Source organism: Abrus precatorius, unplaced genomic scaffold (assembly GCF_003935025.1).
Source record: "Abrus precatorius isolate BTA unplaced genomic scaffold, Abrus_2018 Scaffold8, whole genome shotgun sequence".
NCBI classification, from domain to species: domain Eukaryota; kingdom Viridiplantae; phylum Streptophyta; class Magnoliopsida; order Fabales; family Fabaceae; genus Abrus; species Abrus precatorius.
The window spans coordinates 11,549,995-11,622,083 of record NW_020874428.1 but is presented as its reverse complement, the minus strand read 5'-3'; the positions used below and the strand labels follow the sequence as shown (position 1 = coordinate 11,622,083).

The 72,089-nt window shown below is 32.1% G+C and overlaps 3 protein-coding genes across 4 annotated transcripts; all 3 read left to right on the top strand.

Annotated features, from left to right (window-relative positions):
* Window positions 1–12,849: 12,849 nt before the first annotated feature.
* On the top strand, window positions 12,850–39,127 carry LOC113846361 (Fanconi anemia group J protein homolog). 2 transcript variants are annotated; one of them, XM_027474522.1, is made up of 28 exons: window positions 12,850–13,225; window positions 13,298–13,382; window positions 13,597–13,672; window positions 14,176–14,240; window positions 14,366–14,410; window positions 14,502–14,602; window positions 14,702–14,843; window positions 15,073–15,134; window positions 15,213–15,286; window positions 15,378–15,448; window positions 15,749–15,836; window positions 15,907–15,979; window positions 16,073–16,168; window positions 27,009–27,117; window positions 27,844–27,937; window positions 28,029–28,112; window positions 28,192–28,237; window positions 28,307–28,348; window positions 28,597–28,793; window positions 29,850–29,894; window positions 30,150–30,178; window positions 30,277–30,398; window positions 30,531–30,578; window positions 31,546–31,670; window positions 31,763–32,046; window positions 37,454–38,318; window positions 38,473–38,544; window positions 38,836–39,127. In XM_027474522.1, the coding sequence occupies exons 1-28, from the start codon at window positions 12,895–12,897 to the stop codon at window positions 38,965–38,967; spliced, it is 3,603 nt and encodes a 1,200-aa protein (XP_027330323.1). In that variant the 5' UTR covers window positions 12,850–12,894; the 3' UTR covers window positions 38,968–39,127. The 2 variants fall into 2 exon arrangements, with proteins under 2 accessions (XP_027330323.1, XP_027330322.1); XM_027474521.1 differs by having other exon boundaries at window positions 28,192–28,348.
* Window positions 39,128–45,415: 6,288 nt separating this feature from the next.
* LOC113846802 (putative 12-oxophytodienoate reductase 11) lies at window positions 45,416–50,695 on the top strand. Its single transcript, XM_027475448.1, has 5 exons — window positions 45,416–45,564; window positions 45,701–45,841; window positions 45,974–46,104; window positions 49,676–49,852; window positions 49,943–50,695. Exons 1-5 carry the CDS (start codon window positions 45,452–45,454, stop codon window positions 50,536–50,538), a joined length of 1,158 nt encoding a protein of 385 aa, XP_027331249.1. The 5' UTR covers window positions 45,416–45,451; the 3' UTR covers window positions 50,539–50,695.
* Window positions 50,696–68,939: 18,244 nt separating this feature from the next.
* On the top strand, window positions 68,940–70,912 carry LOC113874224 (probable serine/threonine-protein kinase PBL21). The gene is made up of 4 exons (XM_027512452.1): window positions 68,940–69,134; window positions 69,223–69,418; window positions 69,516–69,907; window positions 70,718–70,912. The coding sequence occupies exons 1-4, from the start codon at window positions 68,940–68,942 to the stop codon at window positions 70,910–70,912; spliced, it is 978 nt and encodes a 325-aa protein (XP_027368253.1).
* The last annotated feature ends 1,177 nt before the right edge of the window (window positions 70,913–72,089 follow it).

The following is a 72,089-nucleotide window of genomic DNA, read 5'->3' as shown; positions in this document are numbered from 1 at the left end:
TTTAGCAACCCTTAAGTCACCATGATATACTTATTCTTCTCCATCTCCCACTAAATTGTTAAAGGTAAGCATAAATTTTGGTAACACATATGTGCTTAATAGCCCTAAAGTCTACCACACAATCATTCACATTAGCCATTAGCAAAAGGCTTGAGAAATAACCACATCTATAATGTCAAATCCTTCAATCAAATTTACATTTGGTTTCGGAGGATTATCACTTCTCTTCATGTGTGTGCATTGAGAAGCATGATGACCAGTTTTTCTACAAACAAAACAATTTTCTCCACCAATTTTGAAAGTAGGATTATTCACTTTTTGGGGCATAAGGTTTATTGTAATGAAACCTTTTGTTAGGTTTATTATCATACCTTTTCTTATTGGCTTGTATCATGTTTGCCTTTGATGCCAGTTCCTTTGCCCTTACAGCCTTGATTTCCTTTCTACTTATGTCCTCAATGATAACGTGAGTGATAAGTTCAAGACAACTGTTTATTTTTGTGCTTTAGTTGCAGCTTATAATCCTTCCAAGATTCTAGTAATTTTTCAATTAGTAATCCAACAACAAAATTTTCAGGCAACGTGATTTTCTCAGCTTCCATGTCTTTCAATAGCTTGTGGTATTCATTGATTTGAATTTTGATATATTCTTCATCATTCATCTTCCACTTATAATAGTGTTTAATGACAAACTTCTCTCTCTATGTCTTTCAATAGCTCATAAGGTTAGGTTACCATTAAAAGTTTTTATATTAATTTTTATATTGTGATTATAATTTTATATACAAATATATTATTTTTTAGAAGTCATATTAATATTTTCAACAACTACCAAACACTAGACAATATGAAAAGTTTTTACACCTTTCGATAGCCCAAAATGTATCATTTTCTATTTTTAGAAGAGTGCAATTTGAAGGGAGTTAAAAAATTAAATAATTAAACCTAAAGATACTTACACAATAATACTTAGAAAATAGCAAGTCCACAAATATGAAGTAATCTTAAATTTTTAAAGTGAGTACTAATGTGAATTTATGATTTTTTTTTTATTATCTCTTTATTTTTGTTGACCTATTTTAAGGGTGTAACATATTGAGAATTTTTTGTTTGTAAAACTTATTTCAAATTAATTCATTAAGTATTGTCTCATAGTCTAACTCAAAGTTATTTTTGTAAAAAAAAGTAATTAAAGAATCAAAAGAAATATTATGAATTTTATATTAACAAAGATATATTCCAAAAATTTAAAAGTTTATATAAGGTAACAAGAGAAAGTTATGTAGTAACTTTTATATAAAAATTTAAAATAAAATAAACAACAAAATAAATAATAATTAAAATTGTTGTGGTAAAGAAAAGTGTAATTCATGCATCATTTTAAAATAAGTTGATAAATTATGAATAAGAGTAGTTGATGAATTCACATTTTAAGTTAATTTATATAGTAAGTTATACAAATAAGGAAAGTAATTAACATAGAAAATATATAAAAATAAATTGAACTAGCTAAGTATTGCATAATAGCTTGTTTGTAGAGAAAAAAATGAAAAACAATTAACATTTTACAATAGAATTTTTTATTTCTTTCATGTTTTTATAAACAAAATTAATGAAAACTAAAGGAAAAAGATTATGTTGTAGAAGAATGTTATAGGATTGAAGAACTTGTTCATTGGTACAGAGTGTTAAGGCATTAATTTTTTTTTAATGTTTTTACTCTGATTCTAAAATTCTCAATTATTGACAGCAGTTAGGACATTTAGTTTGCAATATCTCAACATTTCAACTTGGAAGCATAGTAAATAATGGTGCAAGTCTTAACATTTAAATGTGAATGTCCTCACATTGAATTGCATAGAACTTTCACAAAACATAAATTGAGACATTGGACTTGCAATATTCCCACAATGAGTTGGCAGGAGTCAATAAATAAGTGCACAAATGCATATCTTGAGTTTTTTGGATCATTTTCACTTTTAAATTCAACTTTCTTTCTTAACTTTTTCACTTTTATATTCAATTTTTTTCTTAGCTTTTCTAATGAAGAATTTCTCTAAAAATAACTATCTTAATCTCATGATTAAATCTTGAATTAAACCTTATGAAATCTTGTCACTCTCAATCTCAATTTAGATTATGTGGTTTTGTTACATTGTTTATTTCACTTAATTTTTCATTGAATTTGTCATTCAAATGCATGTACTAAGAGCATTTCTTACCGTTAAAAAATTAGTTAAATGTTCAAATCTAAAGTAAACAATTGAATCACATGAATATTAGAATATTGTGTGATTAATGTTAATTTTTGCACCTAATTTTATTCTTAATTGAATCTAATGAAAAAATGTGATTTTTTTTTTTCATGAAGAACTAAAGTGAAATGACCAAAAATTTGAACTTTACAAATCTTATGAATTAAATCATTCAATTATGTTATGATAAAAATTAAAAATGAGTAATAATAAAAAGAAACAAAACACATAAAAATTAACATAGTTTAGCTAATGTGACCTAAGTCTTTACACGCAATTTAAAAGATTTCTATTACTATAATATGTAGATATGATACCCCAAAGCAATTGTATTATTAGTTTTTAAAATTCACATACATAAATGGCTCATAACTAACCATAACTCTTAATTCTCTATTACAATCGATTAAAGAAAATAGTAAATGGAATTCAAGAGTCAATAATATTTACTTTAACTTGAATTCTCTCGAATTATCAATAACTCATAACAACAATCTTGCCAACACACCACAAAGAGTCTCAAGTTATGTGAACATTTACTAAGTTTAAGATGTACTTGAACTTCTTTGTAAGTAAAGGCTTAGTCAACATATAAGTTGGATTATTTGCAATGGTTGTGACATCCTTAAATTTTAAATCCAGCATATATAATAATTTAAGTCAAAACTGATAAAATGAAATAAAATGTTCATTTGTTATACATGTATAATACATACGTGGGAGGAAATTAAAACTTTTCCTATGAATAATTTCATTCATAAATTAACTAAAGTAATAAAATAAGAGAAAAGAAAATAAATAAATAAATTGTGACCAAATAATTACAAAGTATTGAAACATTTAAGAAATATACATGTATCAATATCAATTATATATAAACTGTATAATAATTTACAAATATTTGATTAAAAAGCTATAGGACTTAGAGCATTTAATTGTATATTCAAAATAAAATAAGCCTTAAGAGCAGTCGCAATCAATATCCAGAATATTGAGAACCCAGTCCTAGTCGTCGTTGTCATGCATTCCTCTATCTCAACTAAATCATCAAGAGTCAGATCCTCGTCTTCTTCGAGATGGAGATCACTAGAGTTAGCCATTATCTCAACACCTGTAATCTGCTCAAAAGTATACTAGGTAGGTCTCCCAAACTAGTCATGATCATGGAAGGTGTAAATATTATGCACAACTCTTGAAGGCCTAACAGTCCCTTGATATATATACAATCTAAGAATATGGTGAATACGTCTACTTACAAGGAAATCAAAAAGGACATCATAATTTATATTTATCTCTTCAGTTCATACATTATCTGACTCATCCCCACAGTCTATACTAAAATTAAAATAACAAAGGCATTGATATTCTTTAAATACATAATTCATTCTACATTGTACAATATAATCTACTAATCTAACCTACCTTTGGGGTGTCATCATCTTTGTTCGCTGAAACATTTAGTAAGGATGAACATTTATTTTATCGTTAAACATAACTTAATCTTAATAGTTAGCATCACAGTATAATTATAATTACAAAATATTCACATAATATATCAGTAACTCTCGCATAATCACACATGCATAGATTTTATCATAAGTCATTACGTTTCTCTATTTCAATTACGCACTCATAGTGCACTGTGATCACATATATACAATGCCTCCAACACTTCTTGAGATTTTATGCAGCTAGGTAATTAGTCTTCGGTTAGCCCATGCACACGGATACAATGTATACAATAACGGGCTCCTTAGCAAAGGTATAGTCAAGAGTGTAGTCAGGAAACGAGTGTGAAGCCATGTGACGCATTCTCTTTTAGAAAGAGTGTGTACACATACGCGAATATTGTTCACGATCTTATGTTTCGTCCAAATTTCTATATCATCTTTGGACTCTATACCCCTAGTGTATTTCTGTAACTATTCACACTAGTTCATTTCATCACTTTATACTTATCCCATTATCCTTTTCACATCGTACTCATTATCTAGCTAAAGATCGTGCTTAGTAAAGCACTTCCAGACTAAGTTCACAACACATCATGTTTCCATAATACAGTGCTAATAGTCAAAGTCAGTCAATCATTCACCACAATCACATGTTATTCAACCACAATATCATGTTTACTCATAACATATTTCAAAAAACTCTTCGCATGAATCACAAAAATATAGCACAACATCAAGATTAACCAATATACATCAGCAATATTCATCCCAATAATAATATTATTCAAACATCTATTTCCACACAAGAAACATATAATAGTACTCATATGAATACAAATATTTGTTATGTTCTAAAGATGAAATAGAATTCTCCTTACCTTGAAATAGAGATTAGTAAGGAGATTTGTGAAGAATATCTTTGGAATGACAAGGCTCTTCCTACACATTTCCAACATAGAACACCTTTGAGAATAGAGAAAATAGAAAAATCAATACAAATTCAGAGAATGTGGTAATGTCTAGCCTTAAGAACATGGAATGGTTTACTCATGGGTGAACGTGCACCTCCTTAGACTTAGGATCTGTTATGATTTGTTTTACTGCATCATTCTGTTAAGTTTTATGGATTATAAATACCCTACTTGGCTTTAGTATTAGGAGTAAGTTTTTTTATTTTGTAATCATTCTACTTTGGGAGTTTGTCCACTCCATAAGGCACTCTGTTGGGACTAATATTAGTTTAGATTTTGCTTCTATTATTTCTAATTATCTTCATTCTTGTTTTTAAGTTCTCTATTTTTGTTCTTGGTGCCTATCAACTTGGTATCAGAGCCTGGTTGATCACTATGGTGTAAATACCTTCCCCTGCATCAAACCATGATAAGGAAAGTAACCAAAATCCTAACTAGATCCTTCAATAATTATCCACAATCACATCTAAATTTCAAGCCATGGATACTTTAACGACAAATGTAACAGCACTCAAAGCTCAAACTACCAACTTTAGATTGAGACAAAGCCCCATGTGAGGAAGATGATGACATGGACACTCCTTGGTGGTATAAAAATCCTGCTTGCAGACCACACACAAAAATGGAGTTCCCCAAATTTGAAGGCGAAGACCCTCGAGGCTGGAATCTTAAAGTAAAAAAATATTTTTGCTATTGTCAAACACCTAATGAATTAAGGCAACATTGGGGCAATGTACTTGGAAGGTGATGCGTTAGATTTATTTTCCAGAATTAATAATGAACGTACTCTCTTGTATTAGGAGGAATTGGTGAATTTATTGTAGGAATACTATAGCCTAGCTGAATTCTAGAATCTAGATGAACACCTTTGCAGCATCAAACAAACTAGGAGCATCTAAGAATACAGATAAGAGTTTTTCAAATGAGTAGAATGAGTGAAAAATTGGCCAGAACATTATCTATTGGGTATTTTTATCAGTGGCTTAAAGGAAGAGCTAAAATTTGATGTTAAATTCATAAGCCTAGAAGTGTATTTAAGGCTTGCAGCTTAGCCTTAGAATATGAAGTAAAAGCCCAATCTGCTCATGCATCCGAAAAATTAGGTTAGACTCAAGTGGGCTGATTTAATAACCCACCTAACCTAGAGACTCAAAACCCATATGCCAAACTTTCTTCTCAAACTTGTGTGTTTATCAATATGCAAAATGCAACACTACTAGCACTACCTCGCTTGCAAGCTTCTAGCAATTTAATCTCTGAAAGGCAAGCTAGGAGAGATAAAGGGCTTTATTTTCATTGCAATGAGAAATTTTGCCCTAAGCACTACTGCAAATCCTCAACTTTAGCCATAATGGAACTCGTAGATGATGAAGTTAAAGTAGAGGAAGAAGGTGATCCTATAACTGAAACACCCATGGAGGATTTTGTAGAAATTTTGTTCCTTGCCATTTTGGGAAAGACATCAAGCACTACAATGAAGCTTCAGGGAACTCTCATGTACAAAAAGGTACTAATTCTAATTAATAGTGGTTCGATTCACAATTTTATTTTTGAATAGGTGGTAGAAGAACTTAATCTGCTAGTAATTCATCTCCTCTTTCGGTGTGCAAATTGGGAATAGGGACGTACTGTAACCGCATATGTTGCAAGGTAGAGGTGCAATTGCCGAGGTTAATAATCACACAAGATGATTATCCTTTTCCTCTTGGAGGTGCTAATTTGATTATAGGTATTAAATGACTTGCTTCTCTCAACACATTTCAAGCAAATTGGAATGAGATGTTCCTCATTTTTAAATAGAATCGGAGAATATATAAACTTCAAGGAGTACCTCACAAAGCCTTATTCCAACATCTTGTTAAAGAGAACACACCCATAATTGCAAAAACACCAATTCGCCCAGCAATCCAAGAACTTCTACATCATTTTGCTCCTATCTTTTGAGAACCCACTTCACTACCTCTTTCTGAAATCATAACCACTCCATAATGTTACTTCCTAATTCAAATCCACCTAACATCAGACCTTATAGGTACCCTCATTCACAAAAGATTTAAATTGAAAACAAGTTAAGGAGCTATTGCAATCGGGTTTTATACGCCCTAGTCAAAGCCCTTTTGCAAGTCCTGTACTCTTGGTAAAAAAGAAAGATGCTTCTTGGCGTATATGTGTGGATTATCAGAGGTTGAATCACATTGCAATTCCTGACAAATATCTCATTCCAAATGTGGATGAGCTTCTTGATGAATTACATAGAGCCGTTGTTTTCTCAAAAATTGATTTATGGTTTGGGTACCATCAAATATGTGTCCATCCCGGGGATATTCCAAAAACCACATTTAGGACACACTCAGGGCGTTATGAATTTATTATCATGCCATTTGGTCTTACCAATGCACTTTCAACCTTCTAATTAACGATGAATGATATTTTCAAGCCACATTTGTGTAAGTTCATTATAGTATTTTTTTATTTTTTTTTATGATATCCCATATTCAGCAACATCAAAGTCATTTACAAATCACATTGCAACTCCTCTATGACAATCAGTACTATGCTAAGGCCTCTAAGTGCCTTTTTGGTCAATTTGAGATCTTTTTCTTAGGTCATGTGGTATCTGTCCGAGGGGTAGAGATGGAGCAAGAAAAAAATAAAGCAATTCTAAATTGGCCTACTCCCTCTAATGTCAAGGAGTTACATGGGTTTTTATGACTCACTAGATATTATCGTTGTTTTGGTAAAAATTATGGAGTTATTGCAAGGCCACTAACTGGTCTAAATAAAAAAATGGCTTTCAATGGTCGCAAGCAGCAGAGAAAGCCACTCACTACTGCCCCTGTTTTGCAGTTGCCCAATTTTAGTAAGCCCTTTATAATAGAATGAGATGCATCTTCTAAAAGAGTTGGAGTCATTCTCTCACAAGAAGGGTTTTTTTTGAAATATTTCTTCAAGCTTGTTCCATATTGTCACAGTTAACTTTTTATTAACCACTCCTTGGATAACCTCATTAGTCAAGCTCAACAGAATCATACTACATGTCTTTTCTAATATTTTTTTTCGCTCCTATTAGGGTTGTAGGTAATTTTTCTTCATCATCTAATATCCTTGCCCATTCCTAATGCATTAGAATCCCTTTCACCTTCAATTTCCATGGACAAAACAATTCAATTCATTGAATTTTTCTTTATCAAAACTATATGAAGACATTGTGATCACTAAAACTAATATTTAAAATAAAAAAAAAGGTTTTGATACCAATTGTTATGACATAAATGAAAAAATAATAATAGAAAGAAGTAGAACAAAATTAAAAATAAAAATTATGTGATTTAGCCACTATAACCTCATCCTTAGGTAGTTTGAAATATTTTTATTATTGTAATCTATGAATGCAATATATAAAAGAAAAGTGTTTTATCAATTTTACATACATAATGACTCATAACTTATCATAATAACTTATAATTTTCTATTATAACCCATTAAAGAGAATAACAACAAGATTTTAAAGTCAACCTAAATATAAGTCATCCACGAATTTAAGGCATTTCAATAAATTAAATCGTGAGATTAGAGTTGAAGATATTATTTTCTAATAAAGTTTAAAATAATTTAGATTTGTAGTCATTATTTCCTTTAAAAAGTTAATTTTGTTATGAATTGCATTAAGTTTGTCAATTTTATCATCTTTATTGATTAGCTTTTTATGTATTGTTCTAATTTATATTTTACTTTATTACATGAGTTTTGCAAAATAATTCTTTAAATTTGTTTCTTCTACTTAAGTTTTGTTGAGACCTTTGTGAAATACTTTGATTACAATTATAAATACTAGTTATCTATTTTCTAGTACTTTTATCTTCTTCAATTATAATATATATATTATTCAATTATCATGCATATAAATATATGTATTAATATAATATTATATTATAATTATATATAAAATAATACAATATTTACTTATAATATAACAATTAAAAAGTTTACTACAATATAATTTTTAATAAGTTAATAATTAAAATATTTTATTATTTATATCATTAAACATAATATAAAATATTTTTATTTAGATTTTATACAAGAGAGACGGTGCTCCTTTAAATATTTTAAATATATATATTTTTACATATAGTTAATCTATTTTTTAGTATAAAGTTAACTTTATTACTATTTTAATAATTAAATATAAAATAATTTATAAATATAATTTAAATTTATTATTAGATTAACTTTTTTTATGTTAAGCAAAATTACTCTTTTCGTCATTTAATTTTAGGGTAAAATTCATTTTCGTCTTCTAAATTTATTTTTTGGTTCATTTTAGTCCTCTAACTTTTTAAAAAATTTCAAATAGGTACTTTTCCATTAAAGACTCTAACTCAGTTAAAAAAAATTTGTTGTTTTGTAACACATGTACTGTGTATTACTATTTATCGTCTTCCTCCTCAGATCTTTGATTTTGTCTATGACACATTTTCTTCTTTCTTCTCCCTTTCATCTTTATCTTTTTATATTCAAAACTTCATCTTCTTACTATTAACACCAAGCACCCACCCCTAAATCTCAAACCATAAAAAACCTAACTTTCTAATACCTATTTTTCATCTCCGTTAAATCTGAAAACACGTTCTCATTTTTGATTTTATTGATTTTTCATGCTACTATGCCTCTCAAACCTTTATTAACAAGAATACTGTGTTCTGAAAGTTTAAAACACAATATGAAAATAAGCACAGATTGTCAGAAATAAAAAATAGATATTTAGAAAGTTGATTTGTTTTTGCTTGAAGATTTTGGGGTGGGTGTTTAGTATTAGTAGCAAGAAGATGAAGTTTTGAGTATAAGAAGATGAAGATGAAAGGGAGAAAAAAGAAGAAAAAGTGTCAAAAACAAGATCAAAGATTTGAGGAAGAAGACGATGTGTAACGCTCCAAATTTTTATAATATTAATTATTAATATATATGTATATACATACATATATATATATATATATATATATATATGTGTGTGTGTGTGTGTGTGTGTGTGTGTGTGTGTGAATGTGAATGAATGTTGGAATTTGCACTTGATTGAGTGATGATTTTAATGTGAATATGATGATGTAGATGCATATGTATATACGTGATAAATGTGGATACTGATTGTGCATTTAGGTGTGCTGGACTGATTGAAAATAGACTAAGAGTATGTTGTAGGGTATTCTTGCTATAGCTAGTGGATTCTCGCTGTAGCGAGAAGGCACTAGAAGAGAAGGGGTGAAAATGTTGTATTTCCACTGTAGAGAGAGGGTGACAGTGGAAGGTGCATTTCTGGGTGCAATCTCACTGTAGCAAGATTCTGCAGAAATTAGAGTGTAGTTTCCTCTTAAATTTTCGCTGTAGCCTCGAGAGGGTCTCGTTACAACAAGAATATCTCGCTGTAGTGAGAGTGTCGCGACCAGAGGGATATTTAAGGGGTTTAGGATTTGGGAAACATATTCCCATTCTTTTCTCTTAATCTTTCTTTCGATTCTCTCTACTCCCAACCCATTCTTACCTATTAAATTGCTTCTAAAGCCGTTCATGAGTTAGATTGAAGATTAAGATTGTGTTTGGGATACTTAGAGGTAAGTTCTAAGTGTTAGGGTTCTGGTTTTCCATCTCTCTCTCTTATTCTTTCGATTTCTCATAGAGTTTTTTGTGTATTTAGGATGAAACTCATGTGGGGAGCACATTCTTAGTTGAATTGGTGTTTGGGTCTTCGATTTGAGGTAAGGGAGACTCTACTCTATTTCTTGTGTCTTTATATCTATTATTTTGCTATGTATTATAATGTGGATGGTTGGAATGTGAGTGTTTTAATGGAATTGATTGACTGTAGTGAGATTGTGGTGAAAAGGTTGTGTAGAATATAGTGTGTATAATGGAATGGATTGTTAGACATGGATTGTGTTGGAAATGTTGTGTGTATGGAATGTGAAATGAGTGAATGTGGGCATATATATCGTGTGTGGAGATGAATACTATATGTAATTGAAAATGTGGCTGAAATGTGTGTAAATGACATGTTAGATGCGATTGTGAATATGTTGGAAGTTATGAATGGTTCAGTGATACAGTGGAGTGTGGAAGATGGAGCAGTAGAAATACCTTAGGGAAAAGAGGGTGGTAGTGACACCAACAGTGAACATGGGTGCACCACAGGCCACACATTCTCCTCCTGACTCGGCCTTTGACTAACACCTTTGTCAAGGAGCTTGTGACTGCACACGTTGTATCCGTGAGGTGGGACTAACCGACAACCATGTCTCTGACTAACACCTTTGTCGAGGAGCTCATGACCGCATACGTTGTATCCGTGAGGCGGGGGCTAACCGGCGACCATCAATGGTGTAAAACTGTGATCACAGTGCCACAGTGAACATGACTACGTGAAATAAGTGCATGCGTGTGTGTGAAATATTTGTTGGTGTAGTGAGTGCACTGTTTGTGAATTGAAATGAAATGTTTGAAAAGTATTGCTTGTGATTGATGATACTTAAGTAGAGTATGTTAGAAAACATGTGAAGTGTGCACGATGAGTCTCTATACTTGTGTATGTTGGATATTGTGGAATACTCACCCTTATATTTATTTTTCAAGTGATCAAGACGATTAACACCTGGCTTAGTGAAGAGGCAGATGAAACTGCTATAGGACTTAGGAATTTATTTTGAAAATTGATGTATTAATTAAGTCCTATAGCAATTATTGATTTAAATTGTAATTCACTCTTATTTTGAAATACTTTATTGAACTATGCTTCAGAAACCATTTGAATGAAACTTTTTTATTATTCTCGTTTATGCGAAATTCATTTATTTTAGAAATCAAATTTAAGGTGTTACACGATTAACAGTAACATACAATACACGCCACATAAAACGATAAATTTTTTTAATAGAGTTAGGTTTTTAACAAAAAAATATCTATTTGAATTTTTTTTTAAAAAGTTAGAGGATTAAAATGAATAAAAAAAATTAGAGTACAAAAACAAATTTTACTTTAAAATTAAGGGACGAAAGTAATTTTGTTATTTACCAATTAGGTTTGATAATAGATATAGCTTTTAAAATAATTACCATAAAATTGATTATTTTTGCTAATATGATAATTTGTAATTGAATAATAATATAAAATGTAATATATTGTCAATACATTTTAAATTAAATTATGATTTGCACATAGAAATTAAATATAACAATAATAATAATAATATTATTATTATATATACAACTTTAATATGAACTATAAAATTATAAAATAATATACTTGAAATCACATAAAGTAAAATTATAAAATTAATAAATCAAAATAAATTAGAAATACAAGAATAATTAAAATATTTAAATAGTTTGAATAAAGTCTCTTAACATTTTATAAAAGCAATTACAACTATTACTTTTATAAGATAAATATAAACTTGTAATAATATTATTGTTTATAGAAGTAATTAATTGCTTTAAAAGAAAACATCAATATAATAATTCTTTATATTTTTTCTAACATTTTATACATGTTTAATTTCTTTATTTTATATTTAATTTATTATAAATTTAGTATTTTTTTGTGATTTTGAAATTACTGAAATATTATTATTTTTATAATTTATCCAAATTATATTATTTAATTATTACTTTTTTAATTTACATATTATCTTATTTTCATTTTAAATTTTCTGTAATCAAATGAGTTTTTAATTTTAAATTATTATTTTATATTGATATTATTTTAAATATTATATATATATATATGTATATGAATTTAATATTTTTTGGATAGTATATAAGAGTAATATAATTAATTTGAAATAAAATATTATCAAATAATAACATGAATATATTTTATACACATATTTAAATTTAGTTAGTATAAATAATAAAGACAATGTTTGGGATTTGTTAGGCCTGTAACTTAGTTTGTTTGTTTTGTGTTTTTTAACCTCTTCTTATAGAAAAAAAATAAAAATAAAGACAATAATTTGTTAAAGGAGCTTTAAAATTTGCTAGTCAAGGCTATAAAATAAAATTGCTAGTGAAAATTTAACAAGTAATGTTTTGTGAACCCGCAATATAGCCGCGTAATTATATTCAGAATCCTGGTTTCGCGCCTAAACGAGCACACCACTGAAGTAGAGACCCAATATGAAGTCTTAGCATCTCAGGTTCTGAAATTGAAGTGAATGTAAAAGGAAAAATGGTCTCTGCAACAAACCCTAACCCTAAAAATGTGTACCACATCGGAGGTCTGCAAGTGGAATTTCCCTACCAACCGTACGGGTCTCAATTTGCATTTATGGGCAGAGTAATCTCCACCCTTAACCGAGCTCAGAGAGAAGGCCATTGTCACGCTTTGCTCGAGTCTCCAACTGGCACTGGCAAGTCCCTTTCTCTTCTCTGTTCCTCTCTCGCTTGGCAGAACCATTGTAAATCTAAACAACCCCACCTCAAGCCCGCCCCGGAGGCAATCCCCGATCCTCTGGCTCATGGAGGCGGATTTGTTCCCGAAGAGGTTTCACCTTCTTCTGGTAACTATCTATTCTCACCGACATTTCCATTATTTGGTCTCTGCTTTTCTTAGCAAATTTTCCTGATTTCAGCATCAGAAAATTTGGACCGTACGCAATCTGAGGTCAACAACAAGAAGCAGAAGAAAAAGGCAGCACCAACTATATATTATGCTTCGTAGGTGTTTGCCATCGAGTTATCCTTCGATTCTCTTTCTCTTTCCCTCTTGTCGCATAAGTGATCAATGGTTAAAAATTAATTTTTTTTATTTAATTGCTATAATCGTTTAGATGATCATATTATATGATTCTAGAGTTTCAATGTCGCTTCCTATATCCTAAAGTATGGGTATCTTCACTTAACTACATCATTTGTTGTTCTATTTTATAAGGAGAACACATTCACAAATTTCTCAAGTGATTCGTGAATTGCGGAAAACTGCATACAGGGTGCCTATGGCTGTGTTGGTAGGTTGAATCCATTTCTTTGACATCACTGTTATTGATGATCTGAACTCTCAAATTTGTTTTCTGATAATATTTCGGGTTCTGCTAAGTAATTTACTTTTTGTTTTTTGCATTTTAACTGATATGAATGAAGTTCGTGCAAATACCATATCGTTCAGTATCATTTTGAAGAATTTTATTATTCACTAATCCTCTAAATTGATGTATTTATATACCCCCACCTTCCTTCAAATTTTAAATTTCCGCTGCAGATATTTTCAAACTATCATTAATAATATGCTGATAATTTTCTTTTGTTTATGAAGCATATTATATGTCAATTTTAAAACATTTTTGATGGGATACAATGAATATCCAATTATATCTTAAGGATTTTAAGTTAGGAAAGGTTTTTGTAAAATGTCATACCGTATTAGAACTCATTCTTAGATATGCATTGAGATATGTTATTTTCAGTATAGTGATGTGGATTTAGCTGAGTTTTTCCTACCTCTTGTTTCCAGGCATCACGGAAACATTACTGCACCAATACAAATATACTTGGCAAAGAGAATATTGATGAAGAATGGTTGCTTTTACCTCTAGAATACTTTATGATAATTTCTTTTCATCTTCCATGTTCATTCTGATGTATTTCATAAAATGTTCTCAGTATACAATCTTCATACTGATATTTTTGTAAAATGTTCTCAGCAAACAATTATTGAAAGATCAGGCAACCGGGTGTCCAGAATTCAAGTGAGTCTATGCTTATCCACTCATTCTTGCGGTCCATTTTTATATCACTCTTCCTGAAGTAACAGAAACGAGAAATTTACAATCTATGTAGAAATGCACATAAAGTCAAAGGTCATCCCTCTCTTCAGAAAGGAGGATGCAATGAAGTGCATGACATAGAAGATCTTGTAAAAGTTGGACAAGTAGTGAAAGGTTTGGCTTTTTTGTTGTTACTTTTGTCTTTTATTTCTTTATTTAGAAGTTAATGCTAAGCTTTGTTGAGTACAAGTCTTACATTGTCTCAACTTTCAGGTTGCTCTTATTATGCTGCTCGTTCTATGTCAGATGATGCAGAGTTGGTATTTTGTCCATATAGCTACATCATTAATCCAGTCATTCGGGCAGCAATGGACGTGGATATTAAAGGAGCTGTAGTGATTCTTGATGAAGCTCAGTGAGCTGTTCATCCTTTTCTATTTAATTGCAAAGTCAATGAGACAGTTCCTGGAGTCCAGTTTAATTGAAGTAGCATTTTTTTAGATTATATATGGATTCCCAATCTCTTTCCCACACCTTCAGTTTTATGCAAGCCAATATAGAGCTTAATGACAATTTTTTATGGTTTGGTTGTAGTGTATGTTTGTTTTTCTCTTTAACTGGTCTTACATGCTTGCACTTTGCAGCAATATAGAGGACATTGCTCGTGATTCTGGCAGTGTGGATATTGAAGAGGATGTTTTGGATAGTATGTTGTGAACCTTATAGCTTTTGTTTTCATTCTTAGTAATAATGGTTCTTAACTATTTGGTCATACCTTTGAAAGAATTACAAATGGAGCTCCAGCAACTTTGTCCTATAAATGCCACAATTTACCGACCACTATATGAAATGGCGCAGGTAATCAGATTAGATATTGGGTTTGAAATGTTTTACTTGTAAGTTTATCCCTAGTGACTGTATATCTACAATGAGTGATGCATATGCGTAGGGCCTTACTAGTTGGATGGAAGAGAAGAAAAACATGCTAGAAAAGCGTGATTTTCAGCACTATGTATCGTGGTAAGTTAAGGGTTTTGTCATTCTGCATGCCTTCTTCATTATTATTCTGTGAATGCAGTTATTCATTTTGTAATTTGTATCCTGAGGCTCTATAAATCCCAAGTATTATAGAAGTTGTGTGCTATATTTTATGTAAACATGCTTTAAAGAAAGCATTATATACAACTATAAATTGATTTAAGTTTCAAATAACCTCTAGCTTCAACCAAATTAATTTGCTGGGTAGAGCCTCATAAAGTAAAAGTTATAATTTATGAACTATATCTGGGATTTAATAACATAAGCCTTTTGTATGTATAGTTGGACTGGTGATAAAGCTTTAAGAGAGCTTGAAGAAGCAAATATTTCGAAACAGTGCTTCCCTATTTTGCTAGAATGTGCAACCAAGGTATATCATTTATTAGACATTTGGATTATTCTTACCTTTGCATGCCATTTAACTTGATAATTTGTTCAAGGCAATCAAAGTTGCTACAGACTTGGAGGCAGAAGCACCTCATTTAAGTGGCATGTCGGTGATAACACTAGAAGGTATGGTGTTATGGTTTTTAATATGTGTGGTACTGTATTCAGTTATTGACCTCAAAATATTTGTTACTATGATTTTTATTGATCTCATTCCAGGTTTATTCTCATCACTAACATATTTCTTCTCAAGAAATGGTTCTCACATGTTGGACTACCAGCTTGCTCTTCAGCGCTATGTTAGAAAAGATACTGGTAAGTAGTTGCAATTGCAGACAATGATATCTAGCAAAACTGCAAATGACATGGTTTTTATTCTTATGTAAGTGAATAGAAAATGGTTAGGAAAAAGGTTATATAAATAGATTGTTTTGGGTTTCTAATTTCAGATAATAGAATCTAAATATACAAATTAAAATCATTTATGTGGAGACAACATTTTAAAAGGTTTGTTTTTATCTTAAACATGAAGGATTAACTTGGTTTTAATCTTTTGACCCTTGTAGCGATACTGAAACAGATGGTGTTAGGTACTGCACAGGATAATACGATTATAAGAACTTAATTTATTATTAATAAAGGAAGAAAAGGGAGATTTGAAACGAGAAACTCTGTATTTAGTTGGTGAAGAGAGATGATGGCCCTTTCCTCTTTTTGACTCGGCAACCAATTATTGGTTAAATTGATTAATGGCATTGTGGAAGAAGGTTCTTGTTGAAATTGTAGTGCATTAGGTATATAGGGAGGAAGATAGATGAAAGAGAATAAATATTTTTTGAGATGTATCACATGTTCATAAAACCTAGATCCCTAACCCCAATTTATACTAATCATAATACTATTGAATTAAGAAACCAAAGTATGGTAAGATAGGGATGTGGTAACAAATTCTCAGAGATAATGATAAAATAAGGTAACTAATCTTAGAAAAGAATATGTCATAGGATATTTTTAAATATTTTTATTTATTCTAACACTTCTCTCAAACTAGGTGTGTGAAAACTTCTGAGGCGTATCGAATTTTCAAAAGGGATAGGTTTATATTAAGATTCCACTTTGAACCCTCATTTTTTTAATCAAGTCTTAGATGGGCTTACAAGTGACGTACGAAAGACTATTCTTGCGTACATGTTCTTTGCAAATGACATCTGGTTGAGGATTCAAGAGGAAAACTTGAGCTGTGTAGAAGTAAGATAGAGTATATGCATCGTAAGTTTAGCAAAACACAAGATAATCATGCGTTATAAGTTAAAAATGAAAATGATATTATCAATGTTGTCAAGTAATGGCCATGGCAAATGTCGGTGGTGAGTTTTGCCAAAACTGCCACAACCATGGCGGATCTACGAAGGTGGTGCCATGATGGCCATTATGAGCCTGGTGGCCATGGTAAAAACAGCGACCATGGTGGAAAATGTTAGTTTTTGAGGAAAAAATTGAAATGGTCCTCTAACTGGACCTGGTTCAAAGTGACTCAAGAACCTCAAAGCATACTTATCAATAGTGTTGCGATCACAGTGGCACGGACTGGTGGTTGGCTGCGAAATACTTATTGTCGTGGAGGTTGAGCCCTAATCGCAAACGAATGTTTGGTGAGGGTGTTTGTTTCCGAAGCTCGATGGAGAAAGGGAGCGAAATTATGATTCTGCCCGTGCTCCAGTGTCGTTTGGGCCTTTTTTAAGGGAAAAATGGACTTTTTGTCCCACTTAAAAGTTTTTTCCTTATCTTCTTGAGCAACCATCCTTCTACCCGGTACTATGCCTATATCCTCTCTCATGCTCTGTTTTTCTTCCTTCTCTCTGAAGCCAACTTTTCCTTTACAATTTTTGCCGGAGAAGTCCTTTCTTGCTATTTTCTGGCCACTCTGTGAATGGAGGGGCCTGTTTTCCGGCATCTATTTTTCATTTTGCTTCTCTGTGCTCTATTTTTCTGCTTCAAACAATGTTTTATTTGTCACTCTCTGTGCGTCTATTTTGCTTCTTTTGGTGCTCTGTTTTTCTTCAAAAGGTGCTGTTTCTCTCTCAATCTGCATCTTCTCCAAAGGCTGTGTTCTCTTTTCCATCATTTTCTAGCCATGGTATTATCCTTTTTTACACAGCCTAGAAAACTGGGCCATGTTGTGTTTTTCTATATATTGTAGTGTTTTTTATATATTTTTGTAGATATAATATATATATTATACTATTTTATTATGATTGACATGCTTCTGTCATAAGCTACCATGGCATCCGCCATAATTTTATGGCAGTTTTTTGGCCGTCTTCCATGACTTGCCATCCGCTATTAATGACATTGGATATTATGCTATAAGTTTTTCAGGTTGTACTTGAGATCAATTCTTCAAAATGATGGGGAAAATAATTGCCAATGTTGGATAGGCACACAGTGGATGCCCCTCAAAATGCTATAGCGGGATAGAGTACAGTAGGATAACTGCAATTTTAAAATTTTTATGAGTATAAAATATATACGTGCAAATAATTATATTTATATAAATGCTAAAAAAATATGCATAAATACAATATGAATAATTATCAACAAAAGGCATAAAGAGAAGACAGAAAGTGGATTTTCTAGGAGAACACAACAGAGGCAGTACTGTAGAATCATAGAATAGAGAGAAGAAAGGAAGTGGATTTTGAAAGTCATCGAAGATAAGTGACTTCCCTGGATTGTTGCAAAGCAGAACAAAGACAAGGATGAGAGGAGGGAGCATTGAACAGAGAAGGAAGAAAAAAAGTGGGGTTTGTCATGTGTCTGCTGCAATTGCAAAGCAGAACAACGATAGAGATAAGAGGACAGGGTGTCCAACACAGAAAGGAAGAAGAAAAAGCGTGGGGAAAAGTGAGGTTAGGTCTGAAAACTGATAAGACTATTTCGTCGTTAAAAAAACCTCTAGACTGTTGCATCTTAAGGGTAAAGGAAAAATTAGCTTATTTCTAAAAGATTAGAAAACTTTTTTACCCTTAAACCCTAAAATTCCTTCATTTTGAGGGTAGAAAAAGGAAAGTTGCTATCTTAGGTTCTATTGCGCTGCGAATACAGCTGTGATGGTTGTGATGGCTGCGATAGCATAAACGTTTGCTATGCTAGATCTGTGGCAGCTGAAGGCCGCTACGACACACATTGCCGCTATTGCGTGCTATTGTTAGTGTTGCAGATTTTAAACTCATTAAAAAATTTTCAACTAACAGGTTAGTATATCTATCAATTGTAATAAATGAGAGGGTTTTAGACCCTCCCAGTATCGTTCCCATAGAGATTATAATCACAACCACTTTTTACTAATGTTCCTTGAATGTCAAGCAATTCAATCGATAAGGGAATTTGGATTAAAAAATAAGTTGATTTATATGGATGAAAGTCCGAGACTTGGGTTCTTTTTTTGTGATTACCTGTATGTTCTTCAATTCAATTTTATTCAATGATATTAAAATAACTACCAATCATCTAATCAATTGTTACCACTCCAATTATCATGTGATAATGACGTCATTGAGTTACTAATTTAAGAATAATAACATAAAACAATAATTATAATTGACAAATAACATTAAACATCATATAATCAAATTGGGGTTTAAAAGGGGGTTACATCACAAGAATTCACTTCAGTCCCATTATGAGGTATTTAGTTATATATAGTCATAAATATGAAAACAAAAGTAACTAGACACAAAACGTCCATTATAATAAATAATAAAGAAAGAAAAATTTCCGTGATTGATCTACTTTAATAGTACAACTTTGTGATGAAGAAAAAAAGGAGACAGAGGGATATGTTGAGTGACCAATATCAAGTGTGTAAGGTCTGTTATATAGCGTGTATAATCCAAAAGGATAATAATTTGACCTTTAAAAGATATAATTAATCCTCCAAAACAGATGTTTTACCCTCTAAAAATATGACTTATTCATAGGGAATATATAATTTTCTATTGTTAAATTCAAATTTCAGATTTAAATTCAAAATTCAAAATTCAAAATTCAAAATTCAAATTCCAAATTTAAAATTTAAGTGTCATACCACATTTTGAAATCAGTTTAAATTCAAAATTCAATTTTAGAATCCACTCATTGTTTGCTCTTCAACAACTTTCTTTGTGATTTGATTTCTTTTAACAAAGTTGTATTGTTAATACTTTTAACAATATATTTAATAGAAACTTATTTATTTTAAAGGGTAAAATAACAATTATAATAAAAAAAAAAGGCTAAAATCTTTTAGATAAATTGACAGAATGACAATTTATCAGATCACTATAATGGAGAAATTAATGATTATGTTACTCAGAATACAAACTAGGTGGTTAAAGTGGAGAAAGATATCAAGAGTTATTTATAATTGTAAAATATCTATTAAGATGAAAGAAAAATTTTATCGTATTGTAATATGACTAACTATCCAGGCCTCAAAGGAGCAACACAAGAAAAAGCACGAGAAATGATAGGACAAACAATGATAATATATGTGAGAATAATAGCACATGTAGTGGAAAAGATGACGAAAAATTGTCTAAGGTGAAATGGTCACGCGTAGTGAAGACCCTTGGAAGCACAGGTGAGAAAAGTAGATAATATGATTTTTAATTTGGTAAAAAGGGACATAAGGAGACCTAAAAAGTACTTTAAAGTAAGTTATTAGAGAAGACTTTTTGAATAATAATATTTCTAAAAATTTTATCCTTGATTTAGTTCAATGATGTCGTGTGATCCATGTAGTCGATCTCACCTAGTGGGATAAGACTTGTGATATTTTTTGTTGTTGTAACACTTCTCTCAAACTAAAGCTTCTTAAGCTTTTAGCTTGTTACAAGTCAAACAATAAGACAGACATAAAAAAATTAAGGTAATTCTCTCAGACCCTTGGGGCCAGTTGATACTTTTAGAATTTAAGTTGCGGGACCAGCTATTTTTTTTTAATTTTGAAAAACTTGCAAAGACAAATAAATCTCTACAAAATTCATAGGCATGGTTGTTAAACTCGCATTTTAACTCGTAAACTTGTACGAGTTTATGAACTTAGGTAAGAAAATTGTGTTAACTTGCATGTAAACTTGTTTTTAGGTAAACTTGGATAAACTTGTGAGTTTACATTTGATTTTGAGTTTAACAAAACAAAGAGAAAATCATTTTTTCTTACCAAAATAATACCATTTAGTATCAGGGCACCACTTTTCTTCCCTTTCTGCAAGTTGTGAAACATAACTTTTACAATTAAGGGTACCAAAGTCACATTATCATTATATGATTTGGTTATTTAAGTATGATTGTAATGATATAATTATGCTTTATTTAATTATTATGGCATTTTAAATATTATTTTTGTGTGAGGTAAACTTTTATGAGTTTATGATTCAAGTTTATGAGTTGAGTTTATGGATACCCCATTAGTTCACGTAAACTCATGATACCTTGGTCATGGGACCTTTTGATATTTTTAGTAAAGTCACGAGGGAGACTAATTTTTTTGGGAAAGCTGCATTGCTAGGCAAATCTTTGGGAATGTGTTATGTTCACAAGAAAAGAGGGAAGAAAATACAATCTTTATTAATTCTTTATTGAATTGATGAATTTTCAGTGTACAATCCTTTACCCCAGAGCAATGCTCCTCAGAATTTTCTCTGTCAAGTTTAGAAACTAACTTTCAAAACAGACTCCTAACTAACTCTCCCAACTACTATTTATAGTTGGAGCTTGAAACAGAAAAATAACTCCTAACTGTTAGCTGTCATTATTAACTGCTTTTTTTTTTCTACAGTAAACCAGCCTAGGCTTGGCCTTGTCTGAGTTAGTATTTACAAAGATATTAGGGTTAGGATCCTGACTCCTATCATTCTCCCCTTCTAGAAGAATAGACTTGCCCTCAAGTCTAAAGTGAGGGAATTGGCTCAGCAGCACAAATTCATTCTCCCATGTGATGTCCTCTAGAGGGTAGTGCTTCCATTTGATCAGCCATTGCTTGCAAGGAGTGTCGCTATTAATAACTTCTCTTTGGGCTAGAGTAGCTTCAGGTTCAACTGTAGCTTCGAGTTTGACTTCAAGTCCACTAGGTAGGTCAGGAGAGGTAGTGTAGTTACCAACGACCCTTTTTAGCTGTGAAACGTGAAATACCGGATGCATTCTTGAGGTCTCAGGCAACTGCAGCTTATAAGCTACCTCACCAATCCTCTGCAGAATCTTGTAGGGCCCATAGAACCTAGCAGCAAGTTTAGGATTGATCCTCTTGGCCACTGTTTGCTGCCTGTGGGGACGCAGTTTTAAGAAAACAAACTCTCCAACTTCAAAGGATATTGTTCTTATTTTCTTGTCAGCAAAATGCTTCATCTGCTGTTGGGCTTTGTGCAAGTTAAACTTCAACTGAGATAGAGCTTCATCACGGTCTAGTAGATCACTGGCTACAGCTTGTACCTTGGTTTCTCTAGGAAGGAACTGGGTAAGTCTTGGAGGAGGTTTGTCATAAACAATTTCAAATAGAGTAGCAGCTGTGGCAGTATGGAAGGATGTGTTATACCATAATGCACCCATAGGGACCAGTTCCTTGGCTGCTCAGAAGCAAAGTATCTTAAGTATGTCTCAAGGCACCTATTTATAATCTCTGTCTGACCATCTGTTTCAAGATGATATGAGGAGCTCATTTTCAGCTTGGTCCCCTGCAATCTAAAGAGCTCTTTCCAGAAAGAGCTGATAAAGAGTGGGTCCCTGTCATGGTAGTCAAAATCGCGAGTTAACACGTAAAATCGTACAATTTTACGATTTGCCGCAGGTCCAACGATCCTAATTCTGGGTTGGAACTCGTTTTGGTGGGATCTCAGGGATCGCACGATCTTCCTCGTGAAATCGTGGAATCTGCGATCCAAGGCGAGTTGTTTCTGCCCTATTTTTAGGGTTTTTTTTCACTCCTCTCTCCGATTTCTTGCCTCTTTGCAACGTGCGAAGTGCACTTCTCTTCTTCCTTAACACAGCGAATCTGTTCATTCCAAAATCGCCTCTTTCTCCACCATTTTTGGACGCGACTAGGACTTTGCAACTTCGTTCCTCTGTTCTACTATCTCTATAGCTTTCTCTCTGATGATTATGTCTGCTTTGGCGACCTTGTCATAGCGGAGCGTTTTGCTGTGGTGGCCATCGCAGCTCCAACGTAGCCTAATTCACAGTGTGACTGGAGTAAAAGTTATTTAGGGTTTAGGGTTTTCTAAGGGTAAAAATAAGACTTCTTATCATTTAAAAATAATTTGGCTTTCCTTTTTTACCCTTAAAGTGGCTCTATTTTAAGTTTCTTTAAGGATAAAATAGTCTTTAAGGTTTAGGATTTATGAAGCAGATTTTAGGGTTTTTTAAGGACAAGACTTCTCATCATTTAAAAATAATTTAACTTTCCCTTTTTACCCTTAATGTGGCTCTGTTTTAAGTTTCTTTAAGGATAAAATAGTCTTTTATCAGAATACAATACTTAATCTATCTTTTCCCTCTCTGTTTCTGTTCTTAATATCTCTGTTTTGAGGTGGGGTGACTCACTTCTCTCATTTGTCCTCTGGCCTTTATATTTATACTATTTTACATGTATTTATACAATTTTGTAGGATCTTCCGATTCGTGTTACGATCCTACGAGTTACGATTTTTCATCTCCTCTCTGATCCTACTTAGAATCTCGATTTTAACTACCTTGGTCCCTGTCACTCACAATTGAAGAGGGAATGCCATGCAGACGAACTATTTCTTTAGCAGAAACCTTAGCTACTGTTCTGGCTGTATAGGGATGTTTATGTAGTATGAAATGCCCATATTTGGACAACATATCTACTACTACCAAAACCGCCTCATAGCCTTTAGATTTTGGTAGCCCTGTAATGAAATGCAATGAAATCCAATGAAATGTCATCCCATACCATAGAAGGAAAAGGTAGGGGCTGAAGTAAACCTCCTGACAAACTATTTCTTTGGCAGACATCACAACTTTTGATAAATTCTAGGACCCTCTTTTTCATGCCCACCTAGTAAATATTTCGTGCAATCCTCCTATAAATGTTTAGAAAACCTGAATGCCCATACTCAGGAGAAGCATGGAATTCCTTCAGTAATTGAGGAATGTAAGAGGAAGTAGATGGTAAACTATGCTCCCTTTATGTAGTAAGATCCCATTCTGAATAGAATAACCTGTCCTTTTTTCGGAATTTTCCTATAAATCAGTCTTCATCTTTTGAATAAATTCATCCTCCTTTATCACTTTCTGAAGTGCCTCACCTTGGAGCCATAAAGGATAGGACAAGATAGCATTTAGCTCAACATCCTCGTAGATTCGTGAGAGGGCATCTGCTGACTTATTTTCAGTACCAACCTTCTAAACTAATGTGAATTGGTATTTGAGTAACTTGGATAACCAATTTTGCTGAGCAGAGGTGGTAATCTTTGATGGAACACTTCCTTCAAACTCTTCTGATCAGAAAAAATGGTGAACTTTCTCCCGATCAAATAATGACGCCAATGCTAGATGGACAAGACCAGAGCCATCGGCTCCCTCTCATAAGCTGATTTAGACAATTAACCCACAGAAAGGCTCCTATACCACTCCCTGAGGCATCACATTCAATCTGGAATTCTTGTGAAAAATCAGGCAATCTCAACACAAGAGCAAAGGTGACTACTTTCTTCAATTTCTGAAAGGCTTGTTCGGCCCTTGGATTCCACACAAAGGCCTCCTTCTTAGTTAACTCGGTGAGAGGTTTAGCTATCTTCCCATAGTTCAAAACAAATTTCCTGTACCTTGTCAGCCCAAGGAACCCTCTCACCCCCTTCACATTCTTAGGGTTGAGCCAGTTTAAGATGCTGCTGACCTTGGCAGGATCCATTGTCACCCCATTTTCAGAAATCATATGCTCAAGATACTCAATTTGACTTCTACCAAAACTACATTTTTTCATATAAGCAACAAACTGATTTTCCCTGTGGACTTCCAGAACCTTAGAAAGATGCAAAATATGTGCAGACCAGTCCCTACTATAAACTAATTTGTCAAAAAAAAAAATCAGTATAAAGTGACGAAGGGAAGGTCTGAAAACCTGATTCATAGTAGACTGGAAGGTGGCTAGTGCATTCATTACGCTGAAAGACATGACTAGGTACTCATAATGACCTTCATGAGTTCTAAAGGCTGTTCTACCAATGTCTTCCTCCTTAACACGTATCTAATGATATCCTGAACATAAGTCCAGTTTAGAGAAAAACCTCATCAAGCAACTCATCCACCACTGGAATTGGGAACTTGTCTGGAACTGTGACCTTATTTAACTCCTTATAGTCCACACACATTCTCCATGAAGAGTCTTTCTTGACCAAAATAACTGGGCTAGAGTAAGGGCTGGTGCTATGCCTTATTACCCCAACATTCAGTAGTTCTTTCACTTGCCTGTCTATCTCATCCTTGTGATGTTGGGGGTATTTATATGGTCTGACACTTACTGGACCAGTACCTGGGTATAATACAATAGAGTGCTCAATGGCCCTCTTGGGAGGTAATCCCTTTGGCTCCTCAAATATAATTGTATGCCGCTGCAGTAACCCCTGCAGCTCATCTAATTGCTGAGGTTTCAACTCACTGTCATCAGCAAAAAATTCCAGAACTCTCTTTCCAATTTAGGCCTTCAACTTTGCAAAGTTGACCATCTAAAAGCTCATTGAAGGTAGGACAACATTCCCTTTTCCACCACTAATGCCCTTCAGCTCCACTGGCCAACCATCCACTTGGAAAGTCATAGAGAGATCCTTCCAATCAATTATCATCTTCCCTAATGTCTTTAGCCAAGCAATTCTCAAGATCATGTCCAGGCCCCCTAGTTCAAGTACATGTGCATCAATCTGAACCTGAATAGCACTAGGGTTTAGATGAACTTTAGGACAAGTCCACAAAGTTTTAACTGTATGACCATCTCCCAATTTCACTCCATTACCTTTTTTTGTCTCCCACCTTTAGGCCAAGGCTTGGACCACTCTTGGAGATCTAAAGTTGTGACTGGCCCCACTATCAACCAGCAAGATTATTGGTACTTCTCCCAACCTGCCTCCCATCCTCCTAGTCATCGTCTCCATAAAAACATCTAATCTTTCCTCCAAGGAATTCATTCTTTCCTCAAAAGTGTCACTGCAATGACTTTCATTTGCACCACGCTTTGTCATCTTGAAATTCTTGCTGATCAACACTTCTCTGTTTCTTCCCCAACCGAATCCGGCAGGTTGGACCAGCGTTATGTTCACAAGAAAAGAGGGAAGAAAATACAATCTTTATTAATTCTTTATTGAATTGATGAATTTTTAGTGTACAATCCTATACCCCAAAGCAATGCTCCTTAGAGAATTTTCTCTACCAAGTTTAGAAACTAACTTTCAAAACAGACCCCTAACTAACTCTCTCAGCTACTATTTATAGCTGGAGTTTGAAACAGAAAAATAACTCCTAACTGCTAGCTGTCATTATTAATTGCTTTTTTTTCCCTAGAGTAAACCAGCCAAGGCTTGGCCTTGTTTGACTTAGTATTTACAAAGATATTAGGGTTAGGACCCTGACTCCTATGAGAATGCCATGAGGCCAGATGTTTTTTTGGGAAAGCCACATTACCAGGTAAATTCCTGGAGAAATATGGGGCCCCAGACATTGTTTTTGGGAACGCCGTGGGGCCAGTTGATATTTTTGACAAAGTTATGCAGCCAGATCAAATTTTTTGGAGAAGCTGCATTGCCTGACTAATTTCTTCAATCTCAATGAGGATTTGAAGCGGGTATATGGAGTTTTAGGCATAGAGGGAGGAGGCAATAAAAGAGAGTTAATATTTAGTGAGATGTGTCATAATGTTATGGGATGTCCATGAAACCTGCACTAACACTTATTTATACTAATCGTATACTCTAAACCGTAAATCCTATTTAATTAAAAAAATTATAATAAGATATGAAAACATGGTGACTAATCCTCGAAGATAAGACACAATAGGATAATATTTTTAGATACTTTAGCAGTTCTAGTTGTTAGTATATATCTTTTGTTTCTGCCTAAGTTATTACTGCATTATTACAATTCCTATCCATTGGTTCTATGTCAGGAAGAGCTTTTGGAAATTGGACGTATGCTTTAAGTTTGTGGTGCTTGAATCCAGCAGTTGTGTTTAAAGATGTTGCTGATCTTTCTTTATCAATCATCTTGACTTCTGGGTAAGTGTAGTGAATGGGCACCCAGGGCCAAACCCAAGTTATACATTTTCATGACAGAATTCTGTTTATTTTTTCTTCTGTTCTGAGAATGTATCTCCAAATATGTTCCTACATGGCGCATGCAAATGAAAAATCAGTTTATGGAGTCTGAGCATTCCTACTGAGAAGCAAGAGGGCAGGCTGGGATTTTATGGGCTGACCTGATCAGCTGGACTGATATGAGCCAGTTATGTCCAAGCCACTTAAGCCAAGTTTAATATAAGCATTTAAGTATATGGCCTGTCCAGTATTCCAGTAATGGCTGTCTCAAATATTGTGTTAAAACTTCCAAATTGTATTTGAACAACTTCTTCCCTTGTCTGAGCATGCTTAATAATATATGTAAAGATGGCCAACTATATGTCTGGGTGGGTGGTGGAAATAACCTGTTTGCTGTTCTGTAAAATACGTTTGTTGGAATACAGTTCCAGTGGGGCATTGCTACCACAAACATTCATGGTAAAGGAAAACTTTCACCAAATAATTGAAGTTTGATATACATGATATGCCACTTTGATACAAATTTTAATTGCTAAAATGAGGGGGAGTCTGCCATTTTGATTCTTAACTGCTACCACACCCAGTGTGAGGGCCAAAAATTACTGATAAGTGAGCTCAGTTCTCACAGCATCTCTACTTCCTAGCTTCATCATAGTATCATTTATGTACTGATTTTTGGTATTTCAGGACACTGTCACCAATGACATCCTTTTCTTCTGAGCTTGGAGTTCATTTTGAAACTAGTCTTGAAGCTCCACATGTCATTGATGTTGACTCACAGGTCTTGATTGCTACTCAATTATCCTTAAAGTTCATTAGTCCTTTTAGCCCTGTAAGTGCTTGTTCAACAAGTTATGACCTCTTGAATTTAGGTGTGGCCTGCTATAATCTCCACTGGTCCTGGTAATTGTCCATTAAATGCAAGTTACAAAACAGCTGACGGATATGCATTCCAGGTAAGCTTGCTCAACATACATTTTTCACATTACTATTTTTGCCTCTAGAATACATCGTTTATTCTATGCTATTATTTAGGATGCAGTTGGAAAATCTTTAGAGGAAATCTTCAAGATTGTTCCAGGTGGATGTCTTGTGTTCTTTCCAAGTTATAAATTGATGGAAAAGTTATGCAACCGTTGGTCTGAAACAGGTCAATGGTCTCGATTAAATGCAGAAAAGTCCCTTTTTGTTGGTGAGTTATCCTTATCTTCTTCCAAATACTTGTGTATTGTGGATTAGGTGTATGATCTAAGTTTCTGTGGATACTTTTGCTTTTACTTTTCCTCATCCTTTTTCTGCACAAGGCATACATCTGCACAATACAAACATTAGTTGAAAGGTCATTACTTTGAAATTTATATCTGAAGTTGATCTTCTTGTCTTGGCTATATTTTTTTGGTTGTATTAAGAGTTTGTATCATGTTGGTACTTGGTATGCAGAACCAAGAGGAGGAAGCCAAGATGATTTTGAACTTGCATTAAAGGGGTATTATGATTCAATTCATCATGGCAAAAGACCTACATTGGGAAGGAGGCGAAGAATTAGGAAAATTGATCTGAATCATGTCCATGCAGTTGATTCACTACAGAATTCTAATAAAGAAGGAGCTGCTTTACTTGGTGTTTGTCGAGGAAAGGTGCATCAAAATTTGCTTTGATTTAGTAGTGCTACAGTAATATTGGCTTATAGTTTTTCCCTAGGGAGTTTGATGCTTTCATTTTGCTCTATTTTCATTGCATTACTATCTTAGTGTAAGGTGTTTAAAGATAATTGTGATTCTTTTATTTTTTTCTATGTCTGTTTATAATTGTTCTGTTAAGTCCTTTAAATTCACACAATGGGGAAGGATTGCAGGCAAGATTTGATTTTAACTTCTTTTAATCAACTGTGGAATACTTTGCCAGCTTATGGCTATTGGCTAGCTGACACTTCCGAAGTTTGTGCTATTTAATTGAAATAAACCATGATTAAAATATATTTATAAAAAACAAATATTATACATGATAATATTTATAATAGTAACCAAAAAAAAAAAAAATCAAAGTTCTGCATACCCAGTTTAACAGATAAAAGTGGATTTCATTAGGAGTGTGGTCATTCAGAATACAATTGTATTCTGATTTTTCACTTCGTGTTAACATGTAGATGTTTCAATAAATTGTATATGTGAATATTTATATTGGTGGAAAAAGATCAAAGTTCTACTTACCCAGTCATTGATTATAAACACTTCTATTAACAACTAGATGTTACTAAAATTGTGATAGAGCATGTGTCATTCTAATCTTCACTACTAGTGGTCACTAGTCTGACCAGTTTTTTCACATGTTCTCTAATCTACAGGATAACAGCCATATACTAAATTGAGTTTATGAAGCACCAGCATCAATTGTGATATCTTAAGTTGAATAATTTGTTACTAATTTAATTGATTTTGTTTCTATTTGTATGTTTATATTTGATGAGGGTCAATTTAGGAAATGACATTAAAGTAGTTTGATGCGAGTGTAAATAAAACAATTGATAATTTGATAGTGCCGATAGCATTAGCCTTTCTTAAAATGTTGTTTAATGTAAGTTGATGACATGGCCACTCAAGAAAATGAAATCATTTTACCTTTGGCATAATTGTGTGCATGACCTTATTATACGATTCAATTTCAATCAACATAATATAATGCTTGTATTGCAGGTTTCTGAAGGAATTGATTTCTCCGATGATAATGCCAGAGTAGTTGTATCCTTATTTCCACTTTTAATATGTTTTTCACCTCTTTTGGTTGGGAAGAGATCTTGATCTCCCCTGTGGCTATGTTATATATTTAGAAGACTGAAAGAAGGTATATTCTCAGATTATCAAATAAATAATAATGGTTACGACTGAAAAAGGGCAGTTTGTTGGTAGCCTATAATGGGTTTGATCACATACATTTCAAATTTTGATAATTGATGTAAATGTTAACTATAGATTGTACATTCTTGACAATCCAAGATTATTGTTGGTATTCCATTTCCCAATATGTAAGAATCCTTTCTTTTTTTCTTATGCATTTTCTTGAATAAGGAATCCTACTGTGGGAATAAATTATCTGATTGCCTGATATGTTATAACTTAACAGAAATGATATTCAAGTTGCACTAAAGAAGAAATATAATGACACATACAAATTATCCAAAAATCTTTTGAGTGGAAATGAATGGTACTGCCACCAAACATTTCGAGCTTTAAATCAAGCTGCAGGTAAGACTTATTTCTCCCTCCCCCCTCCCTCCCTCTCTCTCTCTCTCTCTCTCTACACACACACACGTTCATATTCAAACCAAAGCTGATTTTATTTATCAAATTTTTACTGATTACCTTTATTTTCTTTAGGGCGCTGTATACGGCACAAACTTGATTATGGAGCAATCATTCTACTGGGTATGAACTGCCAACTATTTCAGTTCTATTTCTCATCCAATTTATATGTTGTTTAGAATTTAGAAAATTATTTTTTATATTTGGAAGGGTAGAGGTGGAATTCACTAAGTTTATGGAGCAATGAACTGCCAACTATTTCAGTTCTTTTTCTCTTCCAATTTATATGTTGTTTAGAATTTAGAAAATGATTTTTATATTTGGAAGGGTAGGCGGAATTCACTAAGTTTTCTGGAGTACGCAAAATGTTACCCCAGTGGTTGCTGTGTAAAGGTTTACAGCTGCATCAGACAGAAATTTAAAACCATTATCTTTACCATTAGTGATAACAAATTTGGGAGAACCACAAAGTTAGCTGATGTAGTTGGAGAGTCCAAGGCTTTATAAACCCTACACTGGAGTCATATTCTTCCTATGTGGGACTCAAGTCTCATAACCTGCAATTAGATCCTTACATTCCATACACTTTGTAGCCTCAGAGTCTACATGGGCTGGCTGTGCACTGATCATCCACACCACTCATATGCAGCTGAGAAACATGGTAGAAGGCTGTAATACCAACTGATAAGAGCCTTGGGAGAACCAAATCATAAAAGCTAGCCATTGTAATTGAAAAGCTTAAGGCATCCCTTGATAGGATATAATTCCTTTAATCATATTTTGAATTTTTGTAGACAGCATACCATTGGCAAATATTCTCCCATGAAACATAAAAATTATCATGACAGTTATTCCCATGGTGCAAGTGTGCAACCATGTAAGCAGGCCTTCTGTCTTGCAAACAACCATTTTGGTTTAGAATATAATAATCTAGAGCTTTTATTCATGTGATGATATGCAATTGCAATGCAAATATGCAATTTATTCTTGAACTAAGGTTTATTTTGACACCATTCTCTTTATTACCATAACTATTAACTTCCAACCATTTTTACTATCATAATCGGTGTAATTATTCTTGCGGAAATAGATGAACGTTTTCGGGAAGAAAGAAATAGAGCATTCTTTTCAAAGTGGCTAAGAAGACCATTGAGAGTGTATGACAGCTTTGATTTGTCATTGGTGGGACTAAAATCATTCTTTGAGGATGCCAAGGTACATGGTGTGTTGGCTTATCCTACTCTACCCTGTTCCTCTTCACGGTTTAGTGGGAAAAAGGATATTAATACATGGTCAACTTGCTGTAGGAACGTTATGGCATGAATAAAGTGCATGTCATGCAAAAATTGGGCTCAAATAGTGATGATGTCCCAGACAAGGATCAGAATATGAGGTTCACAAGGAAAAAAAAACATAAACAGAACAAGTCTGGTTGTGGAGATGGGAGAGAAACATCAGTGATTGAGAATAACATCTCTTTTCCCATTCTAACCTCTCAAGATCTTGGTGAGTGTCAGCCATCAGCCCAATGGAATAACAACACATACAATTGTAAAGCTCAACCAGAAGGCTGTAATCAGACAGAGCCAAGGTATATCTCTCTCTTTTTGTGTTGCCACCATTTTATTGTAATTGGTAATTTGGTATGGTTCACTTTTTCATAACTAAACATTTAAACCTAATGTTAAACATATTAATGGGACCTGGGGCCAAAATAGTCAAGATGGGCCCAGGAAGGACAGATCCTTCAGGTTTACACCAGTAAGTCTAAGGCTTCTAGAACTTAGGCAATCAGCAAAAGGCATGTGATTGGAGAGTGGTGGGGAGTTAGTTGTAGTGAGAGATTATGATGACAGAGAATATAGGACACATAATTGTGTTGAGAGAGGAAATATTGAGAAGCATTAGAATGAATCCGTGTATTTAGGGCACAATGGAGTTATTTAATTTTATAGGGAAGTACATAATTACAAAATATACAGTTACTATATTTATAAGATTTTAACATATTCTAACACTCCCCCTCAAGTTGGAGCATATAGGTCATATGCACCAAGCTTGTTATATATGTAGTTAATTCGAGGACCCCTTAGTGACTTAATAAATATATCTGCTAGTTGATCATGGAAATTGACAAAATTAGTAGATATTTCCCCAGATATCACTTTTTCTCTGACAGAGTTGCAATCAATTTCAATGTGCTTTGTCCTCTCATGGAATACTGGATTTGAGGCAATGTGTATGGAGGCTTGATTATCACATATAAGTGACATGTGTAACCTCTTTGAACTTTATTTCTTGAAGCAACTGCTTGAGCCATATAAGCTCTTGACTCGCTATAGCCATAGTTCGATACTCCGCTTTCGCACTGGACCAGGCTACAACACTCTGCTTCTTACTTTTTCAAGAGACAAGGTTATCTCTGATAAATATACAGAATCTAGAGGTTGACCTTCTATCTATGGAAGATCTTGCCTGATCTGCATTAGAATACCCCACAACTTGAGTGTGTCATTTGTCTTCATACAAAAGATCCTTTCTTGGAGCTTCTTTGATGTATTGAACAATGCGAGTCACTGCATCTCAATGTTCTTTACATGGAGAGTTGAGGAAATGACTTACTACACTCACTGCGAATGAGATATCTGGACGGGTAACGATGAGGTAGTTCAGCTTCCCTACTAATTGTCTATACCTTTCAAGATCTAGAAGAGGCTCCCCTTGACTTGGCAGGAGCTTGACATTTGGATCCATGGGAGTGTCAACTAGCTTGGAAGTTAACATTCCTGATTCTTCCAGAATATCCATTGCATACTTCCTTTGAGAAATGATGATCCCATTTTTAGATTGTGTTATTTCTATTCTCAAAAAATATTTGAGTTGGTCAAGATCCTTTGTTTGTTTGAAAATGTTTGAAGAGATGCTGCTTTACTTGTGCGATGCTACGATGATCACTACCTATGATGACAATGTCATCAACATAAACAACCAGGTAGATGCAACCGGTAGGTGAGTGACACAGAATGGTCAGCTTCACTCCAAGTCATGCCAAACTGTTGAATCACAATACTAAATCTGCTGAACCATGCTCTGTGTGACTGCTTGAGGCCATATAAAGATTTTTGCAGTCGACAGACAAGACCAGAGGACTCCCCTTGAGCAACAAAGCAAGGAGGTTGCTCTATGTAGACTTCCTCGAGTAGATCACCATGTAAGAAAGCATTCTTGATGTCTAATTGATAAAGAGGCCAATGATGTATGGCAGCAATGGACAGGAATAGTCGCACAAAGAGCAATTTGGCCACGGGAGAGAAAGTGTCACCATAATCCAACTTGAAGATTTGAGTATAGCCTTTGGTGATGAGACGGGCCTTAAACCGGTCAACCTTACTGTCTGGACCAACCTTGACTGTATACATCTACTGACAACCAACAACTGACTTCCCTAGTGGTAGAAGAACGAGGTCTCAAGTTCCATTATGTAATGTACACATCTCGTTTAGCATAGCTTGTTGCCATTCTAGATGGGCAAATGCATCACCTGCATTCTTAGGAATAGAAATAGAGGACAAGGAAGAAAGGAATAATAATAAGGAGAAAGACGATGATAAGTTAAAAAAATATAATGAGGAGAAGGATTACGAGTAGAATGTATACCTTTTCGAAGGGCAATGGGGATGTCAGGTTTAGAAGGCGGGATTGGAAGATGAGACAAAAGAGGTGGCTTCAAAGGTGAGTTCATGGTGTTGTTAGCGCTCGGTGGCTGCAATATAGGACAAGTACGATACTGATAGACCTGCAAAGGTGGAGGAGATGGGTGTGGAGGGGATGAAGACTTCTCTGGAGGACAGAAAAGGATTGAAACAGGAGCAATTGTGGATGGGGAAGACTCGAATGTAGATGTTCTAAGCCCAAAGAATGGAAAGGACTCAAAGAAAGTAACATCAGTAGAGATGAAATACCTACGAAAAGTAGGAGAATAACACTTGTATCCTTTTTGAGATCGTGGGTACTTGAGAAAACACACTTATGAGACCGAGGAGAGAACTTGTCAATGTCAGGACTAAGAGCATGAGTAAAACATGTAGAACCAAAGACCCGAGGTGGTAAAGGATGAACAGAGTGGTAAGGGTATAGAACTTAATGAAGGATTTTACCTTGTATAACAGAGGAAGGCATGCAGTTAATGAGATAACACGCAATAAGTACCGCATCACCCCAAAACTGATAAGGAACATGAGAGTGGAGAAGAAGAGTCCCGGTGGTCTCAAACATATGTCTATTTTTGCGTTTTGCAACTCCATTCTGTTGGGAGTATGAGGACAAGATGTTTGATGTAACACACCATGAGATGCCATAAAGGTCTGAAACTGAGTAGACAACTCACGTACATTATCCACTTTGTAAAGTGCGAATAGGGATACCAAATTGATTTTTTATTTCATAAAAAAAAGATTGAAAAATTGAAAAAATTTCTGAACATTTTTTCATTAAATATAACTAAGTACAATGGAAAAAATCATCTGTAAAAGTAACAAGTATCTGGACCCTAATGTAGAAGAAATACGACTTAGACCCCAAACATCTGAATGAACTAGAACAGAAGGGGACAAAGCCAAACTCAGTGCGACTAGAAAAAGAATTATGAACATGTTTTCCTGATTGACATAAGTCACAAGATAAAGACTCTAACTTAGAAAGACTAGGGTATAACTGTTTCATCTTATCAAGACTTGGATGTCCTAATCAAGCATGAATCAGAAGTGAAGATGTTGCTGTCGAACCAACAAGAGAAGGCTTGCTGAGCTGATAGGGACTCACATCTAGAGCCAATCGTCCTCCCTGTACTCTGGTCTTGCAAGGAAATTGAATTTTTAGTAAAAGAGATGACACAATCAAGAAACCAGGTAAGTTGACTAATGGACAATAAATTAAAGGAGCTCCGGGACATAAAGGACATTTTGAATAGAAAGAGAAAGAAGAAGATGAACAACAGCAACACCTTAGGACTGAGTTTGAGAGTCATTTGCCATGGTAATAAAAGGTAAATAACCAGAATTAGAAAGAGAAGAAAAAAGAGATTTATTACCAGTGATGTGATTAGTGGCCTCAGAGTCAAGGACCCAAGGGCCTGAAGAGTGAGAGACCAACGAAGGAATTACTAGTGTGTGCAACAGCAGCAGTGGAATTGGAGGCCTGACGATCTTTATACCATTTTAGGAAATCATAATAGGAAGGTGATGGGTTTGGATCCAAAGCCAACGATAGAGCAGAAGTGGACGAAGGAAACGCAAAACTTTGAGCCACCTGAGCAGTGCGAGGAGGTCGACCATGTAGAGTCCAACACTTATCAATTGTGTGTCCCGGTCGGTGGCAATGATCACACTAGAGACATCCTTTGCCACCTTTTTGCTATGGAGGTCGGTTGATGTTGCGAGAAACCAAAGCAAAAGAATCAATAGGAATAGAAAGCAAAGGCTTAGAGGAGGCTTTGGAGGGGACACGAAGGAGAGTCGTCCAAGTACTGTCTTTAGTAGCTTTTGTGAGGCTACCTAGGATTTGATCATGAACATGAGAATAATTTATGGGCAAAACGAATAGAGCAGGGACATGAAAACTTGTGATTTTCAAGTTCTGCAACTGGAGTGGCAGCAGGAGGAAGCAATTCATTGAACTCACAGAGAAGGCTAGACACCTAGCCAAGATAGGTCGACATAGAATCCTTAATATGATGGGCACTAAGGATAGTGTTGTTGGGCCTGTGTCCAAACAGCTTTGTGCGAAAGACATCATGAAAAGATGGGTGAATGGTGGCTCGGATAATACAGCACAACTGAGTGTCAACTTTTTTCCACAGAGGGCAGTCGGCCTTCGAGACATCATCTTCTGTTTGGGTGAGATGTGCCTCATAACTCTGTCCAACAAGCCAAAGTTTAATGTAAGAAGTCCAAGAGGAGTAATGCTTACCATCCAACTGCTCAGAAGAGAGAGGTGCAGTGACATAGTTGGCAAAAATTTGAGTGTCAGATTTTGAAGTGCTGGAGGTAGCCATTGGTAAGTGAGAAGAAAGAGAAAAAATGCCCAAACAATAGCAAAAAAGGGCAAAACAAGGGCGAATAGATGTTCAAACAATCAACTGAGACCAGATACAGGTAGAGGAGAGGGGCGAGCAAACCCTAGTCAATGGCGTTAGGAAAGGACGCTGGACGCGTCATCATGAGCGGAGAGAGAGGGTGGCGCATGAGAAAACATGACAAACAAGAGGGTGACCACAACGGCGGGGTTGTCGTAGGGATTAGAGGTTAGACAGCGGAGGCAGTGTCAGAACAATGGCGGATGGTGGCGGTGGCGCCAGAATAGGTAGATGAAATGTCGAAAACCAGAAATGAAACACAGTTTTTGAAAAAAAAAAATTGGCGCCGGTGAACAATGGGTCCACTGGAAAAAAAAAACACGGATTAGGGTTGCCTCTCCTTAGGTTCTAGATACCATGTTGAGAGAGGAAATATTGAGAAGCATTAGAATGAATCTATGTGTTTAGGGCACAGTGGAGTTATTCAATTTTATAAGAAAGAGTACATAATTACAAAATATAAAGTTACTATATTTACAAGATTCTAATAGATTCTAACAAATTGTATGGGGACAAAGGGGAAAAATTGAGAAGAAATTATTTCTGCTCTTCATCTTCATATTTTGATTCTATTTCTTACTTTTTTAACACATACTAAACCATTCCCAATAAGAGTTCTTTCCTATTGCATATCTGGTTTGAGGAATCGGTGTAGTTAATTCCTTCCTTGGTAAAATCACCACGTTGGTATATTTTGGCCTTCAAAGTTCAGAGACATGCAAGAGATATTTTAGGCACAATTGATAGTTTTTACTTTTTACACCATCAAATAGCAATCATATAAATTTTAATTTAGTTAGCAATCTTTTTTCATTCATTAAACAATTACAATATGATTACTTGTTGAAAATTATGGTTCTTACAGGTTCTCCGGGGAATCATTTGTGGCAATCAGACATGTTGGCAGTGATCCTGGTAGTCCTGATTGCTCCAAGTATGACAACTCTGGTTCTACCATAATTGAGTCCTTTGCTCAATTTCCAGATCACTTATCAAGTCTTCCAATGTCTTCAACCAATGGAAGTAAAAATTCTTCAAGGGCCCAGTCTTCAATAACAATAACTCCTGAAAAGAATGCAACAAATTATATACAAGAAATGGAATCATCTTTGAATTTAAGTGTCAATTCTCACAATCAGAAAAGGAGAAAACCCTTGGTCACACCATTTATAGACCTCACTGAAGAAGAAAATTATATTGCACCTTGTGCCAGTCCTCTTACACGGTACACAAAAAGCTCAGTGGATGTTAAAGAGATAACTCATGGATGTGAGAATGGTTTTGAGAGAACTTGGGATTCAAATTGTCCGTTACTGACCAGCAATATACCTATTTCATGTTCATTAACTGTTCCTCTACTGGACAAAAGGTTACAGATATTTTGTTCATTCTGCAAAAGTCCATTGGGCCGACCTGAGAACCATCTATATCTTACATGCTCGTTGATTACATCATCAAAAGCTCATTTAAGATCCCTTTTGAAACAGAGACTGAAAACTTATGCTACTGATACTTTAAAGAGCATACCAGTTATTATTACTGATCCTTCATTTGTTGATCAACGAATTTGTAATAGAACACCTAACAGTGAACCAGAACAAGGAATTTGGTGTCCAAAAGATGGGTGTGTCTTCAGCACTATTTTCTGTCCCTTCTGCAGTAATGCCAACAATTTGCTAGGAGTTCAGATCATGGCAACCAATTCATCAAATGTTCAGTTACTTAACAAGGTGACTTTTACAACCAGGGTCAGGGAACCTTTATTCACTTGTGCATGAATTTTAATATCCCTTTTTGCGTTTTTCTTTGACGTTCCAGTTCCAGCTTTGTCAATTTTGTCTGTTTCTGTTTTTTCAATTATATTTTTCACTAATTTCTGCCCAGATATTGTTTTACTTTGATTCTTTGGAAGTGAAGAACCATGAGGAATCCGGGAATGAGACTTCAGGGGAAGTGGTAAGGTTAAAATTACATGGCTTGTTAGTCTTTTCCCTGGCACTGATACTAAGCTGTTTTCTAAGTGACAGTGGCCAATATGTTTTCTAACATAATGCCAATAAAATTTATTTTATGGATGTGGAAAAATGTTTGAAACTTGAATTAAATAACAAAACTTCTCAAAACACTCTTTTTATCTGTACTTTAGAAATTGTTCTTCATGCATGCTGAAGTACAGAACTATATAATATATAAATGAGCTAGAAACTTGTGCGACGTTATATGCTAACATCTTCTGAATTGCTATAGGATCTGTTACCAGTTAATGACTCAGCTGTGGATGAAATTGCTGCCTTGAATTCCTTTGATAAATATTCTTATTTTCCCCAACCAGGGAATTCAAAAGTCTGGAAGACTAGAAAATCTAAGGTAAGAATTTAGGTATTGCTTGAAGCATATTTTGTTAATAGGTATACTTTGTCTTAGAGTTGTTTGTAAATGATGCAGCAAGGGCTTGCCTTGTGCAGCAAGCCAAAATAGAAGCTTGTAAGGCTGGAATTATAATGCAGTTTTTGCAACCATGTTATGAACACAGATTAAGGAGGGGATGCTGGTTTCTTAAAAATTGAATTAAAAAATATATTTTTTGACATCAATCACATTTAATGTAAATAATTTTTCTATTTGAATTGTATTTTCATATATTTCGTAGTCTATTGCCTTCAATTGAGTAGATATCAAAAGTTGGGAAACACCAGTCATTCTGGACCTTTCTGCAGTAGTTTTTTTTCCCTTCAGCAAGTTAAAGAAGTATTCTATTTCTATGTAAGTGTATCAGAAATTTACCAAAATAACAGAATGACCGATATTGCTGTGGAGCTTCTCTAAAGCAAGTCTTGCAATGGTGCTTTCTTTTGTGCATTTTTAGGAAGACGATTTTACATATCCTGACTCATTATAGTTGAGTTCTTCAGTAAAACATCCGATAGTGCACTCCTTTCCGCGTCGAACTAAGTTCAAGTAAGTAGTTGCGGACTTCTTGTGTGGATGTTTTACCACGGTCCTTGCAGATAGTAATATTATTACTTATACTAAAATTATTTTTAACTTAAAATGAAATTCATTATTATATTCTCGAATTGTAATGTGTAAAATACTTAATTAAGTAAAGATAAAGACCTAATTGAAATAATATAAATATTATTTTAAACTTTGCTTCTCTTTTTTAGTTGACTGCTATTTGAATTGGTAGAAAAATAAATAAATAAAAATTATTTCAAAACAAGAAATGAATTATCATGAAAGTATTAAGGTTTACCTTGAGTCTTTTGAATTCAAACTTAACTAGGATTAGGATGTAGCTCAAGTTATAGTACTTAAATTTGGGTGATTTTTAAGTGAGGTGAAAGTTCACATTTTTAACTATAAATTTTGCATAAGAATTACAGAAAAAGAATCACAAAATAGGATGTATATGATGTGAGATGTAATTGGGAGTTATTTTGGAAAAAAAAAAATTAGAGTTTTGAATTAAGAGATTATGAACCTTAAAAAATAGAAATTGGTGAAAACTAAATCGATACCTTAAGAATAAAATTAGAGTGGAAAGACTCTGAATGGTGTCATAAATAAGAATGCTTAAGAAGTCAAAGAGATTGTCATAAGAATTGGTGAATTCATGATAAAATTAATGGTTTCAAGAAAGAACTTTAGTAAAGAAGACTCACTGAATATTTATTCCTAAGTATTTATTCCTAAGTACAGTTCAATTTAAGAGTTTAAGTATAATTGATATGTTCTAGTAGTTAAGTGGACACATTTAGCTAGTTAACACTTAAAAAGGTTTATCTCGATATTAGTCTAGACTTTCTTTGAAATGAAGATTTTTTTTCTTAAAATGTACTCTTATCCAATCATCTTATTCAAATATTACCTTTCTACTTCTTTTATTGAGATGTTTGGCATACTCTTCCATTTTATTTTTGTCAGATTGAGTCTTGGCCTTTTCTTCAATTTCTTGACATATTTATTCTCCAATTGAGAGATGTTAGACATATTTATCCTCCAATTGAGAGATGTTAGACAAAGGCATCAAATTCAAAGGTGTCAGAAGATTAAAACTATAAATAACCTGAAATGCAAAACAATTAGTAGTGACATGAATAGTCTTATTATATGTAAACTTTACTAAGGTAAACACTCCTCTTATGACTTGATGTTTTTCTTTACTATAGTTTTAAGAAGAGTAGACAAAGTTCTATTAACAACCTTTGTTTATCCATCATTTTGAGAATGCCAAGTAATAGAAAACAAAAGTTTAGTTTCAATCTTTTCTACAATATCCTCCAAGAATGACTTAGAAATTAAGTCACTATCACTTACTTACAATGCTCCTTGCTTAAGAATGTGATGTAAACTAGCTTTCTCAACACAAAAAAAGTAAAGAATTAAATGTGGAACTACTAAAATGCAACATGTACAAAACTTATCTCACACAAAATAAGTCAACTAAGTCTTCTATATAACTATTAGATATGACTCTCAAGACTCAAAAATAAATGAACTCCAAGTGACGGGTCTTAAGCTTCATGTATATAAAAGTAAGTTATTCCTTTCATGATTAGGCAAAATCATATCCAATAAGCCAAATTTAGTGAATTTAAAAGCCGCCTAACTTTTGTGAGTTTTTTTTTTTTGGCCTATTTAAGGTTAATTTAAAAATAAATTATCTAAATAGGGTATTTATAAAATATATTCCTTGTCTAAGGTTATTTTTGACACGTGACACTTATTTTTAATAATAAAAAAATGAATATCATTCCTTATAGGATGACATTTATCTTTTAATAATAAAAAAAATAAGTATCGTCAATGTAAATAAAACAAAGGAATTAGAGTAGACACAAGTGAGATTGGAGTAGGAGTAGTGCTAAGTAATGAGAGTGGATTTGGTTTGTCAACTACCTTAAAAGCAAACTAAAATGGATCCAAGGCATGCCTCTCTTGACTTTGTCAAATATGGATCCAGCTTGTCCAAGCATCAAACATCAATTATTGTATCCTCAACCTTGAGATTTTCCCTAACTCTAGACCAAATATAACCTATCCATCCATTTGTCATCCTTGAAATTTCATATCATAGCCACACTACACCAATCATTTTCTTACTCTCTATTGTAGCCCCAAGGAAAAAGGTAAAAACACACTTCTCTTCCTCATATTTTTCTCTAAGACTACACAAACACACGAGTCCATCAAACCCTCAACTTGAAGCTGCTTGTTCTAGTAATCTTGAATGGATGGATGGAACATCCAAGAACGGAGAGAGGAGAGAATCTTAGTAACATAGAACACTATCACCAATCCAAAAACCCAAGGCATAAGCATAAACTCGATGAAGAAAGTAATTGATCCAGAAGGCATTAGAGTTCCGTTTTATTTCATATGACTTATTTTTTAATAACAAAAAAATAAGTGTCACAACTCTTTTTTATAAAAGATCAATGACATCATGCATCATTACCCCCAACATGAGATAAAAATATACGTAGATTATAAAGGTGTACCTTTCAAAAATTAAACTTCGACAACAGAATAACAAAATTATGAGGGCATTTTCATATAATTCAAAAATTACACTAATATACATATTTACAACAGTTGCTCTACATGGAGCTCAAAATATAATTTTTATAAACAAAGCGAACTCGCTTTGGAAAAAAACGTATTTGTAGCTTATATGCCATGGGAATGTTACAATTCTAAGGATGCTATACTCATTGGTGAGTGTTTGGTCTATAAAGATAATTTTTCTTCTTTTCACATATGGAAATATGAAATTCAGACTCATATGACAAGCCAAGGTTCTAAAAGAATCATTAATCAAATTCTGCACCTAGAAGCCCATTTACTCCAAAATTTAGGCAAAAATGGAATTGTGATCCTGGGATCTTGGGTAGAAGCGGGCAATATTTTAGTGGGTAAATTAACGCAAAATAGTCTAGACCCATTACTAAGATTTAGACTAACAAAATAAATAAAGTTACAATCTTCACAAAAACACTTAACTCCATGGTCTTCCTTAGTCAGACCTTCCAGCATGAGAAGTGAATGTCTCACCTGTCACACCTGCTCACATATAACTGTACGACCATTGCAGCACACACACACATATGCTAACACAGACAATTGTAAGAGTGAACTTATGAAATCAACAGTCATCATTATAGAATATGAAAATATCAAAAAGGTTTATACAACTCAATTGATGCAACATGTTCAACCTATTCTTAGCCCATTTAATACAGATGCAACAATTCAATTCCAGTTAGTTTCACAACTTAAGTAATCCAAAGAAACTATTTTTGGTCTTGGAGCGACCCATCCTGTTATCAAGATTCAAACACAACACAACTTAGTATTTTTATTGTTACATGTTTAACTACCTAAACATGTAACTCAGCTCTAAAATGATTGAAAATCAATATGATGCAGCACATTTATATATACACTTATATATTCTACTATGAAACTAAGTAGCTCACAACACTTATCAAATATTTCAGTATGTCATTTTCTACCACAACATTCCAAACATTTATCAAATAATAGAGAAATATACTCATACATGCTTTGGATTCTAACCTAAGATTTGCTCATACAACAATTATTCTTAGCTAAAACGAAATTAATTATCCAGATATATCAGCATCTACGGAATGAACAAGGCCAGCTCAGGTAAGTTTCCGTAATCTGGGATGGGTTCCCTTAGATCTAGGTCCACGAGAGTTTCAGAGTTTCAAAGTCTTAGATCACCGCATTATTGAAAAAAAGAAACCTTTGAGAAGAGAAACCAAAAGAAAAGGAGGGATGAAATAGGGAACCCTTCTGCTGTTTGTCATTTTCGCTGCAACGAGAATCTCCTCACTACAGTGAAAATATCTTACTACAGCGAGAGAGCTTCATAAGTCCTTGTTTTGGAAGATCCATTCTCACTACAACGAGAGACATCTTGCTACAGTGAGATATCCTATAGTTCAACCTAACCCAAATTCCTCCAACTCATACAACATGCATAAACTTTTTACTCAGCAACCATACAACTTATACATACATAAATTCAAGTCATCTCACACCACAACCAATCATACAATATCACACTCAAAACACTGAGACGCCATAGTTAAATGAATACATCATCAGTTCTAAAAGAAAATAGGTATACACCCAACACAGGCTTGACAATAAGTATCGTCCATATATCTTTATAAGATATGATACTCATATTTTTATTATTAAAAAATAAGTATTGTCCCTATGATAGGCGATATTCATGCCACATGTAAGAAATGACTATAGATAGAGAATATGTTTTATAAATACCTTATTTTTAAAACAACCCTAAATAGTCAAAAAAAAAAAAAAAAACCACCTTATGTCCAAAATCATCAACATCCAGCATTAAAATCACTTTACTTTCACATCCAAAGTTAAGATAGTAACTTTCACTTTTCTTCGTCTCTCATTCTTGGTTAAATCAAGCTAAAAAGTACCAAAGACTTACCTTGTCTTTACTTACCTTGTCTTTTTCACTTTCATGTTCAAGTATCAATCAAAGTAAGCAACTTTGGATGATTCTACGATCCTCCCATTTACTTTGAAAAGTTAGAGAATTATAAAAGGAATACTTTTGAATAAGCAAAATATAAATTATTTAAGATCATTGATTTGATTTTGTAGTAAACGAATGGTTAGGATTGATAAAAAAAAAAAAAAACTGAATGAGTAACCTATATTAAATCTTAGTCATAAAGGGTAGAAAAATAAATTGTTCTGTTTATGTGTCCTACTGTTGATTATATTTTTGATGGTGCAAAATCAATATTAAAGCTTAAATAATGTAGATTGTTAATTTTCTAAAAGAATCAATAACATTTTTGTGTTGGCTTGATTCTCTTCTTTGGTAGCAAATCCTTAAATTAATAAACTTAAAATTGACATCTTTAAACATTTTGTCGATAAAGCTTGAACATTGACAATTTAATCACAACACTTTAACATTATATGTCATTTTTAGTTTTCGTTCCTATTAATTCGTCTGTTAGCACATGAGCTTTGTGCGCAACCTTCATTTACAAAAGAAATGCTAATAATGTTTGAAACTTCTATATTAAATTTTATAAAAAATTATTAAGTAATTTTTTTTTTAGTTTTATTAAATAATGAGATCAATTTATACACATAATAATACTACAACAGGAGAATAATTCAGCATCATTTTAAAACAATTCAAATTGTTCTAACAAGTAGTGTTATTCAAAGTGAATAAATTTGTAAATTGGTGTTATTTAATAGTGATTTTTATAACCACTCTCTAAAATATGAATCACAAATCTAAAATTTAAAATTTATTTTTTTTATAATTTGTTATTACAAATCAATATTTATTTATTTTTATATTTAAAATCAAGTTTGTATTTAACAAATTTAAAATTTCTTTTTTTTTATGAATTTTTATCATAAACTAAAATTAATTTTTTGTCTCTTTAAATTTTGAATTTATATATTATATTAATTAAATAATTTATATCTAAACGAAACACTATTAAACAAAAGAAAAAAATAAAAAAATAAGAAATTTTATCGTTAACCGAAAGAAAATAGAGATAAATGTAAAAAAGGTATTTATAATTATAAAAAAATATTAACTTTATTAGCATAAAAAAAAATAAAAATTCATAACCGTTTCAAAAGATATAAACTAACGGGGTAGAAGAAAAGTATAAAATGACATGTTTATAAATAATAAAACATTTAAAAGTCTGTAAAAGAATCTAAGCATCATTTGTTGTAATCATTATAAATATCAGCCTTCGTAATGCGATAAGACACTGTACTGCTGTGAATTGAGAGAAGGAAAAGGAAAATGGCCAACACAAACATAATAAAACTAGAAGAAGAAAGCAAAAAAGTGGATGAAAAAGAGGCAATACCCCTTCTCACCCCATACAAGATGGGAAATTTTAATCTATCCCACAGGTATGCCTTGTGCATGCGTGAAGCATGATCTTACATCCTTTTGTTATTCTCGAAATCATCATTTTGCATGTTCTGTTCTTCACTTTTGATGTGCATTAGCGACGTGTGGTTTAACTTATGATGTTTGATACGATAGGATAGTATTGGCACCATTAACACGATCAAGGTCTTACGACTTCATCCCTCAGCCGCATGCTGCTCTGTATTATTCTCAAAGAACAACAAAGGGTGGCTTCTTGATAGGGGAAGCCTCTGGGGTGTCTAATACGGCACAGGGGTAATCTTTGATTGTCTGAAATTTATTTATTAATTTGAAACAAATGGAAATTCAATCTATAGAAATTAGAATGAATTGGCCACACAAAGATTATCTTGTGTTTTTGAGTTTGTCTTGTTTGGATGATCAAAGGTACCCTAATACACCTGGCATTTGGACAAGAGAACAAGTGGAAGCGTGGAAACCCATTGTAAGCACTGTTCATGAGAAGGGAGGGATATTCTTCTGTCAACTTTGGCATGCGGGAAGAGTTTCCAACTACGGTATCATGCCTCTACTTTTCGTATCTCTTCCACTAAATATAATTATATCTAGCAACTATATCATTTTGTTGAATAAGCATTTCCAAAAGATAAAATTTAAATTTAAAATTTTTTATTTATACAGTTATTTCACTAATAAAATTTTTTGGTTAAAATATACTTTAAGAGGATATATTTTAATGATAATAATCATTAATAAATCTTTACATCATGCATAATTTTATCATATCTTGTTTTAAATATTTCTATTTAAATTTCACCTATTTTTTTATTCATCTTTAACATCTTACAAACTTACTATTTGATAATTGAATAAATGAGACGATTAACAAGAGATAAAATTATAATAATTAGTTGAGGTTAATATCTATAATGCTAAGTGAGATTTAACTGAAAAAGTTAGTAAAATTAGAGCTTATTTGCTTCTCTTTTGCTTTTAACTCTTAAAAATAATTTTGAAAACCTTTTATAGAAGAAAATAAAAATAAAACTTGTTTATTAATTTAGTTTTCAAAATTATTTTTAAGACGAAAAAAATAAAATAAAAAACAGTTCAATAAATTTTTTAAAAACAAAGTTAAATGAAAAAAAAATTGTTTGGTTTTATTTGTTTTTATTTAATATTTTAAATTAAATGAATATATATATATATATATCTGATATTTAATTTTAATATTTTTCTTTACTTAAATATATTTTTATATTTAAAATAAAATATTAAATTGAAAAATTATTAAAACATAAAAATATAATTAATTTTGAACTGAATTTTTTTTATGAAGAAATACTTGCAATTTATAAGTTTTAATAAATTATAAAAATTACAAGATATAATTAATATCAAACTAAAAAATAATGATTAATTTTATATTAAAATAATTTTTAATAAATAAATATAAATAGTGTAAATAAGTAATTTTATAAAGAATAACATTAATACACTAAAACAAGTGAATATGTGTATAAAAATATTTTTAGCTATTTTGAGAAGAGAAATGAAAAACCTAAAACCAAAATACCTTAGAAGCTATTTTTTTTTTAAAATTTTAATAATTAAAAATGAAAAATTATTTTTAAAAACTTAAGTTGATAAACAAGTTTTTATTCTTTTCTATTATTAAAAATATAAATTTATACTTTAAAAGAAAAGCAAATAGACTCTTAGTTTTTTTTTATTGGTTAGATCTTTTAATTTTCTTTTATTTTGATCCTTATTGATTTATAACTAATTTTTAAACATTCAAGTAAACCAGTATTTATTAACATGTTTCATTTTTTGTTATTTTTTTTATTGAATCATATTTATTTATTATTTTATTTGATTAAGGTATAATAATTCTAATTTGAAATCGGTCATTACTTTATTTTTATTAGAATCTAGCTTCTAACAAATTAAGTGACTAAAAGGTTGGTTTTAGTAATTTATTTTTGTTAGTTAAATGTTAAGTTAACTACCAAAATTTAAATTTAATTAATATTTAAATAGATGCAATAGTTGATGTAACATTCTTTTCTCATTTATCTATTTTCTTTTATTAAAAAAATATGATATATAGTATTAAAACAGTTGAAAGATAGCTGAGTGTAGAAAGTATTTTTAAATACTTAGATTTTAATTTGAAAAAAAGGTGAAAATTTAAACTATTTATATACATTTGAATATTCTTGAATTTCATTTTAAAATAATCTAAATTATCATATTAATAATTCTTTTCAACAATTTTATCAAAATAATTCAACTCCAAATTAAAACTTTCATCAATATAATTATACAGAGTACATGACTTTGAATAGAAAATATTCACAAATATCTTTACATTTCTCTAGTTCTAATAAATTAAACTTTTCAAAGCAATCCCCTCCTACCCTTCCTTGCAGGCATGACTCTAGAATGAACAGACATTCTTTACCTGAAAAAATAGTTGTAAGGGTGAGCATCCCTTGCCCACTAAATCTTAAAAAAAAATATACAAGAACAATGCATATAGTATTTTAAAAATCTACATATAGTACATTCAATACATTCCATTTCTAAACAATTCAGTTATCATTTGACTAATTAACATATATTTCTCGTTATATAATATTATATCTCAATTATTCAATTCATTCCACTTTATCATATTAACTTTAATATATTACTAAAATTTCTATTCAAGGTTCATATATTCTATATTTCTTCTAGTATACACATGCATAATAATTTCTATTATTCTTGAGAATTAATTACTCATTCACATCAATTTCCTCCTGACTTAACTTGTCAATCAAATACACAATCATAAGACATAGAAACATATCACTTTCCACTTTATAACTTTGTGCCACATTACTTCGCACTTAATCAGATATCATCATCTAATCCATAAATTTTGTGCCACATTATCCATTTCTCATCTGAATAGTTTATCAATTCAATAGTACTCTAGGTACCCTTGGCCCCTAAATCGCTGCCAACATACTCTCTAGTTACGAAAGACTTACGCAGTATAGATAGTCTTTGGTGAGCCAAACCACACACGGATACAACGTGTGCGTTCACGGCCTTCCAAACAAAGGTATATAGTTAGGAGTTCGGTCAAGAAATGAGCGTGAGGCCTGTAAATGCTTCCCAGAAAGGACTCTCGCTACAGTGACAAATTCTCGCTGTAGCAAAAGGAGCACAAATTAACCCTCTTCACAATAAGCATTCTCGTTGCAGTGAGGGTGTCTCGCTACAGTGAGAAACTTCCAGAAGCTAACTTTTTCTGCAATTTCATGCTTTGTATGTTCTTTTTTTGCCTTTTTCTGATCATCTTCAACTTTAAATGATGTCTCTCATTTGATTTTAACTACAAAATAGATTAAAAAGGGAATCAAAACACTAACAATTGCATTCTTTTCCTGAAATATACAAGTATTTGTAAAAGTTTCAAGTTTAGAGAGAATTTAACAAAATAATCCAACTTTTAATATGAAAAGTGCTTATTTTATACAATTATCACTTATGCATATCCTAGATAAAAAAACTCTCATATTCGAATATAGTCCTTTATTATTAACCCATTATATATTCTTTTAAAAACTTTTTTCTTGGTTTAACCTAATTTTATCATATTATACTATTACTACTTTTTACCTTAAAATTAAGAAAAATTTACTTACATCAAAGAATAAAACATCAATTACAATAATAAAATAGGCTAAATTGTCATAAATAAAATGCTAAAATAACTATAAAAAAAATTTATTCAACAAATAATATTTTACAGTAGAGATTTAAATTATTTATTAGTTTTTATAAAAATTACGTTTGAAATTAATTCTTAAAAAAAATTATTAAAATTCAATTCAGAAGTACATATTAACCAAATAAAAAATTAACCATCATTGTTAATCTTTGTTTATAAAGTGTTGAGTTGACTATTAGAATTTTAACTTGCCATAATGACATTGCTAAGTTAAACTGGATCCTCTTCAACCGTGCTGCCTCTCCAGTAAAAAGAATTCAACAAATTTTATAAAGTGTTTGCATGTGATTTAAGTACATCCAATTTTATAACCTTTAGTCTATACAATAATACAAGTGCAGGGTACCAGCCAGATGGTGAAGCGCCAATTTCAAGTACAAACAAGCCCCTTCGTAAGGATATCTTCAACAATAAAGCAGCAGCTGATAAATACCCACCTCCTCGCAGGCTGAGAGGCGATGAAATCCCCAAGCTTGTGAATGACTTCAGGATTGCAGCCAAAAATGCCATGGAAGCGGGTATACCTATCTGATATGATCTTATTCAAATTAAATATGATAATAGGAAATTAAGAGTAGAGTGTGAGTGTGAGTGTTAGTGTGTTTCAGGTTTTGATGGGGTAGAGATTCACGGAGCGAACGGGTACTTGCTGGATCAGTTCCTAAAGGACAAAGTGAACGATAGAGATGATGAGTACGGTGGTAAGTTGGAAAATCGTTGCCGCTTCCCACTGCAAGTGGTGAAAGCAGTGGCTGATGAGATCGGAGCTGACAGGGTTGGGGTTAGGCTTTCCCCTTTCGCTGATTATAATGATTGTGGAGATTTTGACCCTCAAACATTGGGCATCTACATGGCCCAATCATTGAACAAACTTGGCATTCTCTATTGCCATGTGATTGAGCCGAGGATGGTGACACAATTCCAAGAGTTTGATACCAAATGGTCCCTCGCCCCAATTAGGAAGGCCTTTGACGGCACTTTCATTGTCGCTGGTGGTTACAATAGGAGAGAGGGAAACCGTGCCATATCAAGCGCTGCTGCCGATTTGGTCGCCTTTGGACGCCTTTTTTTGGCTAATCCAGATCTCCCCACAAGATTTCAGCTCGATGCTCAGTTAAACCACCCTGATCCAGCCACGTTTTATACCCATCACCCTGTGCTTGGCTACACGGATTACCCATTTCTTCAAGATCCCACAGAGTAATTATTTTAATATTTCCTCTCACTGTCGTCATCCCGGACTTGTACCAATATTTAATACTCATCTTTTGCCCATTCATGACATATATACTTGTTTCTGTATGGGTTAGATTTATAAAATAAATAAATAAGATTAGATCTATCTTACTTATTTTAGAGTTCATTTAATTGTTCATTGTTACTAGAAATTAAATTAAACTTTAAAATATTACGTGGTTGTTTGCATTTTAAGCGTTAACTTTTCCAATCAATTGTCAAAATTTCTCACTTTACTTTACAAGATAAATTTTTTATTAGAACTACTAAACTCAACGGTTTTTTTTTTAAATAATATATTCTTAAAAATAATTTTTTTAAAAATTAATTCTTTTTCTAATGTTTTCTTAACTAAACTTTAGAAATCTTAATGCGATTTTCAAATCTTTTTAACTATTATCCTATTATAATAATTTTTACTAAGAAGAATGTCTATGTTGTAGCAATTTCACCTAAAAGGTAATGAGTTACTCTTATAGCACGTCGTGTATGGTGCTCAAGGCTCTAGGCTTGAATAGCAAGAGCAACTTTTAATTTATTATCAGCCCAAACAATAAATTCAATAATTTTTTTGTTAATAACTGCTTTTTTTTATCATGTCAATAGTAGTATACTCATGTATAGATGATAGTAAGTTTTTAATATTATTTTAATATATTATCATCTTGGGATGACTAATACTACCCAAATACATCTTTCGGACTAGATGTGATATTTTATACGTGCATCCGTTACATCTTTTTAGAAAAGTCGAATAAAGCATACAAGAGTATTTAAGAGAAAAGTGTATATGAGATAACCCCACCTTTCAATCTTTTACTATTTTCTATGGGTTCACTCCCATCTCTCTCTCTCTCTCTCTCTCTTGCATTGTGACAAAGTAAATCTCTCTCTCCCAAAGGATAGACAGTGGTTTAGACTATTAGTCTCAACTATCAACTTTCTCTCTCTATATATCAATCTAAGTTGCTTTAATAAATAACATTGCAATGCAATCTCTCTTTAGATTTGTCTTTTTCTTTCTCTATTAAGAATGGCCAAAGAGCTTTATCTGCTTCTTCTTCTTCCCAAACAATGGTGTTGTTTTGTAGTTTCACTACCAATGTTCAGTTTTGCATTCTCCACTGTCAAACTCCTCTTCCCTCACCATTGTTGATCCGTTCAACTTCATCTTACTTCTTACATCCATTGAGTCGTTCAACTCAGGTACATCCAGTTACAACATGTCACAGTCTCTTATCGGCTATTCTAGGATGTAGTATATTAAAATAAAAATAAAAATTTATTATGATCCCATCTCGTTCGATACATATCAGGTTACGACATGTGTCAGTCTCTACAGTAGTATCCGCTATCCTAGGATGATAGCTTGTTAAGATAATAATAAAAACTTATTATCGTCCATGCATGGATGATACTATTGCTGATATGGTAAAAAAAAAAGCACCAGACAGAGAATTAGTTTTAAAAAAATCTTATTTAAAAAATTGTATTTAAAAATGTATTATTTAAATAAAAAAAGCCAAATTCAATAAAAAATACTTATACATATTGGCCATTGAATAAGTGTCTATGTGAGCATATATTTAAAAGAGGAGAAATTTTTTAAGTAACACACTTAGCACTAAGTTAGTGAAGATTTAGAGTAAGGATATAAAATTATCAAATAGTATGCTTAGGCCAAGGAATTCCTTCCTTATTTAGGTATTGATAGCTGAGTGGATTTGTCATCAAATACACATGACTTTGTAATCATTTGGGTACATTTAGCATTTATAAGGAGTGTATGCGTCTAACAAAATTGACATTTTGTCAGGAATGTCAAAATTGTTAAGTAATGGAGGTTTTTCATGTGGCAATTGAAGTGTTTGTGAGCCGTCTCTATTTTCAATAAGTATTTCTCAATGTCATCCTATTTTTTGTGGTGAATAAGGAATAAATTAAAGCATTTAACAACTACTCAATTCTAAATGAATATACGTCAACATGCTTATTATATATATATATACATAAAGTATGTCCTCGAGCACAATGTTTAGAGAACATAATATAATATTACATACTATCTAAATTGTTTTCAAAATTATTTAACTATGAAATATTACAAGGAAAGATAACAGTCTAGGATAATATACTACACATAATACATAAATAAACTAAACTTCTCCTATCCTCTTGACTCCTTCCTTATTCATCCAACCCCTCTGGAGGAGGGTCGACATTAATGTCAAGGTATGCAACTGCATGACAAAGAGGCAAAGGTACCTCCACTCTATCTTCTCCCTATATAATAGTAAGACTAACATAGATATTATTAATAGTAGATATAGTTAAGATACTAAAGCTCTTAAATATGATGGTCTAGTTAGAGTCATTGAAACTCCACTCTCCGGTTCCCATACTAAAAGGTCATGGTGGACACATTACAGAAAAGACAGGGGTGAGTACAAACATTCATAAACAATCTAATAGGCAATACTCATGTTTAAATGAATAAAACATCATTCAGACATCAACAATACCAAGCATCAACAGTAGCTATGCTTAAATGAATGAAACAACATTCAAGCGTCAAACAATATCTGTGCTTGAATGAACAAACAACGTTCAAGCATTTGGCAATACCAAGCTTCAATAATACACATGCTTAAATGAACGAAACAACATTCAAGCATCAAGCAACAATCATTCAATGTCTTTTGTTGGTGAATTCTCCATGGAGTAATTAATTAATTATCCAACATTTTAATTTTAGGTTGAGATTGAGAGTTCTATCTCTGCAATCCAACTAGTGTCATAGGTACATCTTCTCCTTTTACTGGAGACAAAACATAAGTGCACAATTCTTATTTTATAATCACCACAAGTAGCCCACACTCAAACCAATCTTGGTATGCTTTAGTGCCTGTCAGAATAGGCTAGCAAAGTTTCCACTGCCTACGACACAAGTTACCTAGACTTGGTTTCCTGTAAGTCTTGGGTACTCTCCTATCTCCTATGGTCAGACCAACACTATTTGCTCCTCGTCTGTACCGTGGCATATTCAACCTTTTTCACAATCATAAATACAAGCACAACAATTTCATAGCCAATAGTTGTCCAATAGGTACATTTTAACATCAATATTTCAAGAGAGCAATCAATCACACAGACATGACTATCAATCAAAAATTTCCATATTTCATGAAGCAAATTGTAAAATTCATAACTAATCTAATACGACTCCAAACATCATGAAATCACGAAGGTTTTCTTCCTTTAAATGTCTACTGTAATATAAAATTACAATCAAAATTCAAACACTTATAGAAAAATCATTAAACCTCAATTCATCTCTGTTGTTCTCAGATTAATTTAATAAATAGCCAGCACATTAGAAAATTTGTAATAAATTCATGTAAAAATACTTTCAAAATAAAACTATTCATAGACATTAATTCATGCTTTAGTTTCTCAGTTCATGTCACAGAATGGCACAATTCAACAACATATTGAAAAAAATCATCAACCATTCACTTCATCATCAAAACTCATGTTATTTCACTTTGGTTATCTAGTTTCACAAAAAAATATACTTAAAAATTTATAGCTTCCAGATTCCAGAATAAGTCCTAAACATTCTCTGTCATTTATAGTAACACACTTCTCAGAATCAGTTAAATAGAAAAGTCATAACTATTTTATTTTAAGTCTAAAATTTATCAAACTAGTGAGGATATTTCTCTTATTGTCTATATTTTCATACAAAAATAATAATAATAATAAAATAATGCCACTTATATATTTTAAAACGAAAAAAGTTTCTCAGTAGCATGCACAAAACGTTACTCTCATACCGCAACACCTTGAGAAAATCATAAGTAATTCATTTTAACTCCAAATTGATCAAACTCAGTGAGTATATTTTCTTTATAAATTATAATTTCATAAATATAATACAATCATACATGAATTCTAAGACAAAAATGATTTAAAATACACAATTCTCAGAAAAATATTTACACATAACCGAATATTCAAAAATTCATAACTATTTTATTTCAATTCCAAATCAAGTGAAATAAGTGAGTATACCTCCATTAAGAAGTCTATTTTTATAAAAAAAAATATCAATAAAATAACGCTCCAAACATACAATAAGACAAAAATAAGTCAAAGTATACTGCTTTCAGAATACCATTTTCATGCAACATAAATTTATAAAAATCATAACTAATTAAATATAAATCCAAATAAAGTAAAACTAGCGGGGAAAAAAAAAATCTAAATTTAACTATCTTCCTGAATCAAATACTAAAAAAATACTTTCAAAGATTTTTTTTCATATTTTACATTATTTACACTTTAATCCTTATATTTTATATTAATTTCAAAAAGGTCCTTGTCTCCAATTTGGTAAGTCTCAAATTGTCCAGTATGTCTTCCATGTGTGCAAGGTCATTAATTTACGTCTAAATATAATCTCAATCATTTTCGTGGTCCTATTACACATGTAATCAAGTGTCTTGCATTTCTAAGGTATTTGTGGTCCAAGTCCATGGTATTTTTCTATTTTTAGGTTCAATCTTTCAAATTTAGTTATTCAAAGTTTGTTCTCATCATTTGTCCATGTAGTCTATAGGTCCAAATATGACCATAAGTCCAGGAGTCTTCATCATGGTCACTTTCCATTCTTAATCCATCTCCTTTTAGAAGTTTCTTTCATAAATCTTTAAAAATACTTTTGAAATTCATTTTGATTTCTAAAATAATTTCAATCCAAAAAAAGATCATGAATCCAACTCAGATATCATAAAAATAAGTCACAAAATGAAACATGCAAGATTTTCATACAACCAACCACATAATAAGCAAAATTATCATCAAATACAATACATTTTGTGGTTCTTAGTGATTTTCATGCATTTACTTATTTCAATCAAAATTTTAATCATGGATTCATCAACACACACAATTTCAATCACAACCAAAAAGGTTAAGACTCTCCTTGACTCAAAACCATTTAAACAGGGTATTCCCCTTGATTATGAAAAGTACCTTCCCCCTTACTTGGTGTTTTTGGGTTGATCTTGCCTTGATCTTTGGGTGATCCTTCTCCTCTTCCCTTTTTGCTTTATTTCACCTCTTGGAAGTGAGTATCTCCTTCCTTGGCCTCCTACTTCCTCAAGTGCCAAATAGTATACAAAAAAGAAAGTTGGAGGCTTGGTGGATTATGTGGGGTATCTTGGTGTTTTTGGTGGGGTTAAAGGTTTAATTCAAGATCTTTATGGTGGGGAATTGGGTGATCTAACTTGTAGAGTTCAAGTAAAGTGTTTGAGTTGAACTTAGATGTGTATAGGGAGAATTGAGATGAAGAAGAAGTAAAGACCTCTTGTGTTGCATGAGAATTGGTATGAAGGGTACTTCATACATGGCTTTATATAGAAAATCTCTTGATATTGGCCCACCCTCATGCAGCTCATGGTTTCACTCTCTTTCACACAAGTCTTGGTTTTCAATTTTGGTTCCTTTTTGGCTTATCTACAAGTCTACCCATGTGCACATTTGCAAATGTCCAAAATTGCCCTTTCATGATAGTTTTGTACTTCTAGTTAGATTTTAACCTTCCTAGTTTCATTTCAACCATTCCAATTACTTTTTGAAACCTATTTAGTTCAAATCCAATGGCCATGGTCATGGTCCAATTAGATCTATTGGATGGGGATTAGTCCACAAATCATTCTCATTAGCCTTATCTTCTAAGAGATCAAATACCATTTCTAATGTGCATGAATGAAAATCTGCATGGATGTATGTAGACGACTTAGGGGAGTCATTACCTGTAATTTACGAGTTGAGCTATAAGGCATGCAGGTATATGTTTCTGTTCTGAGGTATTAGTAGAATTGTATGATGTTAGTTGTATCTCTGTAATTAGAAAAGTTTAATTCTATAGTTCTCTTCTTGTGTTATAATTTGAGTAGTGAGATTTGTAATAGGGATGGAAATGGGTAAAGTATTCGATGGATACTCACAAAATTTAGCCTCAATGGATAAGGTTTGTACCCGTTAAACGAGTACGAGTATGGATATGGATAAATATTTGCAAATTTTAACGAGGATGGGTGCAGGTATGGGTACCTAAGTACCTATCCCGCCTTATACCCGCATATACTAATATATATATACTACTTATGTGAGAGAAGCCTTAATCCAAAAGTCTATGATAAGAGAGAATTAGGATTAATACTGAATATTTATATATTTGACTAAGTTCTCTCTATAATCATTGACAATTATGTAATCATATGAGTTAGTTCCATAACTTACCCTGTCGAGGGTTGTGTTTTAAGAGTATGACTTATAGAGAAATATCTAACTTATTACTTTTCATAGAATTTAGAAATCAGGTATGACAACTTTTATATAAAGGTAAATCTTCAGCAAGTAAGCCTAAAATTCTATTATAATTATTATTGGTATTTTCAATTATCTTTGTTTTAATTTCATATAATCTTATTTGAATAATTTTTTACTTACAATAGAGCAACTAAGAATTTAAGAAAATAAGAATCTAACCCACTTTTAGGTTTTAGAAAGTTTTTGTGAATGCATTTGTAAAGATTTTACTATTTATTTTGTGTAATTTCATATCTTATATTTTTTACTCAGTTCAGAGTTCTTTTATACATATAATTATTTTAGGTAAATTCTATAGTATCCTTAAAAATTTTCAAGGTATTGTACATGAGAAATTCTAACAAATAATATTTAGACACATTTAAATAATAAATTATTATATTTGTTACATTTAAGCAAGCTGAAGAGCAGTTAAATATTCGAATAGGATCAAGACGCAATCAAAACTAAATAAATTAAAATTTAAAAATGAAAATAATAATATTAATATATTTTTCATATTCTTAATTCTATTATTATTAATATTTAATTATTATATTAATATATTATGTTATAATTATTTTTATATAAATAATATAATTTTTTAACTTACCATGTGTTTCATTTTTATTTAAATTTGTTTGGTATCGTACCTATAAAAAAATTTTAGGGTACCACAACACACACTATTATTTAATTTTTTTGAATAAAAAAATTGTCTATATTGAATTTTTGAATATTATCTTTCAATTTATAATGATCTGTTTTTAAAATTTTTTCTATGCAAAATAAAAGGTTAAAAAATTTAATATAGATATTTATGTTACTGAAATAAAAGAATGCATATTTAAAGATAAAAAAATCTATCTAATTAAATTTATTTTATAAGATTAACATAAAAATATATTTATCAATAAAATAAACCATAAAAATAATTTTTTAATAGAAAAATTTATTTACTGTTTTATATCATTTAATTAGGCTAATACAATTTAATTATTACATAGTTGATGTAAAACATAATTCTTGTTATGTACTTGTATGTTTAAGCTTTTATTAGTATTACTGGATGAAAGTAATATGTAAACTTAAAAGATATGCGTTCATTTGGAGAGTTTGATTTTGATAAAGAGGTAAAATAACCTAACTATATCTATTATTTTGACTTTACAATAAATAATTAACTAATGTTCTTTTTTCTTTGGGTCTTTGAGAGTGATAAAATATGATTCTCAAGTTTATGATTTAGTTATTTTAGACATTTTGAAGATTATGTATGAAATTTTACTTATAATTTTTAAGTACTGTAGTTTAGAAAGTTGATGTATTAAGATATACTTAACACTTGTGATCTTTAAATATTTATTTTCTAGGCTTAAATATGTTATTGGTCCCTATAAATCTAGGTCGTTTTTGATACGTCCCTATAAATATTTTTGTTAGGAAGTAGTCCATGAAAAATTGTAAATTTAGGATTTAGTCTCTGCCATTAATCCCCTCTCTTTTAAGTGCTGAGCTGGCACTCCGTCAGCCATCTCAGCACTCCATGTGGCTCCACGTAGACATCTTGAGGCCCAGTCACAGCCTATGTGACATGCCACATCATTTATTATTTTTAGGCTTAAATATATTATTGGTCCTTATAAATGTAGGTCGTTTTGTGATAAGTTCTTATAAATATTTTTGTTAAGATTTAGTCCCTACTGTCAACTCTATTCCGTTAAGTGCTAAGTTGGCAAATGGAAAACTAACTCAGCACTGTCACGTGGCATGTCACGTCATTTATAAAATAATATTTTATTTTTAAAATAAATATTTAAAGAAAAAAATCCTTGAACAAATTTTATAAATTTGCTAAAATGTCTATCTTCTTCTCCATTCCATTCGGTCGCATCCCAACCCTGTAGATGAATCCTAAGTTTCTAAGGAACCAGAGGTATGTGAGGAAGCACAACAATCCGAGTGGTGGGGATGGGATAATGGGAAAAGGTGGGGAATGAATGGTGTGAGTGAGAGGAATTGAAAGGGTCGGTGAGAGTGTAAGTGTTAGTGGGAGAAAGAGTGTGGGGAAAGGGGTGGTGCGGATGGGGAATAGGAAGGGGTGGGAGAGGAACCGTGACAATATGCTGCAAGATATTGAGGTAAATAATAGAAAAATTAAAGTAAAATTTTTCAATATACCGAGTGCAAGAATCTAAAGGAGTGTTCAATGATTTTTTCTTTATATATTTATTTTAAATAATAAAATATTATTTAAAAAATGATATGACATGCCACGTGACAGCCTGAGTTAGCTTTTCGTCTGCTGATGAATCCACATTTTATTAGATTTTTAGTTGTCATTTTGATGTTTCTTAATAGAAAAAGTAAACTTAAGAAGTGTAAATAACATAAAAACATCATTTTGGTCAAATGTCATAGGTTTTTTAATTTTTGGTTAATTTACATTAATTTACATAGATATAGTTTGCAATTTTGATCATTTGAATAATTGTGCAGGAATTTCTAAACTTTTTCCATGGATTTTTAGAAATTAAGAAAGTTTGAGATGAAACTGATCACTTTGGATCCCATAGTGAACACTACAGCAAGCTAGATCCAGAAGAGCAGACCAAAGTGATCACTATGAAACCATAGTAGACACTACAGAGACCCAATTTGAAGAAATGTTGCGCATGCTTACTATGGAACTATAGTAGACACTCTGATACCAAAGTGAACACTCCAGGGAGGCCAAAATCACAAGACTTACGCGTGGCTACTATGAAGCGATAATAACTACTATGGAGCATTGCGCGTTATCATTATGAAACCATAGTAGTTACTATGGGCGAAAATTTCTGTACTATAAATAGAATTTTAGAAATTATGGTACGGATCTTTTTACACATTTTTAGGTTCTTTGCCATTTGAGGGGGCACTTGCAGAGCCTAGGGTGGCCTTAGGTGACAGCCAAGGGTCCAACCTAGGATTTGAATTCCATTTCTTCACTTTTCTTTAATTTTTCATCTTGATGTTATTGATTTCTCTTTACTTTCATCTTGTAATGGTGAGACCCATCCTCATGGAGGGTTAAACTTTCTTGTAATTTTTAGTGAGTTCATATAGATTCTTGAATTCCTTGGCTTTGAATGTTAATATAATTCCTTTTCTTTCATGAATTTCTTCTTCCTAATCTCTTGAATTGAATTAATGGTTGAATGAGGGGGACATTGCTTAATTAACCATAATTCATTTTAATGAGATTCTAAACTTGAATTGCTTAATTCTAGGTTTATTTCTAAGGTTGCGTAATTTTAGGATGAGAGGTTGGAGTCCATTGAATTGCTTAATTCGTATAGAAATATAAGATTAATTTTCGCTTGTTAAATATAAGAGTATTAAATCTTGAGAGGAATAGGGATAGATTCTACATGAATGAACTAGGGGTTACTATATTTTACCGATTGAACTTTGCAATTTAATTTTCTACTTAAGTTGATTGAACTTGAAATCACAAACCCGCCTTTTTACTTGCTTTATGAATACATTGCACACTATATGTTTGATATTTGGTTACTCATCCAATGATTCATGGGAGACGATATAGGTTAGTACCCTAGTATTACATTAATTTTTGTTTATATTTTGATGAGGATTCGCGACAAATCTTTCGTTCATCATCTGCCAGCTTAGCACTTAACGAAATAGAGTTGATAGCAGAGACTAAATCCTAAATTTCTAACTTTACAAGGACTAAATCTTAACAAAATATTTATAGGGACTTATCACATCACTTGAGTTCTTACTTTCAAATACAGACTATAGAAATTAAGTTGATCTCATGCACGTTGTTTTCCTCATTCATTGTATGTGATTACTATAACACTCTCAATTTTGTCTTCTTAAATACTTTATAATTTGTGTATTTTCAGAAAACATGAAAATTAATTTCAATTAAAATAAATAACATAAAATTTAGAAGAATTTAAAGCTTTCTCATGGATGAGTTTGTTCACAAAATTAACAAGGGAGTGAATGTACAAAGTAAACTGTGACTTAGTAATTACATTATACTGGAACAGTTACAGAAATATATAGATAGTAAATTCCATTTACATATGAACATTATAATAATTTACAAGTTGTTAGTCAAAAAGTTGTAGGAACTTAGAATAAATATTTACTTAACCAAAATATACTAGGTCCTATGAACAGTCCCTATCCACACCCATACTATGAAGACTCAATCCTAGTCATCAACATCATGCCAGCCCTCTATCTCGGCCAGGTCCTCACAGTCAATTCTTCTTCTTCTTTGAGGTAGGCACACTAGAATCCACCATAACCTCTATGCTGGAAAATCTCCCATATGTATACCGGGGTGGGTCTCCCAAAAAGGTCATGATCGTGGAAGGTAAAAACATTATTTACAATCCTTGAGGGCCTAACTGTCCCTCGGTAGATATAAAAACTAAGGGTCTGATGGATATGACTATTTACAGAAAACTCGAAAGGATCATTGTAATTTACATTCATCTCTACTGTCTATACATTACCATCCTCGCAATCTATATTAAAGTTAAAATACACACGACTTTGATACTCCCTAAATACGTAATTCATTCTACCACTAACAAAATAATCTACTGATCTAAGTTGTCTTTGTGGTGCTGTCATCTTTGTTCCCTGAAATATGTAGTAAGGATGAACATTTATCTTATCGTTTAAACATAATACTATTTCAAAAAAACAACATCACAACACAATCACAATTATTGAACATAAGATAACACAATAATATCAATCTCAAAAGCATTATATCACATATGCATAAATTCCATCACAAGTTGTTATATTTCTCTCTTTCATATATGCATTTGCAGTGTACTGTGAACATAGATATACGATGCCTCCAGCAGTTCTTGAGGTCTTACACAACTAGGTAAACAGTTGTTGGTTAGCCCATGCATGGGATACAACGTATACAATAATGGGCCCCTTAGTAAATGTATAGTCAGGAAACAAGTGTGAGACCATGTGGCTCTCAAAAAGAGTGTTTACATATGCGCGAATGTCACTAACCATCCTATGTTTTTCCCAGATTTTTCATCATCTTCGGACTCTATACTCTTAGTGTATCTTTGTAATTATTCACACTATATCCATTCAGCACTTTATACTTATTCCATATTCTTTTTCGTGTCAATCTCATTATTCAAGTAAAATATTGTGCTTAGTAAAGCACTCCTGGACTAAATTCAAAACACACATACTACCAAATATAGTACTAACACCTAAAATCAGCCAAACATGCTTCAATAACCTTTCACTACAATCCAATATCATTCAATCATGTATTTATGTACAAGAAAACACACAAAAGTACTCTCATGGGTACAAAATATTCACTATGCTTAAAATGACAAAATAGAGCTCTCCTTACCTTGAAACGAAGTTTTGAAGGAAGGTTTATGAGGGGTTTTGGTGAAAGGTCTTAGATTTTCCAAGATATAAAAAAGAGGGCATTTTGAGAAGGGAGAAACATAGAGAACAAACAAAAATGAGAGAGCTAAGCTTCAAGAATTTACTTAGAGTTGATTGGGTGAATTTCTAAGCCGAATTTGGATGATGTTTGAAGTTTAGGGAAGATTTCTGAGAAGGGAGGGTTAGAGATCAGAGAGAACATGGGAGAGGTCGAAACTTGGATTGTAATGCAAGTTTTCTAAGTTAAAAGCCTTTAAATACCTCTTAACTCGCGATATTCTAGCTACAGCGAGCCCTTATCTCGCTCAGCGAAAAAATCATACAAAATTTTTCTTTGTTGTCTATCATTCTAGCTACAGCGAGAGCTCCTTGATACAACGAGAGAGCGTCAGAGAGCCCGATTTTGGACGCTCTTTCTCGCTGCAGTGAGAGATATCTCGCTACAGTGAGATATCCTGCAGCTTATACCATTTAAACTCTCTAAAATTTAATTAATTTCACACATATAATCAACATTCAATACTATAATAATAAATATAAAAAACAAAGATGTTACAATTACTTCTCAATGTGATATTTTTCCCTCTCTAATTTATTTGGATTGGTGTTCTTTAAGCTTGGCAATTCACCATTCTCATTTTCCCTAGATTTCTAAAATCGGCTTCGTCTTCCATACTCCCAGTGTATCTCTATTATTATCTATACATATTCTTATCACCTTTCATAATAACACAACTTTCACCCTTTTCCTTTTTTATCATAAAAAATTTATCCTTTTCATTTCTCGTCATAAAATCATTCAATCATGCCAAAGGTCAAACACATCCAAATTCAGTCCAAATCGTTTCAATACATCATATATTTCATGTCAAATAACAATGAAAACATACTTCATCAACTTAAATAATTTATCAACAATCTCATTAAAACATATATTTCTCAACAAAAAAGCATATAATCACACACATGAAACCAAATTTTTTTTCAATAATTCATAAAGAAGCATATTATCACACTTTCATGAGCACAAAATATATAATATTTTAATGATAGAATATACCTCTCCTTTCCTCAAAAGATGATTTCGTGAAGAATTTTGTGGAAGAAATCGTCCAAAAACCAAGTTCTTCCTAAGTATTCAAAGTGGGGCACTTTTGAGAAGAGAGAAAATAGAGAAATAGAAGGGAGTTGAGAAGATTGAGCTCCAAGGAACTTACTTGAAATAAAAAAGGAAAGATGCTTGAGCTTAGATTTGAAGGTAGTTTAGAGTTTAGGGGGAGCTTTCTATGAGAAAGGGAAGAGAGAGTTCAGAGAGAAAAGTGAGAAGTGTTTGCTTGGATTGTATTGCAAGTTTTAGAACAAGAATTTCCTTAAATACCTTTTATGGCTCGCAAATTCTCGCTTAAGTGATACACATTCTTGCCTGAGCGAGAACACTAGACAAAAAGATTACCTAGTTTTCTGATAATCTTACCTGAGCAAAAATTGGTCCAAAGAGCTCATACTTTTTCTTGTACCTTCTTGTTTGGGCGAGAAAACAGTTGGAACGATATTATCCATTTTTGCTTGGATAAGACTCATCTAGCAGGAGTGAGAGTACCTACAGCGAGTGGTTCAGAATGACTAGTCTTCCTTGAGTGAGACATATCTCACTTAAACGAGATCTCTTATAATTTTCATATTTAATTTTTTTTATTTAAAATCAAAATAAAATAATAATTAAAATAAATATGTGATAATAAAAATAAGAATGTTACACAAACTATCTCGGTAAATTAATTTTCAATTTTCATAGCCTATCATCACAATTTATATAAAAAAAAACACAAAAATAAAGTGTATAAACATGTCAAAATTTCACAACAAATTAGATCTATAGACTGATGTACAAATACATAATTTATACTTAAATGTAGAAACATAATTTTTTTATAATTAATTCTCACAAATAAATATTTTTAAACTAATTGTTCGCACACATAACACATACAAATTCAGAAAACAGGAATATATGTAATTAGCATCCTTGAAAATACATTAAAAAAAAAAAAGCAAAACAGCATTGCATAGTCCTATCTAATGTTAGTATGCATACCAAACTAAAGCTTTTTAAACAGATTAAACATCTGAATCCTCCTCGTTAGCTTGTGGGATGGTAAAAGTCCTATCTAATGATAACACTGTTAATAATAAAAATAACTTTAATAATGAGTAATTTTTAAATTGTTATAAAGAAATAAAAATTAGCATGAAAAAAATATCGAATTACCTCACTTTAACTTCTTAAACTATTCCAAAAACTCTTCAAAATTAGTTGCAATTGGAGTGGATTTACTTAAATAACTCCTATATTGATTAAGAATTGTGTCTCTTGTATAACACTCCAAATGCGTACCGGTAGTTTCTTTGACTTACAAATAAAAGTAGATTAAATTTTTTGTGATTAAATATTTATTTTATTTTTATTGATTTTCATTGTTTTTTGTGATTGGTTGACCTATTGCCTGTTCCTTTAATCTTAATGAGTATGAATTGAAAATTTTATAAAATATTAAGCTTTTAGTAGAGTTAATCAGTGAGTTAAATTCTTTAAATCCTTGAACTATAAAATGCTGCACCCTAAGCTTTCATTTTTTAATAAATTAAAGCCAAAAAAAAATAAAAAAATCCCCTCCTAAGTTTAGTGGAACTACACTCACCCTTTTAAATTTGCTTGTTTGAAGGAAATTGTCCTGGCAACGGAACCTAACATTCCTTATTCTGGAACACTATCTTAAAAGGACAAGGTCCAGTTGGCTAGGAGCTCATATATCCTGCAATGCATAAATCCACTCAATGCAATATGACACATCACAAATAAATATTTGACTTAAAATTTTGGACAGCCACACATGCACATGTCACACTGCACCAAGATTTATTATAAGCCATGCTAGCTAATGACGTATGAATGGTGTTCCATCTCTTGTTCTCCTTGGCCGTGCAAGGCAAGGACATCTAGTGGCCTAGGAGAGGGTACATACTATACCATGTCTTGCCTCTGTCCCTCCCAACCAATATGAAGTCATGCATGTTTTACTTTCAATCAATCCTAGATTTTTCCATGATTGTCCCAATCTCCATGCACCTACTCATTACACTCACTTCATCCTTAACATTTCCACGAGAGATCAATCACCATAAAACACCACCTTGCGTGCTGAACCGAGAGGACTACTAAGGCATTGTACAATTATAAAATATATTTTAAATTTCTTATAACGATTTATAAATTTTATGTTACGTACTAAACCAATATAATAGGATGGCACTAGAATAATTTTAACAATTTTATGTAATAATTAATATTTATTCTGTATTTTAAATATTGGCCGATGCAAATTAAATATTATTATACAAAATTTTATAATATTTTATTCAAGAACAATTATAAAATTGTTCTATAAACCTATTAGAATGATTTATAAGCATTGTTTATTTTAATTTTAGGCAACATTTAATAATTGAAACTATTTAGTTTTCAAGAACAATTTTAATATGTTGAAAACAAAGGCATTGTTGTATATATAAAATGTTGTAGTGTTTATTAAAAATATGTCCCTTTCTTTTAACTTTAAAACCTAATTCTCACAAATGTACCATTAATTGACTATAATTTTTATTTAACAAAAACTATTAATTTAAAGTTTGTAAAATTATTTTAATAGTATAATGTTTGATATTAGTAAAGCACATACTATATTTTAATGGCTAAATCACATACCATATTTTGAAATTAGTCATCCATCTCATTTTAATTATTTGCAACTGAATTTTATGATAACTAATTTAATGGCTAAATAACTCTGACACATTTTGTGATCGAATTAGCAATCGACCTCATTTTTTAAATTTGTGACTAAATTTTTTGGTTGCTAATTCAGTTATTAAATTTTATTTTTTATTTTTAATATTTATGATTAATGTATTGTTGCTGATTTAGTCTCTAATAACATGGAGTTTGTTTGAGAGGTAAAATTTGGTCGCTAATTGTCCCTAATTGCTTTTTGTGGTTAAATTCGTTCTCTAATACCTACAAAATTTGTTTATAGGCTAAATTTGTTTGTTAATTACCACTGATTGCTTTCAGTGGCTAAATTCTAGTTACGTGCTCTCTAAAATCGAATCTCAAAAGCAATTACACATGGAATTGTTCTTCAAAACATATTTTAATTTTAAATATTTTTTCTACATGTCAATCATTCTCTAAATTAAGAATTTTAGAGAGCTGTTAATTTGATAGAACACAATTTTTAAATAATTGCTCTTTAAGTAAGTTTTCTAGAGTAGCTTTATAATAATCGCTCTTGAAATACTTCGTACATATTAGTGCTCTTTTAACCACTTTTTAAGTTAATGAACTACAACGTATAATCTTGCAACGCAGTAAATAATTCTTATAATCATAATTATTATGATAATAAATATATTAATTCTATCAATAATCAATTATTTTCTTGTCATGATTGTTGTTGTCATTTATCGCATTTATTTTTACGTGTGTATTTACATAAATAGTTAGATTCACTTAAAAATTGCATGATTCTTCTTGCACATGATTTTGATTTGTTAATATAACAAAATCACTCTAGCTACTTAATAATTTTTAATATATATATATATATATATATATATTTAATAAATTGAATTGTTAAATTATAAGATATAAGTTGGTGATGACACATGCTAAATTTTGAATAATTTAAGTATTTATAAATGTGTAATTATATATATATATATATATATATATTAAAAAGTATATTATCATCGTAAAATATATAAAGTTAATTATAAAATATGAAATAAAATTTAATTATTTAAAATTTTATACATTTAATTCACTCGATTGAAAATATTAACTCAATAGTTGCATAAATAAAATTTATTGTAACTATTATTCAATACTATTAGGTTTTTTTTCAGCAACTTTAAATCAATTCTTTGCATGATTATAATCTAACAATTATTTCTCGATTTATCAAATTATGATCTTTATATGAAGTTCAAGAACTTATCAAATTATGATCTTTACATGAAGTTCAAGAACCTAACCAACTAATAACTCTACAAACTCATTCCTAACATTTAGAATTATTAGGTGATATGATTCAGATTAGACTTAGAAAATATTTCCAATTGAAATCAAAGTCAAAAATTAAAAGACGAGTGATCAGTTCATCTAAAGCCTTAAGAGCAGAATCACAATTACTAACATTGAATAATAGATATCATAAATATAATAAAAAAAGAATATAAGAGAGTTTGACGAATTAAATTCAATCTCAATAAAAAAAAGTGATTTAGCTACTCACGGTGATGAGTGTCAATCCTAGAATACAAGAGAGAATATAGTAGAAGAAGATGAAATGATGAATCTCTTTGTTTCCAGGTTGAATCTCCAGCTCCGTGGTCTTTAATTTTTTTGTTTCTCTACTCGCCGCCACTGTTCTCCCTCTATTTTCTATATATACCATCTGGAGAGAAAGTGAACTGCTCAGTGCTTGAGAAACGGTTTAGAGAATTCTTCATGATTAAGAAATTTAAACCGCTGAACTCCTGGAACATCATTGGGCGCTTCAAAGGCTGAGACCTTCATCCTCTTTGGAATCAATCCACTCAGCACCTATAAAACAGCTAAGCAGTTGTGACATGCTTCCAAACGTTGCTCTCTTACTCAAATTTACTTAGCACTTTCCCAAAAGTTGAGTCGTTGAGAAACTTCAAATCTTCTAAACACTTTTCAAGTTCTATAAGGTCAAAATAAAAAAAAATTAATTTTAAAAGCCAACAACTCTAGACAAAATACAATAATTACATCTATTTTTAAGTTTCTTAAAGATAAAGGGGTTAAAAATAAAATTTCTATTTAAATCAAGTTCTTAAATATTTAAATACCGGTTAGAATTTATAGAAAATAGACAATTTAACATTCACATGTCAAATTTTAAATAATTTAAATATTTATAAACGTGTAATTTTATATAGATTTATATTTTAGAAAGTATATTATTATTGTAAAATATATAAAGTTAATTATAAAATATCAAATAAAATTTAATTATTTAAAATTTTATAAATCTAATTTGCTCAATAGATGCATAAATAAAATTTATTATTCATAAAATATTATTGTAGTACAAATATTCCTTGTGAAAGAAAGAGATACAAATGTGAGTTTAAAGAAAGAAAAGAAAAAGGTTATAGAGGGGGTAACATGGACATGGTTTGTTCCCCAAATGAAAATATGGATGTAGTTAGTCCGTTGCGCTTGGCATGCGGCTAAATTAGTGTAGATTGGGTTCCAAATTTGGCGGGAAGGATAGATATAGAGAGGGAGTTTCTATTTGTTAAGGGTTTATGGAGGAGATTGGTTTATATATAGACGGCAAGCGTCTGATGATTGATAATTTGCAGTGAAAGGAGGAAATGGCCGATCGATGATTAATAACGGTAATCGATCGATGTGATCGGGAGAGGGAGAGGGAAATGAGCTGCTTTTGTTCTCGTGGAAAGGATGTGAGCGTCAATAATTTAGGGTCAAAGTCCAACTCCAAGAGAGCTACGGCCACGAGTTTCAGTTTTCGCCAGCTTGCATCGGCAACAGCAAGTTTCAAGGAAGTGAATTTGATTGGGGAAGGAGGTTTTGGAAAAGTTTACAAGGGTCGTCTCCCAACAGGCCAGGCAAGACAAGTTTAATCAAACCAAATCACAATAATTCACTTAATTTCATCCTCTTTTTTTCATTAATCTCTGCTTCTCTGTTCCTCAGGTCGTTGCTATCAAACAATTACGTCTAGATGGAGATGGTCATCAAGGTCATCGGGAATTTGTCACCGAGGTCCTTCTGTTAAGCCTTCTCCATCATTCTAATCTTGTTAAATTAATTGGTTACTGCACCCATGGAGTTCAAAGGCTTTTGGTTTATGAATACATGCCTATGGGAAGCCTCGAACATCATCTTTTCGGTAATCATTCACTTGTTTAATTTTCTCAATTTATAGGATGGATCTATTATTTGACATGGATATATGACTGTACGTGTTGCGATATTTGTCTTTTCAGATCCTAACTCTCAGAAAAAACCACTAAGTTGGACTACTCGAATGAAGATTGCTGTTGGAGCTGCCAGGGGCCTCCAATATCTCCATTGTGAAGCAGCTCCACCTGTTATCTATCGTGACTTGAAATCTGCCAACATTTTGTTAGACAAGGATTTTAACCCAAAACTCTCAGATTTTGGGCTCGCTAAACTGGGACCTATTGGAGATAACACCCATGTTTCCACCAGAGTCATGGGAACATACGGCTACTGTGCCCCCGAATACGCCATGACTGGCAAATTAACTCTTAAATCTGATATCTATAGCTTTGGTGTCGTCTTGCTAGAGTTGATCACTGGACGTAAAGCGATAGATGTCAGTAGAAAACCACGGGAGCAAACCTTAGTTTCATGGGTAAATGTCTCTTTTTTCTTTTTTTCTTTATATATTCCACTGATTTCTTTTTAAATCCGTATACTTTAAAAAAAACCATATATTTCTTTTTATTTAGAGTTTTAAGATCATATCAATTATTATTATCACCATTATTTTAATTAATTCTTATCTTTAGTTATTTGATCTTAAATATATTGCACGTTTATTATAAATGACAAAATAATAATAATAAAAAAGAAATAAAAAGTTCAAAATTATTTCTATATATATAAAAATATTAATTACATTTATTACTTTATGTGTTATTTTAAATAAATAAAAGACGTGTAAAAAAACATATAAATGCATTTGTGTTTGTAGATTTCAAAAAACAATGTCCCCTTCCTTTACTATCCTTGCATAGTTTTGCTTTTTCATTTAAGGGCTTAATTTTGCATTCCCGTCTCCAATAGCATATTGAGACTCCCTAAACCTCATGTATCGTTTTATTGCGCAAAGTGTGTGGGGTTAAAAGTAAGATCTGTTTCCTTGCAAAAGGACTGGCTTGTGATAATTGGGTGCTTCCTGCCCTCGCCATAAACCATAACAATTCTTACGTGGGATATTTTTGGCATGCATGTATGTTTCTAAATAGACACTGATATTTTCACATCCTTGAAGTGTGTTAAATGGATGAAGGTAATAAAGGTGAGATAAAAAAAGAAGATTAATATGAATGAAATGTAAGAGAAAATTAATAATTGCGAGAATATTATCATTATTATTTCTGAATTGAACTAGTACATTTGTAATTTTTATTTCTCAAACTTGTGTGTTTGTGATTTCCAGTCTCGTCCATTTTTGAGTGACCGCAGAAAGTTTTCGCAAATGGTTGACCCTCTTTTGGAAGGAAAATACCCCGTACGTTGTTTGCATTGTGCAATTGCTGTGACTGCGATGTGCCTCCAGGAGCAGCCCAATCTTCGTCCACCCGTTGGTGATATTGTTGCTGCATTGGAGTACTTGGCCTCCGAGAGTAATTAGTGTCCATGAAGGTGTGCGCAGCACCCACTACTGCAACCACAATCAGAAACGGATATAACATAATTTTCAAAGGAACCCGATTCTAAATTTATTCCAACGTTTATCTCTTGATTTTGGAACAGGCCTCATCAGTTTAATCAGCGTAAGCTACCAACTTGCCTATTTTGGAAGTTAAAGCATTATCACGTTAAATAAATATGTTGTCACAGCTATATATATTGACGAAAAAACTAATTGCCATGCGTAGAGATGGAAACAAGTAAGACCTGGCCCCTCTCCCAAAGATATATATACTTAAACTCAGCAATACCATAAGTAATAAACCTATTGCCATAAAAATGAAAGTAAACCGATTGTCAAGCCAGCATTTGAAAAGTGTGTGTTTTGATTCACTTTTAGTTGATTACATATTTATCTTTGCTCTATATAGTTGTAACTTTTGCGTCAATCTAATTTAATTTAATGCCTATTTTAACATGATTCCAAACATGCTATACACTCTCCAGGGTGAAGACTCATGATTTGTTATTTTAGCACTTGTTTTGTTGGAGTGGTGTTACTCATTTGCGGTTTTCGAAAAATAATCTTCTAAAGTAAATTTATTTGTAAAATGAGACAATAATAAATCAAATTGATAATAAATAATTTTTTACTTTCTCACTTGTTTTTTAGGTCAAGAACTTTCTCACTTTATAAATAAACTTATTTTATCCAAAAAGAAAAGGGCCTACAGAAAGCTCAAACTAAAAAAAAATAAAAAAATAAGCACTTTTTTTTTGTCATAAATAAGCACAATCTTAAATGGTAGCCACACGCCACAGAAAGTGTAAACGGGCCTACAAACATCCTAGGCTCCAAATCTAAACGACCAGGCCAGGAAAACTAAAACCATTACATGACAACCGTTCTAGAAATTAATTTTTAAAAATAACTTCTGAAATTTAATTTTAAAAGTAATTAATACCTTGCAGAATCTAATTTCTAAAAGATGAAAAGCAAAGAATAATATGGTTAAGAAAATGCAGGGCAAAGAGGAATCTCCTTACAACAAGTATGAAATATTCATTGTTGGGCCTTAACAAATTCAATATCCATTGGATTTGTAAACTAACTTTAGGAAGTTGCTTTTTGTACCCCTTTTTTTTTTTATTTCTTTCAACACCTCATTAAAATTTAT

What these genes read in the sequence shown, in the direction of transcription:
- LOC113846361 (XM_027474521.1), top strand. Translation starts at nt 12,895, where the DNA reads ATGGTCTCTGCAACAAACCCTAACCCTAAAAATGTGTACCACATCGGA. An exon ending in AGAGGTTTCACCTTCTTCTG is followed by an intron (nt 13,226 to 13,297) that starts GTAACTATCTAT and finishes TCCTGATTTCAG; the next exon opens with CATCAGAAAATTTGGACCGT. An exon ending in CCAACTATATATTATGCTTC is followed by an intron (nt 13,383 to 13,596) that starts GTAGGTGTTTGC and finishes CTATTTTATAAG; the next exon opens with GAGAACACATTCACAAATTT.
- LOC113846802 (XM_027475448.1), top strand. Translation starts at nt 45,452, where the DNA reads ATGGCCAACACAAACATAATAAAACTAGAAGAAGAAAGCAAAAAAGTG. An exon ending in AATTTTAATCTATCCCACAG is followed by an intron (nt 45,565 to 45,700) that starts GTATGCCTTGTG and finishes TTGATACGATAG; the next exon opens with GATAGTATTGGCACCATTAA. An exon ending in GGGAAGAGTTTCCAACTACG is followed by an intron (nt 46,105 to 49,675) that starts GTATCATGCCTC and finishes ATACAAGTGCAG; the next exon opens with GGTACCAGCCAGATGGTGAA.
- LOC113874224 (XM_027512452.1), top strand. Translation starts at nt 68,940, where the DNA reads ATGAGCTGCTTTTGTTCTCGTGGAAAGGATGTGAGCGTCAATAATTTA. An exon ending in CCTCGAACATCATCTTTTCG is followed by an intron (nt 69,419 to 69,515) that starts GTAATCATTCAC and finishes TTGTCTTTTCAG; the next exon opens with ATCCTAACTCTCAGAAAAAA. An exon ending in AGCAAACCTTAGTTTCATGG is followed by an intron (nt 69,908 to 70,717) that starts GTAAATGTCTCT and finishes TGTGATTTCCAG; the next exon opens with TCTCGTCCATTTTTGAGTGA.